Genomic DNA, 72,089 nt, shown 5'->3' on the forward strand with positions numbered 1-72,089 from the left:
AAAATTAACTAAACTGTGCTGACTTAATCTGCAAAGGTCTGTGGTCCCATTAATATCATATGGAGGCACTCAGCTTCCTGCTGCATTTAAAAGGAGAATTCCTGTCCAGCCACCCCTAGGATGTCCTGGGACTTGTGCCAGGGCTATCTCCTGAGCAGTTCTCGTTGCTGGATGGCTTTCTCCAAGCCCATGAATAGAACCAGAAGCCTCTGGCAAATCTCTACATCCCCCATGGTGGCAGGGTTCCTACCAGGTAGGTGTGACACAAAACACATTGTGACTAGTGAGTCCCACAGAATTTGCCAGTAGCTTTAGAGAGAAATGTGGGGCCACAGTTGAAATAGGAAGGGGCAGAGCTTTTGGCAAATACATGGGAACAGAATTTCTCTGGTTTTATCCACCTCATCAAATTGTAACTTTAAGTAGCATTTCTTTGCCCAGTTTCTAAGTACGTTATGTCAGCTTCAGAGAAGTAGGGAAAAAAAAATAAAAAGAGAAAAATAGAACCATGGACAGAAAATTAACTGTCTCCTTTCTCCAGCCACTCAAAAACAAAATTCAAAAATGCCATTTTTCTTTTACTTCCCCCAGGAAGACAGGCACTGCTGTGCCAGCTTCCTGGGAGTCACAGAATACAGAGCAGGGTCCAGACGCTCCCTAAATGTCTCAGACCATAACATCAGTGGGGCAGTTCAACTCCTGGCCATGAAGTCAGAGCTCTGTCTATTCCCTGCTGTCACAGGTGTCCAGGGCAGGAGAGATGTGCTGCTGTTGTCATGTAGCACTCATGTTTGCACAGTGACTAAAGCCCCGTCGGCAATATGCAGATGATCTTGTCCCAGGGGACAAAAGGCACTATCAAACATTTGCTATTTTATATGTATAAATACATTTGACAACTTTAGAACTGTGTGAGCAAGTAAGTGTCTGAAGTAGAGGGCAAATTCATAGCAATTTTCTCTCCTTGAGTATCTTCCCGTGGGAGGGAACTTTTTGAGAGGCTGTGTTCATTTTCCTGTGACTACAGAGAACAATAGAAACCAGAGTGATCTTTACAGAGCCCCCACCTCCTTCATGGTGTTAGTTAGCATGCAGAGAGCTGCTCTGTGGACAGGAGAAAGACACAGATAAAGAGTCCAAGGAAAGCTCCTGCTTTGCTCCTCTGAAATTACTGTTTAGAGCATGGTACAGCACAGTAGGCATGAAGATGCTGAATGTAGCCCTTTCATGTATCTTTCAGCAGCAAGGGCACAAATGTGCTGCTGCTCCCCTCCATCACTGGATTATGATTTCTAAAATTTTCAAATGAGAGCTGGAATATCTCCATCTTGAACTGTAGAAAAAAGTTACAAAGTTTGTTTGCCACATTCAGAAAAAAGGGAATGCAGGTATGTGTTGCCACCTTCTCTTTGTTTTTTGGTACCTTTGTATTTTAATTGCACCTACAAATGAAGAGATGAGGAACACTACACTATTGCAACAGTGAAAGTTGCTTTACAGAGATTCCAGCATTGGAGAAAAAAAATTAGTAATTTTTTTTTTTTTTTTTTTTTTTTTTTGGTGTGAAGAACAGATGTGTTCACTTCCTTCTGTTGGAAAAAGGCATTAAAACTATCCCACTGTGATGAGGAGGTCTACTTTGGTCAAAGCAGCATGACTGCAAGCACTGAGGGTTAATCTAGTATCTTAAGTAGGTTAAACTATTTTTAAAGGGTAGGATGTCATCAAAACACGTGAATAAACATAAAACTATGGCAGAAAGAAATGGAAATTAATTAATTCCTTGCCAAAAACAGCCTTGAAATTTGTTCACCATTGTTGTAGGTGCTATCAGGAAATATCACATTGGGTGTCTTATTTCCATTTAATTTTGTAAACCAGAAGAGTAATACAGGTAAAACAAACTAAATAGGCACACAGATGGATATCTGTATATGTATAGGCACACACACACACTAAATGGCTCATACACAAAGATCTGTGCACAACAGACTAGGATTTTTCTTGAGTTACTGAATGTTTCCAAGAACTGCTATGTCATCTCCATAGGAAAAGTTTGCTTAGCTCCAACAAGCACCACATAATAACTTCACGTATTTTTCCTTTCTCTGATTAGAAACTGCAAATTGCACCCCAAGACACAAATCAACTTTTTTTTTAAAAAAAAGTGCAATATGAATAGTGCTATATTAAAGCTGTGGCTACTCTTATTTGTCGTAATTTAAAGAAAAAACAATGCTACTAAAAATTCTTCTATTTGTTTGCCAGGATATAGAATGCTTTTTTATATTATCAATCAGGAATGAGTCAGAAAAGTGCCTTCTTTGTCTTCCTACGTCTCTGTAAATCAGAAACAATGCCAGTAAAACTGAGAGGTTAAAACCTGCCTGACAAAAGAGCAAAATCCATTGATTTGAAGGTAAAACACCAATGACTGCAGACATTTCATGGCTAAAAGAGACAGCCACAGACACTGGGAAAATTCTGTGCTCTTTTCCACCCACAAAATGCAGACACTTTCCTTTCTGGGTTTATTTTCCCCCACTATTTTACCTAAGCTGTCACTTCTGTTAAACTGTTCATTGTGAAAGTTAAGCTGTCTCTAGAGATGCATCCAGACTGCTGCCTTCTACAAGTTTCCCAAAGATAAAAAGAAAGCTATGGGTACAGATTACTAATGCTTTCCAACCTCACAACAGTTGCTCCAAAACAAAAAGGGCCACCTGACTTGCTTTTAGTCATGTCCTTGCCACTTCTCAAGGACCTGGAGTTTAACTTTGTTGGATTTAAGCCCAGCACAGACCAACAGTAAAATCCCCACGATTTTTCCCTCAAAAATTCCCCCAAAATTTCCCTTTCTTGAAACATTTTTTAAGCTCTTTGTTCTACCCACCTCCTTCTCTCAGAGCATGGAGTCCATTTCTGTAAATCTACTCACTCCAGATTTCCTGATCACATATCACCTGAAGTCCAGGCAGCTTTTTCATCTTCTACTACCAAGGAGATCACTGCAGCTTTGATACCCCTCTGCCCAGTGTAAACCTAAGAAACATATAATTAAAGTAATTTTTTCTTACTATTAATAACCTCATTGCAAATTCACAGTCATAATTATAGCAGGAAAAAAACCTCAATTCTTAATAAAAGGGTGTTACACTCCAAACTCATCAAGGATAAGTTACTTTCCTTTTTCCTCATTTACAAAGGAGGAAAAGCAACAACAAAAAAAGTCTACTAAAAGTACAACACATGCATCCACGGCCAGTGGATCAATCAGTGTCTGAGCTGGCATCCTTTAGCTGATGCTTCTTTGAGACATTCCATTGTTTCTTACTCCCTATGTTTCTGTTGTGTCCAGTCCAATAATGTTATCTGACTCATGAGCTCCTTTTTACTTGCTTTTAAGATTTGGTATCCATCTCTTCCCATCAAGGGAAGAAGGAGAAGTGCCTGCCTCTTCTTCATCCAACAGGTCAGTGCTTGCTCATCAGAGAGAAGAGCAAAGGCTCATAAAAGCAGTCTTTTTTCACATTACATATATTACCTTTAAAAACAGCCTAGCCAACCCAGTTTGCCAAGATTTTGTTCCTGCCATTCATTAATACAATAAATTCTGTGGTTTTTTACAGCAGTTAGACATTCTTCACTTTACCATCATGGACTACACCATGGGATAATCTAAATATGCTGCAGAACATGCTTCAGTATCCACGCTACTGCCCTGGAATTAAATAATTCTTAAATGGGATATGAGTGGAACTTAGCAGATTGTGTAAGGGGCTTCCCTCTACCATCAGACTGTAGATAACCTGAGTAAGAAGTAATGTGTTTAAAATTCTGATAGAAAATATTTAAATTCCTAATTATTGAATTGTGGCTCATTATCTGACATAGCCGTGGGATGTGTGCTATGGCAGACAAATACCACCTTTGTATGTGAGATCACACATTCAACAGATGATTTCTGCAGCAATGTTATTTCTGGATACCAGGAATAATGCTCTGAAAAGAATGTGATGATTTTTTTTTTTTTTTTTTTTTTTTACAGCAAACATAAATAAATTTCCTTCAGCTGTAGAGCATGAATCTTAAGTTTCAAGAATCACCATCATTGCTAATTCTTTTACATTTACCAGTGTTTCTGAAATTAACTGTTTTTCTTGTCATTCTTTGGCTATTTCACCAACACTGACCCACAGTTAATATTTATAAATGTAATATAAAACATTTTGCATTTTCTGTGTACACTGGTATTGTGCATGCATTCTCTTTTTCAGCAGTGGACTAATGCTTAGAAAATATACTCCGTATTATATAAAATCATTTTTCTAAATTGCTTAAGGACCAGTAAGTACTGTCCAGTTAGTGAGACTGATATCTTATATTACCTTCTGCAATGTTTGATCTAGTATTTTGGCTTTCTGAAATGACAGGTCTCCACAGCAGCTTCCTGTTGGAAAAGAAAAAACAAAATCCAAACAATTTTTGCATGCACATAAGACTGTTTCTGTATGAGTTCAGTTCTGTTGAAAGCTCACAGAATGCCTGCTCTGTGCATGGCTGCTCCATATATTTGAGTTGTAAATCATATTGTATTTGCAATCTAGGAGATCTGCCTGCAAAACCCTTTTCAGCAGTTGTCACTAATGCCTTGTGATCAGTTCCTGCTAGCACTGGTACTCCATGTAAAAACAAATGGAGGTTTTTGCATGCGTAGACTACAAGGCAGAGCCTCGATTCTCTGTGTGCATGCTGACATGCTGTTCCAGTTAGGTATCCAGAAGCAGATGCCATGGGTCTCCAGTGATCACCATTCCTTGTTAAAAGTGTTGCCCCAAGGCCTTGCTTAGAAGCAGCAACCGCCAGCTTTGTTTGGTGCCTATTATCATACACTCTGAGGACAGGTTCCTTCTTTATCAACTGTTTGAGATTCAGGAAGTCCCTGTTGTGATTACCAGTCCATGCCCATTATGCATTTTTACACACTAAAGACCTTCAGACAGCAGTTTAAATGGTTTAAAGATGTTTGAATATAAAGTCCCCCACAAAAAAATTGCCTTTTCTTTAAGTTTATGTATGGTTTTTTATGTATATATATTACATATATAAGGATATATTAGTAATCAGACCTATTTGCATCTTTTTCTGAGCTTTTTTCCCCCCTGTTACATTTTCCTAGCTGGTTATTTCTTTAACCTTGAACTCATATTTTTGTCTTCTGCATTTCAACCTCCTAATTTGAATCCATTCCAGGAGCTTACCAGAGCCTCTGAATGCAACATTTTTCGATTATTTTTCTCTTCCATGGTTTCATGTCATTTATTATGTATTTGTGGGAAATATTAGAGTTTTCAAAAAGCATTTTCCAAATAATGTGGTAAACTGAGGCCTTCTAAATGGTGCGTTCAAATTGTACAGTTGTGAGCATTTTTGGTTTGTTTTGTTCTTTGATTTTGGTTTTTTTGTTGTTTGGGGTTTTTTTGTTAGTTTTTTTTAAATTTTTTTTTAATTTGTTGGAGGGGGTTTTTTTGAGGACCCTGTCAGAAAACAGCTGAAATGTCCAGTTGTACCCAGAAACCATTTTCAGAAACAAAGAAGGATTTGTTTCCCCATTTTACATGATTTTTATCTCAGACTACCAGGCACAGGGAAGAACTCATTTTTCTTTTGCATAATTACATGGAATAAATTAATTTTGAAAGCTCTGTTAGTTTTCATCTAACTTGGCCAGAATAACTCTCCCAAGTTTTCATTTCAGCTCCAGAGAGAGATTTCTAGGAACATCTATGACAGGACAACCAATTCAGTTGTTCTTACTTCATGTTTTTGTTGGCTTTCTTTGGCAACATTTAAAACATCTGGAAACCAATTTGCTTACTTATGAGCTGCTGTCCTTCCAAGGAATGTACTCCCTGAACCATCAGTAGGTCAGAGATATTTGCAGCACGAGAGTTGGTGCTCCACTTGTGGCAGCAGTTATACAGTGTGTCCGCTAAAGTTGCTGCTTAAAGAAGCTCACAGTGAAAAAGCACAATTTTCTCTTCCACAGAATAGATGTTATGTGTGTGTACTTAATTAACATTTATTTTCTGTTTCTGTTTCCTTTCACATCATTTGCAATTGTTCTTATTATTTCTCCCAAATTCACCGTTAGAATTTTGTGGAGTATTTTTCCTGTTTTCATTTTTCTCCACATGTTGCTAATCTGTCAGAATCCTCATGTTTCCTAGGGTTTGAACTTCTTAAGCAGGTTGCTATTCCTAAATCAGCTGTGGGTTTTTAAAAATATCTTAGCTTTCCTGCTTTGCTGTATTGAGCATATAGAAACCTTTTGCTCACCTATCGCTTCCACCTGATAGCATGAATTAAATAGATCTCTTTTTTGATGATTTCAGTTTTAAAAAGTTGGAGTTCTTAGTTCCATATTAGCTTGTTTCTACATTTTCTTCTCCTCTCCTTCTCCTTCTCCTTCTCCTTCTCCTTCTCCTTCTCCTTCTCCTTCTCCTTCTCCTTCTCCTTCTCCTTCTCCTTCTCCTTCTCCTTCTCCTTCTCCTTCTCCTTCTCCTTCTCCTTCTCCTTCTCCTTCTCCTTCTCCTTCTCCTCTTCTCCTTCCGTCTTTTGTTACAAATAGAGATGATGATTAATAAAGGACTCTCTGAAAGAACTTAAAAACTACAAGTCATTCATGTGGTAGGTGAGCAATCATTATACAGAAAGGCTCGAAAATGAAAAAGAGCTCTGCATCTTTCTTTGGCTGCTAATCAATGAACAACAGATGTGACATTTCATCCTTACGTGCAGAAGCAACTCCAGGGTTTGCTCTTATAACAAAATAGTTGCATGGGCATTCTTTTGCACTGCTCTGAATTTCTGAGAAAACACAGTTAGCTGCAGCATTTTTTATCTTCAGCTTATGAGTTTGCATTGTATGTGTCTTCTCCTTTTAAAGCTGGTGGTACTGCCTCTGTTTCAGAGAGAAACAGGCAAAAAGGTTTCTCTCCTTTACTCCAAGCTAATGATATACATGTACATATTAACCTAATGAAAAATAATTTGAATATTGAAATAGTTAATGAAGGTTTTAACTGAAATGTAACTCCAGAAGATGAAAGAGAAGCTTTTGTTGGGTCAAGGAACATCTTTATTAATATATGGTGCTCTTTTTCAAGGTAACGACCTTTTTTGATTGCCCCTCTATAGTGAAACATAACCTTATTGATTTGAATTTGTAAAACCCATCTGTAACTACCATGACTCATGGGAGACCATGAAATCCTTCCATGACCTTCTAAATCTCTCAGAAGTATGAGGAACAATAATCAAAATAGATAGTGCAATAATTCTAAACTACCGATTTGCAATATTTGGAATGAAAGACTGTGGGCAAAAATGGAGATACAAAAGTCTTTGGATGATGGTAAACTAAACGAATCTGCCAACTTATGTTGCTGAATGATGAATTGTTCTTCAACCTGTGCCAGTCAGTTTCTTCTGGTTTTCATTCCATCCTTTTATTCTATGTGCTGCAGGTTGCTTTTACTTTTCATCTGAAGTATGAAAAGTACTACTGCTACTGGGCAGTAAAAAACCAACTGTAAGTTTGTATATTTGCTTTTTTATTTTGGAACTTCAGCTAGTCAAAAATGTTGGTTGAAAAATAATTTTATCTAAAGAATGAGGTTTAGTCAGAAAACACTTTTTTTTGTGAGAAAATACAACTTACTCATTTTTACTTTACTTTTACTTACTCAACTTACTTCATTTTTCAGTGGCAAGGTCTACGAGAAGCATAAGTTTCAATTTACATTTCTTGTGTCTCATCAACTTTAAATTCAAAACATGTTTCTTTACTTTCAAATTCAATGCAAAATATTTTGAACAAAATTTCTTAACCCATTTTACTTGAAAAGTAAGAGGTGTTGTGAGGATGGCAGGGGCACAGCAGGTTTAGCTCTGCTGGAGCTCTGCTCCCATTGAATGGTTGCTTTAGCTCCAACTCTGCTCTAAAGGAGAAGCCATGAGTTTAAGGTAGGGGATGCTGCATGCCCAGGAGAGGGCTCTGGCGCTTACAAAGAGGCAGACAGCAGGCAGACAAAATCCCTGTGCCAACAGCAGAGCAGTAACTGTGCTTGTGGCACACATGCCAGCTCCCAGGGCATCACTGTGGCTGCTGTGGGAACACAGGAGGCCTGCTGGTGCTGCTCTGGCTGGATAAGTTGGTGTACACAATGCAGGCAAAAGAGCAAATACTGCAAAACTGGATAATAACCTGTATTGGCAATTTGCATCCATCTCTCCATTTTCCAAGCAAAGCTAACATTCAGGTCTCCTTGTTTGTTCTGTTGCTACAACATGAGGTGATGAATTTACCAATGAGGTATCCTTCTTCTGATAGGAGCACTTTTCCTTCATTCTCCAATTTTACTAGGACCCATAAGCCCATTCAATCTTATGGCATTTGATTGTTCAACTGTCTCAAAGCAGTGAGAAAGTTCTTCTACTGCTGGACACACATATACAGTCTCCATTTGGTCATCTTCTGCTCCTCTGCCCTGAAGAGGCACAGCTCAGGTTCATGCTAATGTGAGGCACACTTCAATGCTAATTAAAGACAGCATTACTCAGTGTCTATATTTGACAGCACTAATCACATCCATCATGTACAGGTCTGACAGAGCTATCAGTATCAGGAATCAGACACTCTCTTTAGTATCTCTAGTATCTCTTTAGTACCTTTTACATCTTTTTTAGTGAAAAAAGGTTCTCCTCACTGACAGCTTCCAGGTGTTATGGCACACTCTCCAAGACATCTGAAGAGGAGTCATCTCTTCAATTACAACTTTTAGAACTCACTGTTGTGGTTGTTAATAAGCATGCTGTATTTCTAGCTATACTTTAGAAACTAAATTGAAATGCAATGAATTAATTGCTTTATTTGTTCTAATACTTGCCAGTCCTTTAAACAACTTCTATTATTTGGCACAGACCAGCAACAGTTACTGGCTAGATATATTTGTGCCAATGTCTAGTTTCAGCCACTCACCAAGCACAGAAAACATGATTCAGATTAAGAAACAAGTCTCTGTTTGGTGGCCTTATGAATTATTTTATTTTATAAATTTTCCATGAGTTTTTGCCATATAGAAACACATGGTTTGGCCACTTCAGCACAAAAATATCAGAAACACAGATCAGGAGGAAAAACACAAACTCTTGGATACCCCGGGCATAGAGCACTGAGTCCTTCGTGAGTTCATCAGGATTTCTGGATGCTGGCAAAACACCAGTAAGATGCACAAAATGCCAACAAGAGAAATAAATGATGCTCCTATGCAGCCCAAAGTCTAAGGCAGTCCAGAAGCTTAAACCCTCAAGTTGTTTTGCTGGCTATATCTACCCACCTTTCTGTGGGAAATATGAAAGGACGTGTGATTCCAGACAAAAACATGACAAAAAGGCAGCATCAAACACTATTAAAATCTTACAACTTTGGGAAATCACAAAATTTGGGAAGAAGAGAGGTCATTTCCCCCCTTCTGTTGTAGAGTGTAGGCAAAGCTTCCCCATTATTTGACTTGCTTGGAAACCAGTTTTTTTGGTAGCACCCTGCAGGCAATCCCTTCCTACTGCTGCAGCCCAGCTACTGGAGCTGTCAAATCCTGCACAGTCCCAAGAGATAGAAGTAAACATCAGATAGAAACGCAGACAATGGAAAGACTGTTTGGGAGAGATTCCTATAGACCATGGGAAGGAAGAAAGGAGACAAAGGACGTTTAGAAGACGCTGGGAGGACCCAAAGCACTGATTGCAGTAATAGTGGCAGAAGGGGCACAGGAAGGACAACCAAGGCTGTTGAAAAGAGAGAGTGAGCAGGAGTTGTTGAGAACAAATCCACAAGGACCCTCATCTTGATTAGCACCACAGTCACGGAACCACTTGTTTTAATTTGATAAGGAAAGGAGGTGAGATAGGCAGCTATGTGCTCTGAAAGGATGGCTCAGGGACAGTTCCCCTATCGAGCAAATGTTCAGAAGAGTACTATTAGCTTCATTCAGCCTCAAAGGGAAAATGTAAGTTTGCCCCTGCTAGAACCAAGACAGTTTGGACTCTGAATGTCTTCTTCCCTGCTACTGACAGGCATTCAAACTCAAAAGAAAAAAATCTCTGAAGGAATCCAGAAAACCATTCATGCCAAGGAAAAGAGAATAGGTTGGCCAGAGGTGAAATACAAATATAAGAAAACTCTGGAGCTTCAGCTTCCTCCAAATCCATGTCATACCAGTGCTCTCTGAAGTATTGGTACCCAGTACCTATGAGATGGCTTTTCACGAAGATTTGAATGTGTGTAGGAATAAAAATTACTTTCAAAAATCTGTACTCCCAGGATGATCATTTCCATTTTTTTTCCAATCCCAGGGCAAAGGGCCCACCTGGTTCCCTGGAGAATTAGAAGATACAGCACACCAAGAAACATTTCCCCTATGCAGCAAACTGACACAACCAATAAGACAACAAATAAACCACTGCCAGGATTGAATTTAGAGCTCAAGAATGCCACATTGGCCTGGCAACTCTGATTCACCTGCTACTGCATTGTAGCTTCTGCCTTCAGCCATCTGCCCTGCCTCTGTCTTCAACATTCCTGTTGCCAGTGCATAGGTGGCTCCTGTGCTGATGAAGCAGTATCTGGGGTGGAGCAGCACAGCTGGCATCTGTTTTGTTTTTTCTCTAAACACTGTGTTCTATTGTGCAGGAGTTCAGCTGAAGCTGCTGGAGCAGCTGAGCCATCCCTGCAAGAGGAATGAGACAGACATGCAGAGACGAAAACAGGTATGGTGTCCTGGGATGAATCATTTCACACATCTATTTCAAATCAAAGTGTCATAACTTTCATTACATGTGATCAATTTGTCCTCCATTTACAGCTCCAAATTTTCTCTCCAATACAGAGGCCTGAAGCACTACTGAGCTTTAGCTTTAACGTTGTTTTCCAGTGGTTTTGTAAAATGAAGTATCACAGCTCAGCATAAAAGGATATCTGCAGGCAAAGTCCATCACAGTTATTTACTCTGCAACCTTCTAGGGAACTGCAGAAAAAGGCACAACTTAAAGACTCAGTAAAGATGTTTTCTTGAATCTTGACTCCTCAGCTGACATATTCCATATGCTCTGTTTTGCTCACTATTTATTTAACTAACAATAGAAAATATATTTAATGAATTATGATCCTGTGACAACAAATTAGCTAGACTAGTACGTATAAAGGTCTCTCTTTAAACTTTAATTAGTTTAACAATGATGTGCCTGCTGCCAGTGTTTGCGTTTCAGGAAAACATGCAGCAGCCTAGAAGCACAGTGCTTTCTGTTTAACATAGACAGTGTCTCTCAGTCCAGGCTTATTTATAAAGCAATTTTCTAATAATGATCTGGATTCACTGGAGTTCAATCAGGGATGGAGCTCCCCTGGCATACATAAAATGAATATATTAAATCACCTATCAAGTGCCTGACTGCACAAATAAACATAAAGAATGGGAGAAGGGAGGAGAAGAGAGTTGACTTCTGAATTAGATCTCTTTTTCCTGAAAACACTCTCCTCTCCCCACCCCTTGCCCAAAGCTGGAGGTGACAGGCTGCACCACTACAACACATGCTCATTCAGCCTTCCCTTCAGCATCCTGTGGGTTGTACACTTTGCTGCTTCTATAAGTCTGAGTGCAAGAGGCACTGCTTATCACACAAGATCCCTGACGGTCTGTCTGCCCTCTCTCTGCTTCAGGGATTCCCCACACCACCTCCTGCTGCTTCCTCTCTCACCCCACATCTGTGTGTAGAGCCCCATCTCATAGCACATGCATGCTTCCCCCCCACAGCACACTCCTCCCTAGAGGACAAGGGGAGGAGGATGCACCACTGCCCTCTACCATTTCCCTATTTGCCTTATTCACCATTTCCACATGGCAGCTCCTCCCCTGCCCCAGACTCCACTTGACATTGGCTCTGAGACACCTTTTTCTCTCATTTTCCTACGCCACCCATCTCTATTTCCCTGCTCACATCCCTGTACCCTCACTCTCCCTTTCTCCATCTCCATCTTCCCCCTCTGTCCCAGCAGGAGACAGCCCAGACCTACCCTTAGGAAGGCAGGTCATTGTTGTGAGAGTCCAGGACAAGCCAAAGCACCTTTACTCTCTGAGCATGACCTTCTGCCACAAGCAGGAGGTGCCTGGGCACTGCTGCAGAACAGCTGCCATTTCTGGTAAAGTGACCTGTGGTCTCTCTCCCTGACCTGGCTTTTATGGAGCATTCAAAGAAGCATCTCTCCCTCCTACTAAGGCCTGAGAAAACATATACCAAATAATTCCTGCTTAAGTTCAGCAGCTCAGTTTTATCTATGGCCTAAAAAGAGCCTTGTTGTCCCAATAAACACAGGCTGGGCCTTCAATGCTTGCATTCAGTGACCTGAATCTAAGACATTAAATATTGACTGGTTTATATGGCTGAGGAGATGCTGGTTGGAAAAAACCTCAGAAGGTGATTGAGTCCAACCTCCTCTGAAATCAGGCCCATTGCCAACATTAGATGAAGCACCTTCAAATTTCTGCTGCTCATTCAAAGCGAGAGGTTTGAAAGATTTCTGAAAGGCTCCTGTGAAGCAAGAAGGTGGCACATTATCTGTCCAAAGACCAGGCTGTGTTCTCTGTCTGCTGCTGGGGTCAAGCCCAGAAACATCCTTCCAAATGCTTTTAGTGTCACCACAATATTCTGTGCACGAGGATCTTGGCACCTGGAAAGAGCCAGTAGAGTGCTTGCTGCACCCTGAAGAAACTCATCAGAGCCACAGGAAAAATCAACAGAACAGTTTATGCACTTTACCTATAGTCCAGAATTGAACTATGCATGGTTTCTGCCTGAAAGTTCATTTTCCAAAATTTACAGCATCTTTGATTCTATTCTTAAAGCCATGCACAAACAACATTGCAGAACATGAGCCCATGAATGTCACAGGGAATGGCTCCAATATGTGGGCCACAGATCCATTTTGTGGACATAAAATCTACAAAAAGTCCCACACACCAAGTGTGGCAGAGAGTACAAGCAACATTTAAAAGGAATTTACTGCTTAGCACAGTAGAAGGAGGAGAGGTAAATGACTGGAAAGGTGAATGAATGGGTGTATTTCAGCATTTTCAGGCTATTTTACGTGTACTGCATCTCACCTAACCACTTGCCCCACCACTCCCAGTAGGAGGATTCTGCCAGGGAAGGCAGCAGGGACACTGAGAGGGAAATGGAAGCACAGACTCCTACTCTGAGGATGCTACATAATCTAATTTTGGCCTGAATGAATCTCAGCCAAAATCATTAGATGAATTCTCTAAGCCCTGGCAACTTAAAAATGCTACATTAGGATATTGTATAGGTGCTTAGTGGCCCCTAAAAGCAGGAGAAAGTGCTGTTTTGTTTGGTTTAGGTGTCTGAGAGTTTATTTGAAGGCTGGGAGCTCAGTTTAAATGCTAATTGACTCATAAACAAGCCTGAGTTAAATAAAAGAATCAACTAGCATCAGCTGAGCTAGATCAGTTTAAAAATGCAGGCTTTTGTTAATCAGAACGAGTTTGTATTGGGATAGGCCAGGCATTGCTCCAAAAGCAGCATCAGATTAAACCTCTTACTCAAAAAACACTCATTAAAAAGCAACTTCCATTGAAAAAGATCCTACTTGTCGCTACCAGCCATTGTTAGGCAGTGAAGCAGTGACAGATATTTTTGAAGACTATTATGGGGAAATAAATATTTATTTAGCTGTCTAAAGTAATTAATCCCTGCTGTTTCCTTTTTATGTAAGCACATACAAGGCAAGACTGTCTTTGTACTTGAGTTTTAGGAGACAAGTCTGTGTAGAGGCTCCCATGGTTTTTGAAGGCAGTAACAAATTCATGCCTAATACTTTCTGTGCAACTCGAGAATGCCAACCATCAAGCAGCAATAATAGACTTTTCCTATCCTCATTCAGTGGCAGCAGGAAGGAGATACACTAAGGGGGAAGAACAGAGAGAAAAAAGGTAAGAAAGTAAGAACTGCAAGTGACATGCAAGGCTGCAAGAAGTTGGCCCACTGCTGCCGTGGGATTTGATGAAGGAAACCGCTTTCACAGGGTGTCAATTTGAGAATCAAAAAAAAAAAGAGGGGGGAAAGGAAGGGAGATTAAGCTGCAAAAGCACAAGAAAAAGGATCAATAACCATCTTGGATGTATTTTCTGGGAAGCTGGCATGGATAGCACAAAGATGTTTCTTAGTGAATATGTTGGCACCCCTCCCATTGACAAGTTATGCAGCCAAAGTGCAATTAGCACATTCAGAGGAACAATAATTACACCATACCAAACAGGCGGTCCATAGGCTGATTAAGGCACACAATAAAAATAGAGATATAGGCCACAGCTCAGCTCTTGTACAGGAACCTCTCTGCCCTAAGAAACACTTGAGCAAGGTATACTTTCACTGTAGCATATGAGCTAGAGATGATAACTACATATGAGATTCATAACATGCAGATTGTTTTTGCTTTTTAAATTTTAGCAGGTAAATGTCATTGCTACACGTTTAAAATCAGAAGCAATTTTTTAAAAGTAGCTCAAGTGCTAAGTTCCATATTTCTTTTTCCCCAGAAGTATTTTATTGCAGAGTAAAATGACAGATGCAATTAGATAATGTTGAGCAGATTATAGTTTGAGAATGTTATGCTGTGTTACATATTCACGAGTGAACAATAGCAAGGGGGGAAAAGAAAGATGGGTATCTTAGTACCTATTTTTAAAGTTGGACAAAGGAATGTGTCTTTTCTGGATAGGGAAATATTATGGGGCTCTATGAATTCAGTTGTGTTATCTCTTCTCAGCTACATGAGGAAGGTTTTATGACTCAGTTCATCTTTACAAATCAATCTATTACTAGAGTAATATTATTCTAGAAAAATTTCGAAATGACCAACAGCTGGATTTTTGGCCACAGGACTGTCGAGCTCAGAATCCCTGAGCTTTTTTCCATTGACACAAAGGTTTTCTTGCAAGCCTGTGCACTTTGTTGACGTATGTCTCAACTTACCTATCAGCAGCAAAGATATATCCCTTGGACTGTGAACCAGCTACCTACCTGCAAAAATACAGTATGGGTTAGGAAAGATTACTCCATTTAACTGAGCCCTCCAGAACCATGAAGTAGGGCAAGAGCTGGTCCTTATTCCTGGTCTGTATTTCATCTAACTTTTGTTCTTAAAAAGAAGTTATCCAAGTCTGAGTCACTGTAGCCATTATACTCAATGGCAAGAAAGATTCGGCTTCACAGGGTCATTTGTTGTGTCTGTCTCAGACCACGTGCTACAATGATATGCTTCTTACTAAGGAAAAAAGCACCCTCTAATTTCTTGTCATTGACTATAAATAAAGTAGTTCAAGATAACTTTCAGATCTCAACAACATCACTTTGAGATACCTAAGAGAGGTGTAATAAGTCTGATTCTCTGGGAAGAGCACGGAGAAAACACATTTTGCCTCCCCTCCTCATTTGTACCCACACAAGCACCAGGCACCTTCTTTAAAAATTATTTTAGCCAGAAGTGCAGTTTTACCCAGTTTTATTCTGCCTATAGCCTGAAAGATCATGCAAAGATAAAGGATCCCTTCCCATCCTTTGCAAAGGAGAGTGTGGTCCCCTCATGCTCAACTTTTCTAGGTTCACAGAGACATCCTGTGTGACTAGGCAGAATGAGCAACCCCTTGCTTTCATCACCCCTAAAAACCCTATAACTTCCCTTTCAAGGCATCCACTCTGACACCATACTGTGCCAGAACTGCTCTGGCAAGGTGAAGTGGGACATTTGTATTGATGGACCCACATGGACCCACGAGAGAGCAGACATGAGAACTCACTCCCTTGGAGATAGTTTTAATCTCAGAGCACAGTGACAGTGCTCTGATTACAGTCTCACAAGTCAGCAGAACACAAGGTTTGTGTCTCTACCAGCAATGCAAAGATAGACACAAGGCCATGAAACTCACTGTTCAGGAAACCAATGGAGTGGGCTCTGCTAACTAAATATGGCAGCACTCTATCCCTTCTTTGCACAAGTTAACAATTTGTTTCAGAGACTCATAAACCCAGCTACTGAGTCACTGGACCAAAAAAAAATATTAATATATTTCAATGATTTCTGTACCTTTAGGTTCATTCTTTCATTCCCAAAATAATAGGCATCATAAGCAGCTTGCTCCCAACACACTTGCTGCTGTCCCAAATTTCCCATTTGACTGTAAACTCCTGTTATTTCCATTAGCTGGCCAGTCACACATCTGCCACCTGAATTAACATTCAAACCTGTCCTGTTCTAGGAAGTCACTGGATGTTGTTCTCATATTAGTAAACAGATGCTATCAATACCCCATAACAGGCAGAGTATGCAAGGCATCTCATTTAGAATGATTCAAATAAATCTTACAGAGATTGTAAGGAATGCTGTGAATATGCCCAATCTTAAATTCACTTCAGTGTGGGAATGGTATACTACGATATGTCTAAAGAAAAATTACTTCCTATAGTTGCAGTGGATTTTATTCCTTATGTAATAGAATTTAACTTTCAAATGACAACCAAAAAGTATTTCATTGCCCTCCACAGATTTTACATAAACACTTTATAAGCTCCACTCCATGTGGAATCTATAAGGGATGCATTTATCCTTCAAAGAGAAAATTCACTTCCATTTCATTCTATATGGCAAACCCTTGGCAAGTCCCCTTTTCCTCTTTAAATTTCGGTGTCTCCAGCTGCAAAATGCCTAAAACATTATTTGCTTATTGCTTAATTTCATTCTCTAATTAATTTGATTAAGCCCGTCAAAATAAGTAAAATTTATTCAGAATAGCACAGCCTTTATTTTGATCAATTTTGATCCCTTTCAGCAGGTAATCCTTGATAATGTAATCATTTGGTATAGAAGGTTACATTTAACAATGAAAGACAAAAATTTTAAAAGAGAGACAGGAGGAAGCTACTGGAAGACTGCAGTGATAATAAAAGATGACTGTAACACAAAGTTGCATTACTTAGAGATTATTATTGATGTTGCAAGAGCTACCATATGCTTTGCAAGCTGTGACAGTCACCCTTGTAGTCACATGGATGAAATGATCAACTGCTTTTTGCATTCAAAGTGATAGGAACAAACTTGATCCAAGTAAGAGAAGCTGCTGTGTAACAAACAGCACAGGGGTATTGTGTGGATTAATTAGTTTGTGGAGGGAAGGTCTCTTGCTTTGGTTTGGTTTGGACCCTCCATTGAAGTGTTTGTGCAGTAAGTGCCACATCTATTTACCAATGTATTGCAGAGGAAAAGCCAAATGAATTCAAGGAGTAGCCATTTAATTAATTCATGCAATCATGCTTATTCATTATGTCACATGTTTGACACCATTAATGTCAGTGATGCACTGTCATGCCCTTAGCAGAAAAATGATAAGCCTGTTCTGAGTGGCAGACAGAACTGAAGTAAATCACCCAGGGTTCCCCTGGGATATTTAGACACTCAATGCCTATATAAAGGTATTGTGTTCTCATAGCCTGCTACAAACCTTGCACTGCATCTTCTGCACCCTGTATAATTCTGGGGATGAGGTGGCAAAACTGGTTCCATGTGGGATGTTTGATACCATCACAGTGGCCCTTCCTTGGCAATGGCATAACTACTTTAGGAGGCACCAAAGTGCATCGAACCTTGGCACACCTGAATGCACCCTCGACAGACCTTGAAGCATGGATCGAAGGGTATGCCTGAGAAATCTTCCACTGACCTCATTTTGGATTCAGACCTGACAGGATTTTAATCCCCCCTGCCATCATGATGCCTCTGTTCTCAGCAGAAGTAATACACTCTCATTATTGGTGGACCTTCAGCTTCACAGACCGTAACAACATCGATCCTGTCACTGCACATGCAGAAAGTCCATGCAGGGAAATCTTTATGCAGACACTAACTCCTTGTGCCCACTTGTCAGTTCTGGGAAAAAGATGAAGCAAATACTCTTTGCTATAGGACTTCTGGTCCAGTTTCTCCTCCTTAACAGGAACAATTACCTTGGAAGAAAGATGAAAAATGAGGGTACGCACAGCTCCATGGGCTGACCCCAGATGTTATAGCACATGCAGCTGCACCTTGGCATATCTGAAAACAATGGCAGACCAGAAGGACTCCTCTTTCCATCTGCATCACAAAGTGTAGGGGCTCAGGTAATTGGGTATTTCTCCATTAAATCTGACTCCATACTTGGGTCAATTGACTTGGGTCAATCCCATCCAAAAGAACACTTCTATTTTGGAAACATAAAGCAAAAGAGACTTTATTTAACAGTGCAACACATAGAGGCATGTCTTCCATTTACTCCTTTTTGATTTATTTACTCCAAGACAAGATCACTGAAGCTAGAAAGAACTTTACAAATAATTTCATATTTCTCCATTTCTTATTAATCATTAAATAACAGTTGGCACTTAACATAGACCTATGTGTCAACTGGAGTTGAAATGGGATTATATCAATACAGTAAAAGTAGGGAAACATTTTTTAGCTTCTATCAATTTAGTCAGAGAAAGCAGCATCAATGGTTTTATTTTGTTTATACAAAGTTTTCCTATATGATTCCTATGCATCAGCACTATTTTCCACAGAAAAATATTTTGACTCAAGTTTTATTATTGCATTAAATGACAAAAATTTTCACTGAATTTAGGGGGCTTGTTGACTCTTGAATCTAAGCTGAACTGGTGGACGTGACTGTCACTGGACGTGACAGAGTCCCTTTATATCACATGCATATTGAAACAACCAGCAAGGGAACTGATAAAAAAAAAGTTGGCCAGCTCCCTTTCTAAAAGTATAACTGCTCTTTTTTGTCAAGTTTGATCCCATGTGGAAGCTTCATTTGAATGTGACCTGCAAAGCAAAAACCAAGAGTGAGCACAAACTCCTGCACTGACTATCTCCATGCTGTGAGGTGCAAGAAAACCCAATACAGAAAAACAGCTGTAATATATTAGTGCACGGGTTCTGGGGGGAGTATCCTGGCATAAAGCCTCTCAGCCCACTTCAGAGATCCAAGAATTCACCCTATGTTGTTTCCAGATTGACTGTCTCAGTTGAAATAAGAATTAGTGGCATCACTCTCTCAATATGCACAATGTCACATGCTGGGATTTTTTTTTCAGTGATCTAAGCACAAAATAAAATTTCATCAAGAAAAAGGCATTCATAGTTATTTCTAAAAATGTGTGATGAATGCCTTTTCTTCTTTGTCTAATACATGGTCTGTGGAGCCCTGGGAGACCATGGACTATATGCGTGTGAGGGAAAAGTAAGTAAAGAAAGACTACTGTCAGTGTATTCAAATCCAGTATCCAAAGTCTGCATCTCAACCAGGAAACATAGAGAAGCTTCTCAGTAGAAAAAGAGCATAAAAGCCTTGTATAGTATAGTATAGTATAGTATAGTTCCTGCAGGTGCCAGCACCCACACAACAATGCAGTGGCTGTAGCAGAACTTTTCATGTCATAAGGGAGCAACTTTTCCAGTTCTTGAGGGGAAAAAATGCAAGAAGAATGAAGTAGCAGATATTGTAGGTAAAAGAGAAATGCATAGAAAATTACAGGTATCTTCTATTCTAAAGAAGGTGAGAGTACTGGTAAGAAGATGAAAAAAAAAATCCCACTCATTTATAGCTTTGAGGCAATGTTCTAAAACATTTGGGGAAAGACTAGCAAAATTAAGTAATGGTTTAGCAATTAAAAATTATTCAATTTCACTGCATGCAGCACTGGTGAGGCTGCAGCTCAAGTCCTGTGTCCAGTTCTGGAACCCTCACTTCAAGGACATTGAGATGCTGGAGCAGGCCCAGAGAAGGGCAATGAAGATGGTGAAGGGTCTGGAGCAGAAGTTCTATGAAGAGTGGCTGAGGGAGCTGGGGGTGTTTAGCCTGGAGAAGAGGATGCTCAGAGGAGATGTTACCACTTCCTGGAACTATGTGAAAGAAGGCTGTTGCCAGGTGGGGATCAGCTTCTTCTCCCAGGGAACCAATGATATGATGAGGGGACATAGCCCCAAGCTGAGCCAGGGGACGTTCAGGCTGGACATTAGGAGGAATTTTTCATGGAAAGGATTTTTAAACATTGGAATGGACTGCCCAATGAGGTTACTGACCTCAGACATGCTCAAGAAACTGGTGTGACACTTACTGCCCTGGTCTATTTAACAAGGTGGTGATTGGCAAAAGATTGAACTTGATCTTTGAGGTCTTTTCCAACCTAAATGATTCTGTACTTCTGTGATGTGATTTGATTGTTATTTGGGTTGACACTGTGCAAATGAACATTACCATGCCAGGCAGGGCTTTAGAGGAGACCACTTGTACAAGTGTAATGTGGGCAAGGGAACTAATATATGTGTCCTTGGGAGCATTAAGGCAAAGGTTCATATGAAGAGCGGTTCCTCCCTTTTTACCCCATTGAAACCTGGCTCTCCCATCCCCCACCCCAAAATCAGCGACCTCAGTGCTACCTCCACTGAACACTCCTGTGGCATTCCCACCCATGTGTCATCTGCTGACACTAATTGGAAACAGGGACCTTGACAAAATGGTCTACATTGGGAGAAAGAAAACATTAGTGTCATTGTGATGCTAATAGAGGATGCTATAGTTAGACTGGGAGGAGAGGGAAGGGGGGGTTGTATGTATGTACCTCCTTTGATTTATCCATGGTTCTTCCATACATTTTTTATGTATGGAAAAGAAAAATGGTCTTTTTTTTTTTCCAATTACCTTGATAATGCCAAAAAAAGAAATCAGGCAAATGTTTCAGGCTTTCCACAGTTAAAAGAAAGCTGAATTTAAACTAAGGAAAAGTACAGATTTTTATTTCAGCACGTCCTTGAGTCATTCTTTTAAAATACCAGCTCATTATAGACAAAGGTCCTAATTTTAAGAATGTCTTCATGGGGGATTCATCACCTCTTTCCTATTCATTTCATGAATGGTCCAGACCTTCTTTTTGATCAGTCAGGGTCTTTTGGGAACAAGCCTTGAGGTGAAGGTGGTCATACATTGTTTTCCTGCTATCGAGTTAGATTCCAAGCTGTCATAGTATATGAGAAGAAATTCCTGTAACAAACTGCCTCAGATATCCATAGGGAATACACATATGTGATTAACCAACTGGCCACTGGGTGTGACCATTGCACCACACAAAAGCATCTAAGACTTTTCCAAAGACAGGTCTGGAAGTATTGGAGCCAGAAAAAAACTATAACATTTTGAGCTATGAATAGTCAACAGTAATGTCAACAAACTTTCTGTGCTCGGTTTTCATACACTTCCCTGCACAATTTGAAGCCTCTCTCAAAAGTCAGACATAGCTACTTAAAACAATAGTGAAAAAAAAAATCAGTTAAAATCACATTAATGACATTACCAGAGTCCTTCTCCAAAGGAAAACTAAGTCTCTTTAAGCTGCAGGTATCTTACTCTGTTCACTGTAGACACATTAATAGAATAAGTACATTCACAGGCAGAATGGCTTAACTAGGCAGTATGCAAAATATTAGCTCTCAGTTACCAAGTCAGCAGGCAAAAAAGCAATATATACTAAGAAGAAGAGAAAAAAATAAAATCTGCAATAAATCACTGATAATTATTTTTATTCTAAGTCGCTTCTGTAAATATGAGACAAAATAATTTTGTCCAGAGTAATGCAGCCAGGTTTGAAGCATTATGTAGTTTGTGTCAGCCCATTTCAAAGCATTTCACAATTTTATGTTATTTTATAGCATTTCTATTATTGAAAATTCTCCATGTTTTTTCCTCTTTTAGACCAGATATACACTTTATATTCTCAGTACAGATATAGTTAGGCATACACACCAATTTGCAAGATCTGTTTCCCTGACCACACTCAGACTCAGTAGTGAAACGTTTGCATATTCCCTTGAGTCGGGTTGAAGTTCAGTAGTATCAGACCCTGATCAAAGAGTCAATGGTAGAATAACATCACCTTGATCTCTGAAAAACCTGTCAGTCCTGAGATTGCTCATGCTTACATTGGTTACAACTACCTTGACAGGCAATAACTGAAAAAAAAAAAATCACCCTGTGCTTTGTAGCTGTGCTTTGCCCTTTCATTCTCAGGCTAATACCCAATGTCCTGGTCAGTGGGTATCAGCCACAATGTGATGCCTTACACTACAGGGTCAGTGTTACCAAAACATGGTTTTTCTTATGTAGGAGGAAACTGAAGCTGTATTTGTGCAAAACATATAAAGTGAGGGACTGAATTCCAATCTGCCTTTCAGATCATGTATGAAAGAGAATGCCACTTCCCAGAAGCACAAAGTGCATCACCCACTTCTGAAGGGACGTAACTATCACTGTGTGCTGGTTTTAAAGGGAAAAATACCAGTAGGGGAAGATAACCTCTGTTTCAGGCTTGCCTCTGTACCTTTATTTCTGATTTTTAAATGTATGCTTTAATAAAATATAAATCAAAACTAATAGTAGTACTAGTAGTGATGATGATGATGATGATGGTGATGATGATGATAATAAAAGTAATAATAATGATGATAATATCATCTCAGTATCTAACAACTCATGCTGGAAATTATCCATAGTTCTCAGATTCACAGTATTTTTGCACTAAGTCAGACATCTGGCATCTTCCTGAATGTGTGATGAGCTGCCAATGTTTTAACAAGGGGAATTCAGCAAACACCACTTTGTCTATACATTGGTTCTAAACCTTAAACTGGGATTCTGTGAGTTAAGGGCTATGAAAACTATCCATTTGACTCTCCATTTAAGCAAAAATATCTTCTCATAACCCTAGGCTAGGAAGGGGCAATTACATTTGAATAACAAATAAATAAATAAACAAAATGTTTTTGATGGAAAGCTCTACTTTATATCTGAAAGCAAATCTACACTATTGCTTGCATAGCTCACATTTCAACCACTGAGCAATTTGAATGTAAAAGGAGAGAAGGTCTTTAGAAAATTCCTCATCCTTGGTGAAATGTACTGCATAAAAAATGGGGACTGGGGGAGAGGAAAGCACTCACTCTGAAGAGTCTTTGTGGTCTCAAGGGAGAATGTTCTTTATAAGACAGGAAGATTTAGCAGGATTCAGAAAGGAGAGCAAGCATCCTCAGAAGCAGAGAAAGCATCTACCCATCTTTTAGTTTGGCTGTAAGGGGCTCCTGACAGCCCCACAGCTGTTTCCTCAAGCAGCTCCTTACAGAACAGCCTCTGCATGTCTGTGTCTGTCTGTGTCTGTGTCTGTGTCTGTGTCTGTGTCTGTGTGCGTAAAATAAATTCAAGACTTTTTATCACCACAGCAAACAAGCAAAAGAACCTCCATTTTTCAACCTGTGTCATTTTATGTACTGGACTGAGCTCCAGGCTAGGGACCAGCTGCTCTCTTCACCACTGGCAGCACCACAGAGTGTGGCCATACAACTATCCAGCCTCTGCAGCTTCCCTGAATACAGTAAGGAAATATAGTAAGGACAAAATAACCTTTGTCATACATCTGATGTGACTGAGAGATAAGACTGGAACCCAAAGAGTGGCATCTGAGGTGCAGCCCCTTGTCTGGTGACTCCATCACCCTTTCCTTGACCAATCCATCACAAGGCTCTTTGAGGACAGAGTGCACAGGGCTTCACTCCTAGTTTAGCAGTTTTTAAGGAAATTACATACATGAATCCTGATAAATGGGTTTTGTATCTTCCCTATATCACCACTTATTTAGTAGCATATAAGAAAACTACAACAGGCTGCATTTTAACAGAAAATAAAAGATTGTGTGTCTCACTGCCAGCCCTCAGGAGGTGCTCAGAATCTCTATTTTCTTTACCTGTATGTTTCAATCATTTCAAGTAACTCGTAGGCTTCCAGGGTCAAGAGCTTGGATAAAGCATGCAACAAGTTGTACTCACTGTGTTTTCTCTCATCAGAGTTTCCATGGCACAATACATAACAGGCATTTGGCAGGATTAGTGTGCTAGTGATAAAGCAGTAGCCTAGAGACACGATTCTGTAGTTGTGCCATAGAAAATCAGAGTGTATAAAAAGATATCATCTATCAGAGACCTACTTTTGAGAACTGCTCAATATTAGAATTGCTGGTGCACCAGCATTCTATCTTTTTATTCTGTAATCTCATTCTCTCTTGACAAATATATGCCCAAAATGGAGGGTAGAAAACCCAAGAAAGCAAAAAACCAATCAAAACAAACAAGCAACACACATCACTGACAAAAAAATTCCAAACAAATCTCTAAATCCAAAATACCTCAAAAACCAAAAGTCCCAAACAAACAAAAAATCTCACATCCTGGTTCTTCCCATTCTTTTCACACCTGTTCTGTTTAGAATTGAGCTACCTTATTTAATGTCCTTCACCAGGCTGTGATGGATTTGGATGTTTAAGACTGAGAGAAAGAGAAAAATAATTTCCAAATAAACCTTTCAAATAGCCTTTACTCTCTAACTGAATATTCCTGATAAATTTTGAATATTGCTGCTATTATGTTTGAATATTGCTGTACTGTGTTTCAATACATGCCCTAGCTTTGGGGAGATAAGCTTTTGTATCAACAGATTTGACTCTTTGGAAGACCTCATTCAAGTGTAGAAGTTTCATATTTCATGCTGGGAATTCTGAAATACTCTCAGGAGTGTTGCTACGTCAGGCCCTCAGAGCAAGGGCAACTCCAGGCAGAAAATTCTGCATATCAAGTCTATTGCATATTAGTACCTGGCACCAAACATGAATTAACATTTCAATTGAGAAGATATTGTCATCCCTATAAAAGGTTGGTGATGCTAAGGTAAGTATGTTAGCCATGAGCTGAATAAACACACAAACCATTACTGTTATTTCCACACAGAAAGAAAATTAGTTACCAAATACAAAATAAATAGCCCATAGAAATATTCAGCCCTTTACTATCAGAAGAAAAAGAGGCAAACAACAGGCTGATTGAGTTCACTGATTTGGAATTAAGTTTACTCACATAATTCTGTGAAGTTCTGTCTTAGAAAATTCCAAATTTATGGAAAAGTTTTATTCAACAGACAGAATTTATTCCTATTTCAGTCATCTGCAAACACATAACTGCAGTCAGATGAAGTGGGATCAAGTCCAAGGATAAGTGGAAGGAAACAAAACATTCACTCTAACAATCCTCTATTTTCATAAAAAGATATTTCAGCATCTAATTTTTCTGACATCTTCACATAAGGGATGAGGGATAGTGGGAGATTTAGGGAAAATGTTCTTCATCAAGTTTCATCAGTCTGAAGGAGAACATCTTGCCATGGTTTTGCCCCAGCCTTCAGCAAGGTGAACACTGCAGTGTTTTAGGAGAACCATCTCCTGTAAAACACAAAACAAACAACAAGAGAATTATGTTTGCAGCAGATATTTATTATTTGTTGCTTTTGTTTTGCTTTTAAAAGAAAAAAAAAAGGTTTTATCAATACCAAAGGACTGGTAACCATCCTTATACTCCACTTGGCAAAGCATTCATTCATTCAGATGCCCCAGTTTGCAACCACTGCCATCAGCCAGCTGATCAGATATTTGCTTACTTTTAACACCCACTTCATTCCAAAAGTCTCTCCACAAGGTATAGTTTTAGAGAGATTGTGTTTCTTTAAAACTATTTTGTATTTTCATCTTTTCTGTTAATTTCTTAGTGTTTTATAAATTAGCTTTGCCCACATTTCATGTGTCTAAGCTTCTTCTGTTTCCTTTCTCACATGGAATGACAATAAATGAATGCAGTAACCTGGCTGGGAACATGCCACTGACACACAAAGTTTTTACATTTCTCTGCATTGCTCTAATGTTTTATTTGCATTTCCAGATATCACATCACACTAAGCAGATGTTTCAAGGGGCTGTCTACCATGATTCCCTGCCCTTTTATCCAAGTGATGTTCGTGAATCCAACACTGCCTGTGAGAATTTTAAATGTGTACTAGCTTGCATTTATCAACCCTGAAATTCAGTCATTCCTCTTCTGATTACCCACATATTTTTAAGGGCTCTGAATCACTCCCCTTTAATGCAAACAGACATTAATATCTGCAGCATCTCTCAATTTAATCACCTCACTATTATTTCAGGTCAATTGTTTCAAACAAGTTTCTAAGAAAATAAAAATACTTGAAAATTGTGTGTGCAATTACTTTTTTTTTAACTCCTCCACTAGTTCTTTTTACTTTCACCTCTACTTTTTTTTTTTTTTTTGCCTTTGTCCATTTAAATTAGAAAACGCTTTTCTAAATGTTTCTCTTCTCTCTTTCAAAAGACTGAAGGAAGAGATCACTGAATAGGAAACACTTGTCTCTGTGTTAAACAAACTCAGAATATTTCAACAATTTTAAAATATTTCAGCTTATATGTCTGAGGTTTTTTTTATTAGGGGCTATGAGCCCTGAAGGTGCTGAGTATTTTGATTTTTTAAAAATGAAAAATAGTAGTATGCTTGAATTTACATAAAAGAATGTCCAGTTACATTTTAATTTCTACTCAGCAGTAGAAATTTTGGTAGAAACTTCTGAAGACTCAGAGCAAAATCTTTCTCTATTACTACACTATTTCATGATGATAAAACAAGTCATATAGCATGTTTTAGGACAGAATGAACAAAAGCCTTGTAATCTAATTTATACTGTGGCCAATGCAACAAAACAACTCACAAGTCTTGAGATATGTGATGGTTGGAAATATTGTCTACTGGACTTGACAAATTTCTTGTAATGATTTGGATTTGCACCATCACCACTTTTGGAGAAATTTAGCGTCTTTACAAAAAGAACAAGCAAACAATTGCATCGAGAAGCCAGACATTATTCTCAGACTCTGAACAACTTAGACTTTATCTCAAAGTGCACACATCAGACTACATGACACTCAATTCATCTACAGCCCCACTGCCCTACTTGTTCAAATGCCATTATATTTTACTTCTTATTAAAATAGGGTTTGATTTACAATCATAATAATGATCATTTATACAGCATTTTTCAACAAAGCATGGCAGATTACAGGACAAACTCAAAACTATTTATAGAAGAATTGCTTTACCAGTATGTAAGCCCACTAAAATGAAAGTCGATAGTCTTTGAACAACAGCTGGACAAATATTATCCAACATATACATTATCTTAATTAATTTTTACCTTTTTACTCCAGTAATTTATTAGAGTAATTTTTCTTTTTGTAGTAATCAACCAGCTGCATAGCTCTGCAAATACTGTTCATGGAGTAAATCACTTGATGGGTGATGATGATTTTCATAAAAGCATTTACTTGGCAAATATTAGATAAGTGAGGAGCTCAGCTTTAAAAATCATGCAATAACATTGCATAGTCATTTTAGACAAGCATAAAAAAATACCTTTAAGTAAAATTATAGAAAGAATTTTACACAGCAGGAAGTAATTAGCCAAATGGAAATATGGCTATAATGGTGAGAGCAAGACTTTCAACTGGTGAGAAGGTGTTCACAATCTTTAATTGTTAGATATGCTCTAAGATCTTGACTTATATCTCATAAAAAGAATCTTTAACCAGGTCTATCTGTACTTCTGAAGAAAGTCTCTCTTTTGAAAAGGTTTGGGTTGCACAAGACTTTAGCTGAACAAATCCCATTAACAGCAACAAGAGCCACTCTGATAAATCCCCCATGCCCCCAAATGGAAACACCTGTGTAAGTAATGTGCAGGTTTGTACTCTTCTGAACATGCATAGACCTGAGATAGAGGGGAAACAGCTTCTTTTGTCACAGATGCATGATCTTAAAGTATCATACACCCTCCTGGTGGGAAAGAAAGAAAGGGAAAGGAAGGGGAAAGGAAAAGGGGCAAAAGAGGGAAGCAAGGAAGGAAGGTGCATACACAGAAAAAGTAAAATAATAACAACACAAAGATCACTACCAATACGTTCTCAAATATACCTGCATTTTGTTTTCCAAAGGAATTCTCCAGGCTGCCTAGCCTCATCCTTTTTCTTTTGAAGTTCTTTCTGGAATTGACTCTTATCTAAGCTGTTCATGCATCCCTATTGAAATACTCAGAAATGGAGCAAGGTGTGAAGAGGAACAGAAGATTAAGCAAGGCTGCAGAAAATACCCATTTATTCATCTTTCAAAGGCAGTAGAAAAGGAGTCGAGCACATCTTTATTCTTCGGTGAGAGGATGCTATTGTTCATCTTGTTCTAATTATGAAATTTGAACTTAAAAGGAAGAAAGAGAACACCCCTGTGACAGTGCACAGTACATATTTCCAGCAATAATTCTTAGAGAGGTATATGTCAACCCTATGTATCCAAGAATGACCCAATAGTCACAAAGCAACACACAGAAGTATTTGATACAATCTACAAAGCTGAACCTCTTGATCTATTTTTGGTCCAGACAGATTAGAGAACTGCGTGGCAGAAGAAGAAAACACAGCTAATCTTTCATGACTGCTAGACAGTGCTGCAGAAATGTAATTGCAGAACCAGAAACTCCATGAAAAGGATGCTATGCCATTTACCACAATACAAAATTAATCCAATTATTCCTTAATCACACTAAAGGGAATACTCCTCAAGCACAAATAAAAAGAACAGTGTAAGAATTGGGCCTCTATTAAAAATCCATGCAATTTGTAGAGAGAATATTTTCTTAAGAGATAAAAAAATGTTCCAAAACCACTGAAATTTTTCACTCTGACATGCCACAGGTCTGCTACCATTGTTGTCTCCCCCTCCCATCTCTATCTAAAACCCCCATACATTTAGAAAATGCAGGTATTCCTACTAGTCTGAAATGTAAAAGATGGAGAAAGAAGAGCCAATGTTGTCTGAACACCTTGAGTATGTCTGAGTTCATTGCTTTCCAAAGCTCTCTTCTGCAATTCTTTTATTCAGATATAAGATACCCTCTCATCACTGGGTGACGTGCTTGAAATGAGGAGAAATACAAAGGGGTTGAGGATGTTAGCTCAGAATAAGACACTTTTCTTCTGTCTGTTAACTGAATGAGACATTGACAGTTTTGCAAGTCTTTCCTATAGATGTTTGGATTGGAAACAATGACATCTGTAGATTTTTAAAGCCGTGAGGTAAAGTTTTCATTAGCTATTGCACACCCAGCAATATCTCAGGACAACATGCTTGTCTGCTCAGGCATTTCCAAAGTTTCCACAGACTCTAGACAGGTGGGAATTTTTTCTTTTCTCTTTCTCTTCCCACCTCCACACCCAAACCAGACGAGACTAAAGACTCTAAAACCAGCCGGGCTATGCAATGAGGCTATAGATGTTACTATTTGTAGTTGAATGAAAATCAGTTTCTTATTTCTGTTCACCAATTTCTAGCAGATTCTCAGATACATACCACTGTACAGGATTAGATCTGTCTTGTGTCTGCACTGGTCTGCAACCCTTTCTATTTTCTCCATTATGTTGTGCCCGTGAAATGTGAGAATCACAGAGGTGTATCCTGCTCCTCTCTGGACTCTCTTTTCCACAAGAATCCAGTTCATATTAACAGGGAAGAAAACAATGCTGGCTTTTGGTTTCATATAGTCAAAGCATCCACAGGGGAAGCCTTCCTCAATGGCTCCTCATCTGAAGGTTGGTAACATTCATGACCTCCCATTGATCATGTATGCCATGAGAGGAACAGTGGGTAATAAACACGTCAGTTCTTTATTGTCTCTGTTTGATTCTGAATGTCCTCCTTCAGAAAACCTGAACTTCAAGCCTATTCCATCAGTTTCAGTTCTGATTCAATTGTCTTCTAGAGGTTTAATGAGATCCACATATTCTTCCCTAATCATCTTCAGCAGACCCATTGAATCAGCACTTTGTTCATTAACTGGCTGGAGAAAACATTTTAACTTTCACAATATAAGCTACATTTGTTTGTTTTTCAAAAACAAGAGGCCCTACTATAACAGCTTTAGACAAAAGGTGCCTAGTAGAGTTGGAGTCACCTTCCACTGGGAGTAATTTACATTTCATTGTTAAAATAAGGAAAATACCTCTATAAAACTGAAAAAAAAAGTTCTAATTCACTCAGTAGAATTCAAATATGGAAAATTTCATCTACCTGTAGGTAGACAGTGGCACAACATAACTGGCTCCCTTCTATGATCTGTGGGTGAAAAATTTTGCACTTTACTTGCTGCCCAGCCCTTCTCACCTGTGTTTGTGTAGGACTGTGACCCTCTTCACAGCAGTCAATCCTATTCTTCCAAATGCTGCCTTGCACAGGACATGTTGCAATGACTGGGTATTTTCAGGCCTTCAGGTCTCAAAAGAACTACTAACACAATGAGCACCTTAGCCAAAGTGCAGAGTCTTTGGTTTATCTCAGGCTGCCACCGTAGCTCATCTGTAATGGGTATCACTGGAGTTTCACTTGCACCCCTGCCCATGTAGCACAGCTGATCTCATACCAAAATCTCCTACCTTATTTACATTCCATTTTCTTTAAAATTCTCACAAAAAGCTAACATAAAACAGCTAAATGAGCTCTGTGAGACCAACATAACCTTTTGTCTTCTGGAGGAATAGTAGAATATAGTAAGTATAATTGTAAGTAATTATTATCCCACATACAGCCTGAATTAAAAAAAATAATAATTTTTGAACACAAAATTCAATTGGAAACAATTTTAAAGCATGAGGTACATTTAATTATATGGAATGTGAGAGTGCCAGAGGCCCTACCTGAGACTAGGATTTTGTGATATAGAACAACATGATAGGAGAGAATTGCCTCAATTTACAGTCCAGCTGAACAGGGTGGCAGCAACTGGAAAGGGAACAGATAAAATGATTTGGCCCTGCTCAATAGTTCTGTAGTAATCAGGACCCAGGTCCCTTGATTCCTCTTTCAGCTGTTACCCTTTGGCCTCCAAGAAGACATAGACTGTGAGGATGGATGCACCCACAAGCAGCTTTGTATAACAGTTCTGTAACATGTACATACAATCCCAAAAATACTTGCTTGGACTATAGAGGAATTCAGTATTTCTCTTAATAATTAATAATTAATTTCTCTTAATATGGTAGTCTAGTCAAATATCTTAAAAGGCAAAGGCTGATCACATTATAATTAAATTTAAGACAATACTATCAAAATAATAACACAGATATTCTGGGGGATCTTTCAAGGTCTTAGAACAGAACATCAACATAGAAAATGAGCATTTCCAAATTTCAACACTTAGTTCCTATCCAAGGAATGCCATCCTATTCCATTTCTAGACAGCTAAATCTTTTCATTCTCAAATGTTATTAGAAGCAAATTCTAAAAGCATGTATGTCCCAGAATTACATAAATAAAGTCATACAACAGTAACTGGCCCACACAGCAGCTGGACCAGATAGCATCTCTATACATTTTTAAACAACACAATGTAATTCTGTATTAACACATCTACTTGCATAAGTATATGCAGAGATACAAGACAATAACAATACTTGACACCAATCCTGAGGAAATCAGCATGGAAAATAACTTGCCTTCTAGAGGCTAGAAAGAGCCCTCAACAGTGATAGCAAAATATTAGTGCATATCCACGATGAAAGATTTCTACCTCTTTGTCTGACATTGTTCTCATTGACTTGCTAAGTAATGCTTACCAGTATGCTACCAACATCAGTATTAAGGTGTTGTTAAATAATCTACATTATTTATAGTATGAAAATATGAATAGCTTTCCAGTCTTGAATCCACTAAGCTCGACAGTCTCCTCAAAGTATTTACATTATCATTCAGAGGTGATACTCCAGCCTCCAGCTTACTACCTCCCCACCTCATATTTACCAGAGAGAGATGTCCCCAGCTCTCTCCTCTGCCTTTGGAGCCAACCTCACAGGCATTGGTGCCTCCATTCATTCCACTATGGTAGCCCAGTCAAATCAACCATGAATAAAGTTTTTATCTAATACATATCTACATCTGTCTTGTCTAATGAAGATTTCTGACATATCAAACATAGCTGTTGGCTCAAAATATCTTACAATATTCTGATATTTTGGGCATTTGATAACAAGGTGACTAAGCCCTCTAGAACAACAATTAAAAATAATTTACAGCAGCCCCTTCACAAGCTGTCCTGCCCTCTCTCCATGAGACAGCATCTCTCAAACCCCATAAAACCCTTTCCTGTTTTGTCATCTACCCCCTACCCTTCATCTGAAACACAGGACTTGCAAAACTTAACAGTGGCCATAATTAGTTGAATATTCAAACTTTTAAATAAAAATTTTCAAGGCAGTAAATAAAAGTAATAGAAATAAGTCAAAAGTGTGAAATACCAAAAGCTCATCTGGGTTTCAGATTTAAGGTATCAGGCCCTTTCTTTATCACGTTTCAGGAGTACCAGGGAAACACCACTCACAGCAACATTCATAAAAACTGGGAACATAAAATTAATTTCTCAAAATCCCCAAGCACTTTAATTCTTGGTTCAAGGTTCTGTTTGTTTTCTTGTTTAAATTGCGAGAAAATTTGAGTAAAAGGTGTTGGATTTGAGGGGTTTCTTTCTCAGAATCCTCCGTTGAAAATAATTTCTCTTTTCCAACCAGTCCTGTCTGCCAACTAGGTGTGCATCAGTTCAATGGCAAATTTGTGTCAGACCATCTTGCTGAAATTTTGGCAGCACACTGCTACATGTGAGCATTCACAAAACACCAGGATTTTCCAGGCTCCCTGCCAAATGAATGCTTTGGAGAATGTATGTATATACTGTATTCCTACAGCCTTCAAAGGCTTAGCTTTGAATTACCTGAATTGTTTTGAGTTTGAGACATCATTAGGTTATATTAAATTATAAAATATGTAAAAATAAGAGCCTGTGCTTGCTTGAACTAGCAACTCTGTCACTTTTACCTTTGTGACTTTATCTATTATGACATTTGCTTTTCTGTGCTCTTCTATTTAACAATTCTTCCAGGAGCTGCTTTTCTTTTTTCCTCAGACTTGATTTTCAGCTCCATTGTTTTGCATTTTACTTGGCTGCATAAAAGGTGCATACATCCCTTACATTCTTTGTGAATGGGATTTTTCCCGAACATTATTTACCTTAAATCTTCACAGCATTTTTTAAAAGGCTTTTTTTGTCTTCTTTCTTTTTTAGCCCAATCTATTTGCTACCACCCAAGGATGTCATCTCAGTCTCTTCCTCCTCTCCTTTCCATTTTTATCCCTCTCCCTCTATTGCCTACATTTCCCCATTTATATTATCACCACCCTTCTCTAACACCCTCTTTTTGGAGTATCACATCAATTTTTACCTCCAGGAAGCTGAACCACAACTAGCAATAAATCAATTTGAATATTTTATTTCTTAACTAGGAACTGAGCCTACACAAGTATTTTGAAATGTTATCAAGCTCAAAACAGTGTCAAACCAGAATGGTTTCTGTTGCCACAGAATCCAAACTGAAATTGAATCAGAAGTTGCACTGGTTTAATTGCCTGCCCACACACCCATCCGCTGTGCTTCCCCACCCTCACCCCCCACTCTCACACACCATCCCTGCTATCATTTTTTGCCATTCTGCCATCCCTCATCTTGCATCTGTTGCTCTTCTCTCTCACCACCTCCAGCCACTGCTGTACCTGGAGTGCACCTCTTCATCTTCCAAATTTCAGTCTGTCTAGAATATGACTCTCACAAACAAGGATTTCTCCAAGTCTAACACTGCTTTGCCAACAGCCTCTCCTACTTCACTCCTTGTGGAGATCTTATCTGATTCCATTTCTAGCTGCTCCTCTTTTCCACTCTTCCTCCTTTGAATGGGACTGCCAATGAATTATTTTTGCTTCTATTCCTCTATGTTTCTACGCCTACATCAGTCTACCCTCTTTGCTTAAGATTCCCCAAGCTCTGGTCTTGTTCTCTATCATTTTCAGGCATCTTTCAACATCATTCACCAGTGCTTCAGAAATTCATTGTCACCCACTTTTCTGAGACTTCCATTTCTTTTTTAGCCCATGAGGAAAATTGTCAGCTGTGACATTTCTCTGAGATCTTCTTCTCTTTTATTCAGACAGGACATTAACTCTTGCTGGGTTTTACATAGTTATATCCTGTGTGCTTTCCCCTCTCATTTAAACAACAGAGCAGGTTTGTGGTCTGAACTATCTGTGCCAGAAGAAACACTGGGCTGCTCGGGTGATACCTTCCATCTGTGCACACAACAGTCCTCCTTGTTTTTTCACCATTAAGTCCTATAATGTCTTCCTTTCACTTTTCTTTCAGCATTTCCAAAAACTCTTTTTTTTCTTTAGCCCTCACATATAGCATTTTCTTCACCCATATCTATCCAGACTGATGTTTTAAAGGTCATCTCTTTAATTTTTAGAAGTTTCTTCTCAGATTATCTCCAGACCTTCTACAATCTACTCATACCCTGGACCAAGAGTAAGCCTCTTAAAAGGCTCCCACCCATAAAATCTTCCACTGGGCAGCTTGAAAGATTCTTACAATTAATCTCCAAACACATTTATCTTTTGTCTTTCACTCTCCCAGATGCTCAGGATCCACGGTCTGTAAATTTCTACGAAACAATTCTTTCTTTTCCTCCAGCATTACCTTTAAAGCCCTCCATTTTTGGGCTGCCTACAGAAGACTTGACAGCAGTTAGACCTCTGTTGTGCTGAGGTCACTGCCTACAATGCTGACTAATATTTTCTGTGTTTCCTGTGTTGCTCCGTCTGCCCATGTCCATCTGTTGCTGAGCTCATCCTGGTGAGCCGCTGGAGGCGGCACTGTCCGGCTGTTCCCTACCTGCGCCCGGAGCATCTCTGCTGGCACAGACCACAGGGGATTAGCACACCCCTGCCCCACCAAGGCTCTGCCATCCCCTGCACCAGGAGTTGTGGCCAGGCTGCTCTCGGATGGCTGCTGGCTTCAGTGATCATTAACCTCTGGCACCTCCTGTTCAAACACCGCTCACCATCCCCAGTGGAAGTTACTTTGCTGACCTCACTCAGGCAATATCACAAAACACCAAACAGTCTGGCTGGGTAAGGTTCCCTCTGTGGGATACTTGCCCACAGCGTGTGTCTGTCGCAGGGCCAGCCTTGCTAGTCCATCCATTTAATTCACTCAGAAAATCACATTGAGACGGCAGGACATAAAGAGATCCCTTTGCCCGTTGCACTAATCTAAGCCTTTTTATTTGCTGCAGTATAAGTAGGGACCAGTGAAGAAAGATGATTTAGCATAAAAACCTGCCCAGCATGCTGATATGAGAACTATGAATAGATCAGTGTTAGAGGTGCAGGACAGGTCATGATAGTGTAATGGCTGTCAGAGAGGAGGCTGCTAACGCCTCAGCTGAACTAAATTAATTCTCCCCAGGTCTCTTGCTAAAAAGTAAAAGACAGAAACTAGAATTCTAGCAATAAATGCAAAATTTTACCAGGTCACCACAGCTTGAGTGGTACAGGAGGAAGTGGCATGGGTGCAAGTGAGGAAAGCACTAGGATGCAAGGCTAACAGTGAAAGAGGGCAGAAGCCCACAGCTGGTGCTCTTTCTTCAGGATAGCAAAGCCTGATAAAGTTCTGACATTCTAAGGTGAATTATCAGAAACCCAAACATGAGGGTATTGTATTACTCTCTTAGCTTCTGCTGCTTTCAATGAAGAGGGGAAATTATTTAATTTTTTTTACAATCCAGAAATCCTACATATTTAAAGATGTGATGCAGAGGATCATTAAGCTGAAAGAAAGCATATCCTGGTCTGCAAAAATCTATAAAAATACAAGTAAGCAAATAAGCATTTTATGGGGCACCAATGAAACTCTACTCTTGTCTCTATTTAGCAATGTTCCACAGCTTTCATGTGTGCTCCCTGTCCTCAATATGCAACAAAACCACAGCTATACAGCTTCCTACCTCTTTCCAACTGAGCCTGCATCTGTCCTGGTGGCATTTAAAACAATATTTTTGTTTATTATCTCATATGGAAAACTCTTTAATTTGTAGCTCACTAAATGCAATCTCTTTAACTTTGTAAAGCTGAGCACTATTCTGTTCTCATTGAAATAGTCCTCAAATTCTATCCTTTGAAGCTCACACATTCAATGTGAAAAATTACAAGAGAGAGAAAATAAAAGGTCTAATAGAACCTCTTTCTCTGACTTTCTCATGGCATGTCAGAGAATCCAAAACAGTAAGATTCCAAATGTCTTTGAGATGACAGCAAATCCTTTAGCCCAACTCAGCTGTGTATTAAACTTTCTTCTCTGAAACTTCCTCTTTCAGTGCCAGGTCTCCCAATACCAAAAAAAAAAAAAAAAAAAAAAAAAAAAAAAAAAAAAAAAAAAATCTATCTTCTTGTTGCAGTGTTAAGGCTTTTTTTCTTTTTTATAGAGGACAGAGTATAATTTCAGCCCATGAAACTTCAGCAATCATCAGTAGATTCTGTAAGTATCTGTGCTTCTGAAGTGTTTTCTTTTTATTAGACTATTTTTGATTTCACAAGGACTTTTCTCCAACATTAAGTAAAGTTCAGGTAGATACTAACACTTTTATCCCTTGAACATGCTTAGACAGGCCTTTAGTTTTTCATTCATATTATTTTCAACAAGTTCCAAATTTAGAAATATTTGGAAACTTAATTAATGCTGCTTGCCCTGACTTCTAAATAGAAAAGACAGATGCTAAATAAGACCTAGATAAAACAGAACCCTTACTTTTCAGTTATTCTATATGTAATCCATAAATTACTTAAATCTATAGTTCAAGAATTTCAAAATATTGAGGGGTTTAAGAATATTTCCTTTCTAAAACCTTTCACTATATCAATTTTACAAGAGCACCTAGCTCATCTGTATAATCAAGACAATTCTAAATGTTTCCAGTTAGATATCCCAAAATGGGGACATCTAAAACAAGTGACTACTTGTCATCACTGGTATATTTTTAGGACCTCATGTCTTTATTTTATGCTAATGTACTTCTGTGTATTTATTATTTAGATTTCATCAAAAGTTCCTGCTAAAGGGCATCAGTTCTATCAATATAGTATAGAAGGTTTTCAAAATGTTCTTCAAGGAACCTTTCAGGTACTAAGACAAAAAGAAAATAAATAAAATAATGAGAAAAAATATCCAGTTGAGCTCCTTCCTCTGGGTATCTCGTACAGTTAAAAAAAAATAATGCAATGAGTAGTCTTGGGAGGAAAGTTTGTCCAGTGTGACCCTAGAAGCTGCAGGACACAGGAAAAGTGATTTCCTGCATTGCTGAAGTACAGTCAGGATCAGGGTGCAAAACTGAATTCCTGATCTTTGTATAGTTTAGCTTGGAATTTTTGAGTATTTTCATCATACTTATGTTACATTATTTTAAAACCAACATTAGCCCAAAGTGTTTGCTAATATTCAGGATTTCTGAGGAAGGGGTATTGGTAAGAGCTTGTTTCATACAGATGCAAACATGAGGATGAACACAAAGTCCTCCTTCCCTCACACTGGACATGGTGAAGGACAGCCTCAAGTCAGGGCCCACTGTGGGCAAAAGGGCCTCCAGGAATAGCCAACTGGGGCCACAGTCCCAGCAGTTGCCTTTCTGGATTCTTGGCTTTCTATTCCTTTTCACCTTCTATCTGTTTGTTGGTAGGCAGAGAAACTGAGGAGAAGTCTGTGGTCCCAGAGTCCAGGGAAAACCCATTCAAACACAAGGTCTCAGTTCCTCTTCCAGTTTTTCCAGGAGGTTGGTGATTTAAGCATCAGTTCTAATAGCACCTTCTGGCATTAAACAAAGAGAAATTCAAGTACTCTTACACTTGGCCTGAAAGGAAAGTAGGCAGCACTTCATTGAGACACTGACCAGTGAGCAAACACACTCCCTGGCAGACCTCCAGTCTTCACTCACCCCAGAGCTGTTCCAAGAAGAGCAGTGTCAGAGCTCAGACCCAGAGTTCAAACTGTATCGAATTATAATCAGGCAATATTCTTGTGGAAAGCTTCTTCCAACTACATTTGGAAAATGTGTGAGGTAGCCAAAGCATCCCTGAAAGTCTTCAGAGAATCTTGGCTCAACAAGAGGGTCAAAAAACAAAACATTGTATAACAGCTCACCATCTGTTCCCCACTTTTAAATTCTGCCTCAGCACAGAGAGGGGAGTGACATAAAGAGACGAAGATTTGAACTCAGCCTCAAAGTACACCAGCAGTTTTTCTTGCTTGATTGTGTACTAAAACTGCCTGTAAAGTCAATAACTTCCTATGGCTTCACAGCAAAGCCGAAAGATTAAAAAAGAGCCATGGTCCTTTGAAGATGTGGAAGGCAGTAAGTGAGCAGGCTGAATCCTCTTTGGATTTGAAAGTCTGTGCAGTGCTAACAGTTCTGCTTTAAGGTGTCAAAATTGCCTTAAATCTTTACCTCTGTTATATCCTGCTGGCATAGACTTGTAATAGAATAGGCCTGACTATTCCAAACCATTTAGACAACATCATTTTTCTGTCTGCATTTTTTTGAAACACAGCTGATTAGCACCTTTTTTTTTTGCATTTGTTTTGTTGTTTAATGCACAAACACTTTTAATTACTTTAACTAGAACAGCATGGCAATGTAATGTACAGCATGAAACTCCACTAGATTTTACTGTGTTTGGTAGCAACTCACAAACATGAAGTTCCAAACCAAATACTTAGGTATCTATCTCTTTCTTAGGCTATGAATTTCTCACTAAACTCAGTGCAAAGCCAGAAGTCTAGGAAAGACTTAGGAGCAGAAATGTTTTCCTGGTCTCTGTTTGGAAAACCAGGAAACAAGAAAAAACAGGAGGGAGAAGGAGGTATAGAATGAGGTACAACAAAAGATGTCATGCCATCTTTGGGGGCAGCATGGCCAAGGCTTGTACAAGAACCCAGTGCCTAGCACACCAAAACTCCTAGTCTGGGAGGTGGTCTCCTGTCCCCTGGAACTTGCAGGAATGCAGGGCAAAGCTGAGACCCTGCTGCAGCACAAGCAAACAGGCCAGGGCAGGCTGAGAGCTGAGCAGAAAGCACTTTCTGAAATAGTTCCTCCCCTTCACCAGACTGGGTGCCAACCCTTCCCTGGTTTGGTGCCAAGTCCAGCAGCTTAGTTAGGCTGCTGCCAAGGACTTTAAACACCCTATTATTTCTTTAGGGACAGCATCACCACTTTTCTCTCCTCCTAATAAAGTCTACTTCTTTGTTAGAGTTTTTCACAGAGCTGGTGAGCAAGTTTTTAAACTACAGTAATATAGCCACTCTTAGTATTAAAAGAATGATCACTGTGCACTCATTTGTTACTCCCCAATAACAAAATGCATGGGCCCTTTCAATCAAAGAGTTTGTCCCCATCACAGACATCTCTGAGCTAGTTCTGTGAATTTTTCAGCCTCCTGCTACAGCACCATAAAGAGCTATTCTGGACTGCACGGACACATTCTTGGCATCAGGTATCTTCCTCAAGAAAACCCTGCTGTCTAATGGGGATTGTCGAATTGGTTTGAGGTATAGCTTGAGTGTTGCCCCTGAGCAGACTCCCATAAGTTTCTATCACTGACTAAACTGTTCTTTAAGCTCCAGGCAGCTGACTTAATGGAGGGCAAGCGATGGTAGATGGAAGCTCAAGTGTAGCTGACCTTCCAGCTCATAAAGCAGCAAAGACCTGACTATCCTGTGCTAATACAAACACTCCTGCTGACAGCACATGACCAGAGCTGCTGGCATACAGCTGCAAAAGCAGGAGATGGCTTGGCTGGGGTGCTGAAAGGGTCCCTGTCCCTGCCTGACCCTTGGCATCACACTGCACAGGCCTCTGAGCTGCATGGCAGTCACTTCCTGAGCCACCACGGGTAAGGGTGTGCTTTCCAGCTAAATCATCATCACTTAGAGCTTCCCTTAAAACATGAAGCTGTTAATCATTTATGTCAAAGTTTTCTTACTCCTTGGGCTGAGGTTTGAGCTAAAATGTCCTGAAATGGTATAGCTTTAGCTTGGCTACTTGGGTTAGCACTGCAATGAAGATGTTTAGCACAGATACAGGGAATATAGCATCTATCATATAAATGTAACAGTTACTATATAAACTTTTCCTTCTAACTTTTCCAAGACTTTCTTGAACAAATAAGACCTACACATCTTACTTTATCTCTTCCTCCTGTCTGTCAATCAGTTTGTTTCCACTCCTCAGTAACTTTTTCTGTGCAGCTTTAAATTTGAAAATTCTTGAGTGTCTTTGGTATTTTCAAGCAACTTAACAAAGATCTTCTAACCAAGGAAGAGACTGAAATAAGAGTTTCATTTTAAATAGAAATCATCAGACCCAAGTACACATATCAGCAGAAATTCAAACTTCATAATTTCTGCTTTTTATGGAATTACTAGCATTACAAGTGACACACATTGGGATATGTAGGGAATGATTAACATGAGTTAAGCATCTTCTTAAGCATATGGAGTTTGACAAAGCAGTGAGCAGGAGGCAGGATGTGATAACCATATGCAAGTATCTAAAGCATTCAAATAACAGTGTAGGAGAGAAATCAGAGAAGTACAGAATGATTTGAGTTGGGAGGAACCTTAAAGATCATCTCATTACAAATCCTCTGCCATGGGCAGAGACATCTAGCCCTGGACCAGATTGCTCAAAGCCCCATCCAAACTGGTCTTATACATTTCCAATGCCACAGCTTCTCTGGGCAACTTGTTCCTCACCATTCCTATAGAGAAAAGTTATTTCTAACACCTAAGCTAAACCTGCTGTCTTTCAGTATAAAGCCATCACCCCTTGTCCTATCACAATATGTCCTTGCAAAGAGCCCCTTTTCAGCTCTGTGGTAGGCCATTTTAGATACTGGAGGGTGCTGTGTTCTATCCCTGAAGCCTTCTCCAGAATGAACAATCTGAAGAATCACTGTGGCTAAGAGCTGGCCAAGTATGAACCCTTAATGGCAACCTATATAAACTTCTGCAGCCCTCTGTGGAGCTGTCAGGCACAGTAGGGAAGCACACCCATTTCACACGAGCAGGAGAGGAGCCCAGCATAACAGCTATTGCCAGTGATAGAATTCACACCTAGAAAGGATCAGAATGACCATAACCTTCACATTCTGGTCTAAAATCTGCTCACTTGGTGAGATAACCCTCCTTCACTCTGGAAACCTCACTTACTAAACCAAATTAATCTGACTCCTGAGATTGTGAGGAAAACCCGAGACAAGCAGTCAAATTCCACATATAAATGTGGTATAAAACCCTGAAAGCACAGAAACTGATGGCTTTAACTTGCCTAGTGTGTGGTGCTTCTTCCCCCTGAGCTCTGTGACTTACTCCTGAGTTGTAAAGTCAAGTCTCTCAGTCCCTTCCTGAGTGTTAGTTTTGATTTATAATATACCCTCAAACCTGAAAGACAGCATGCTGCACGTACAAGGTTTTCTCAGCCACTCCCACTGCTCACCAGATTTATTGTCTTCAAATAGTTCTGCCCAAGTTCCACTCCAGACTTCTGCACACTGGCTCTGTTTTGTCTGCCTGAGGTTAACTTCCTTAGTACTCCCTAGTATTCATTCAGTCCAGGAATATAATCCCCAAGGATTTCAAGATTTCTTTACTATAGCAGCACTTCCAGTTTCTGACTGTGGAAGAAATATTGATGTGAGTTCCTTGAAACCCTTTCCCTATGAAGTGTCAATAATTACCATCTTGGCATACAAAAAGGAGCCTTTGGCAGGCTGCCCAGTAACATCAAACAGGTCTGGAACAGTCACAAGAGCTCAGCTTTCTGTAACAGTACCTGACATGATTGTAAGAAATCACATAATTGACTTCTAGGAATTTGAAAAGAAGATATATTTTTTGTTTAATTTTTATCAACAACAATAAGACCTATCCTTTTGATACTTGGTTACCAGAATTCAAATGTAAACTCTGACTTCTTTCACTATCACTTAATTGCTGTTTCAGTTATGAAAGCATGTTTTTCCTACTGGTTTTAGTCACAAAAAATTGTCCTGGATAGAGCATTCTTGATTTACCTTGGTAGTTCTATGTGCTATGAATTTTTAACTAAAGCCGTACAAAACTTTCCTCAAACTCAGATTTTCTCTGATTTTTTTTTCCTATTTTGAGATTTATAAAAGAAAAAAAGCAAGAATTGCAAGCTAATTTTTTTCTTAAAAGCAAGATGCAGCTATCTGAATTTAAACTGATTATAAACCACAGGAATCATTTGGCCCAAGGCACACCAAAACAGGGTAGGTCAGGGTACACCATTTAGCCCAAACTTTCTGTGAGAAGCACATGAATTCAAGTTAACCTGACCTCATTGGAAGGGTAGAACAGATTAACATTTAGTATACCTCACCACTTATCTATGCATCCATTGAGGGCTGAATTTCATCCTTATTAAAATTTCTTTAAACACCACCATACTCACCACCCCAAGGGAAAGCAGTTTATCCTACTTATTTCAGCACTGATTAAGAGTAATCAGGTTGAAAAAAATCCTGTGTTCAAGCAAACCATGCTCAAATCAAACTACTAAATATACACCAGAAACTATATTCCTCAATGTGAAAATGTCTCTGCTTTTCTTTTTATCTTTGCCTTTACTTTCACATTTTTACATCTATTTCTATATTCTCACTGTATCCATTTCTAGGATCATAACATAATCACTGAGCTCAAAAGATTATTTGAACCTTCAATATGTCTGCAGTGTGTTAGAAAGATGACCATATAGCAGGCCAGAAAAACATACACAGAGGAGATGAAGTAAGAGGAGTCAATAAGAAATTGTTAGCAATAAATATTATTATGTTGGCACTGAAATATCAGATGAGAAAGAAATCCAGCTATAACCCACTGGTCACTGAATGAAGTTTTCTTCCACTTTAAGACTTTTCTAACAGCAGCTAGAGAAATTGATGGGTAAAAAAGAATTGTATTTTATAGACTGATATGTGAACTGTTCTGAATATATTCTTTATGATATTTCTTCTTTATGGCTGTTATAGTAATCCTGTACAAAATCCCAAGATCCATTCAAACTCCACAAGCACACAAAACTTCCTGTTGCTAGCACTTAATCAGCCCTCAAATAGACATTATAAACCTACAGCTCAGCTAGAGACATCAGCAAGGAAGGGAAAGAACTGCAAGAGTATTCTGTGAGAAAATGCTAGCAGAGATGAAAACTGCTCTGTCACCCTGTGATGCCCCCTCCCATGACCTTTATCAAGTGATTTCTCTACTTCTTTGCCCAGTTTACACATCCTGCCATGTTCAGTAAACACACAAAAGCCAAATATGTAAATGCAGAATTGAAAACAAAGGGCTACCAGGAAATAAGAAATCACCAGCTGGTGCAAATCACCATTACTTGACTGAAGTCACTTTGTGCCGGTGGATGAGCCAAATCTATGTTTCTACTCTAGCAGTCAAGTGGCCCTGGGTTCCCACAGCACTCTTCCTTACTTCTGCTCATTTCTTTGCTATCATATCTTCATCAAACCCCTTAAAAAAAACCCAAAAAACCCCCAAAACAAAACAAAATAAAACAAAACAAAAAAACCCAAAGCTGTTCTTGTAAAACAATATTTTAAAACAGTATCTAAATAAAAATGCTTTAATAAAAGGATATTTGGGACTTTCCCTTTGCCATCCATTACTTTCTCTGAGGGAGTAGGATGGAAACACACATACCATGCTGACTGCTACCATAAGGATCAGCCCACCAGGAATGTTGTGCTACATGGTTCAAACACACTCATTAGGTAAGTGGCTGTCAGTGAACCTTAAAGATCAAAACAGAAAATGCAAGAAATCTGTTCATATAAATAAACTGAAGATCAGACACACAGGACATTACAGAAAAACTGGTTTCCACTTAGTAGAGATGGATTTGAATTTGTTTGTGTTATAGACGAGCGAGTTACAGAGATCTGAGAAAAATTTTACAGCATTTACCACAAACAGCAAACAACTCTTCAATATGTTTTCTGGAGGGCTACTATCTTGCTCACCCTCCTGTTTCACCCCTCAGTTTTTACAAGAAAGGCTCTAACACAGCCAAGAGGGAAATATTTTGAGGCAGTGATTAGATATTTTTCCCTAAAGCAGTTAGCACAATTGATTCTTCATATATCAGGATTGCCCAGCAGGAAGCTTAACTCTAAAAGCTTTCTGGTCAAAAGCAAGTCCCAGCCTTCAATCTTTGCATTCCCAATCTCTCTGAGACACCCCATATCATAGGAAGAGACACAGTAAGCATCAGCTACTGTGATGAATAATCAGAGACGAACCAAAGAGCTGTGCCAGCCATGCAGAGCCCTGCATTTCTCCAGTTTTTATCTGGGGCTGGGACAAGACTTGCAGAGTGTGGTACAGCTGATCCTTTCTGGGCAGTGGTTCTAATTTCATTCCTACAGACTCTGGTTTTCAGATTATGGAGTCTTAGAGATTATTTCCATCTTTAAAGTACAATTTTAGTTACATCCAGGGCTGAAAGAGGGCTGGAAACTCACAGGGAAAAAGTTTGTCTGATTTGTGACATGGAAATGCCATCTCTCAGAGTAAAAAGAAACCTTTCTGAACACACTCATTCCTATTTCTGTCTCCCTGATGAAGGAAGGCAATATAAGTGGCCTATTCACAAGCCCAGAAGCATCTTTTAAAACATTCACATTCAGAGAAAGACTTGTTAATTAGTTTTCTGCAGATTTGGCATTAGGAGTGGAAGCACTCTGCAGGATCTGAGTACACTATGGAACAATACTCTCATGTGACATGGCAGAAACACAAACACATACACTGTGAACAACAGACCATATTGGCCCCAGCCAGGAGGCCACAAAACAAGAACATTTCTAGTGATAGACCTGCCATCAGTTAGCTCCATGCCAAACAGCAAGACTCCCCAGCCAATTTGTACCCACATCACCTGCACCAGACCTCATTTTATCTGCCCAGCCACCACCCATTAGCAGTGACACTATCTCTCCTCAGAGCTGTCCCTGCACTCTGTCCCTCACCTGGCATGGCCCAGAAACTCCCCAGCATTTCAGCACTGACCTTCATTTTCATGATGGAGCCAAGACTACTGTTCTTAGGACTGACCTATTCACATGATCTGTGTCTAAGCTTTCATTTCTGTAACACTTTTTTATAGTTTATTTCTATTCAGTCTAACAATCTACTCTTCATAAAATTCTACCAAAATAAAACTCCATGTGTGGGTTTTAGCTTATACACATATCTTTATCTGCAGCTTGATTGTCATGCAAAACATGAGTGGATGAATCCTTACTGCTGCAGGTATATTTTTTCCCACAGTATGGTCCTTTGTAAAAAAATTTTGTTCATACATTTTTTTAAAAAAACCCTTCTTGATATCAGCTTCAGGTCAAAACTGTTAATCCAATGTCAACTCCATTTTGTCAATTACCTTAAAAACCTAGATTTTAACATGAGAAATAGAAATATTCATCATGTCGTTTTATAACCCACCAAGTGCTTATTCAGACTAAAGCACTGATTTCAAAATCACAGCAAGCAACTAAGACATAATTAAACTTTTATCCCTGCAGATTTTGAGAGATATATATTTCCTGCTAAAAAAAAAATTAAAGAAAACAAAATGGTTTTCTGTAGTGGAAAGTTTTAGTTTAATTTGATGTAAGAGCAGGAAGAAATATTTTTATGTAACTAGACATGAGAGAAAAATTAAGACAGCAAGCAAGTTTTGCTTTGGGATTTTTACAATCAATATTTTATTTTGCATAACACCTTGATGTTTTCCCATATTTTGCTTCTTTCCCACTTGCTTCTACATTAGAGTAAGAATAGAATTGATCTGCTTCTGCATTAAAGAAAAGCTTTCCATCTGGGACCAAGTTAGTGAAATACATCTATCCCTTTTCCAGCGCAGTGGTCAGCTGCATAAACACCACATTATTATTTCTGAGCCACCTGTGACCCATTCCATGCTGCAAACAACACCAATTGGTGAAATCAGCATCTTGGATAATCATTTGAGACAATAATTTTGTCCATAATTATAAGTGGACTTTTCTTGTCAAGATCCTTTAGCTTAGATCTCACAGAAAATGCAAACAGAAGCCAGGTTCCAGGAAAGTGCTTCAAAGGATGCTTGTAAGCAGATGTTCCCAGTTCCATCAGCCAGGGCCTTCCAAAGCCAGCCACAGGTACTTCCCTTCACTGCCCCAGCTCCACTGATAAACTACCATGGATCATCTCCCAGACAAAAATGCATGGGTTTGGGTTTGATTTCTTTCTGCCAAGGTCTTCATACCTTACTGCAGCTTTTAAATGTGGAACCTATGCAAACAAGGTCTCTGCATGTCCAGGCATCACTTACAGCAGTACAGACAGGACCTTTAGGTACAAACTACAGATTGAACAACAGGAATTAACCACACTCAAACAGTGATTTTCCAGGCTTCAATCCTGATAAAGTTCTCTAAACTCATTTGTAACAACTCATGAAATCTCACAACTCAAATTTAGTTCTTGACCCCCCTGCCCCACAAGAATCCCTGGAAAGGACACAAGACCAGTGTTCTGGCAGACTGGCACTGCATATTTTGCTTCTGCATGAGATAAAGAGCCCAGTTCACAACTTCAAAGTAGTATTATCCCATGATAAATCTTTGTTTGCATAACAGTCATATACACACCTGGCTGCTGCAGTTCTGTTCCCCATGGGCAAGGATTCTTGCCCATTAAACTCATTCTCAAGAACTGAGCCACTGAGCATCCATGCCATCCATTGCCAATCACCAGCAATGGTTTAACTCAGCCCAGCCCAAGTTCTTCAGACCTGTGTGTGTATACTCAATCTCACCAACTCTTGAAAAAATTGAGAAGACTCCTCTGGAACTGACTGCAGAGATGGATCATAAAAAAATAATTAGGTCAAGACAAGGCTATTGCCCCACATGAGGGCAGGCTGAACACACAACAAAATTTAAAGCTTGGAGGACACCTGACACTTCATTCAAAGGCCCATGCTCCACCCTTTACAGCATTTCCATGGAGATGCTGTCGCAGAGATGTGAATCAAATCCAAACTAGCCTGTGTTTATCCTCTCTCTTCCTAGGCCTTTATGTACTGTTGTGTTTCATCCCTTCCCTCCTGCACTACCTAGCATGTCCTATTGTTTTTTTCATCAAGTTATCTAATTAGTTTGGGGCCAGATCAACAGATTACTCACAACAGTAGGCTAAGCAAATCACCCATGAATAAGTGTTTACTGGATCAATCCCTTACACTGTCAGCTCTTCTGAGCAAAGACTGTATTTTATTATTCACATGCAGAGTAGTCTGTACACTAAAGGTGTTATATACATAATTCATTTAAAAATAATAATGGTACACTAAGAATGAATAACATGCCAGGAGGAAAGTTCCCTGACTGCACAACCATAAGTAACTCAGAACTGCTCACACACAGCTGAGGCTTGGAAAATCAATGGATGAAAAAGGCAAAAGTTTAAGGCAAAGGTTTCAGTCAAAGAACTAAGAGTAAGAGCTGCAGTGCTACTGCCAAAAAATTGTCAGGAAGACTCTTCAGAACTCTCTGTGCCCCAGATTAATCTTCTGAAGAAAAAACAATACCAAAGGAACAAGTATTCACCTACTCCTACTTGATATACTCAAGGGTAAACAAGGACTTGGAAATAGGAAGACAATGTAATGTATATTAAACATATGTAATATGTACTTGCATAATGCCATGCTTTTCAATGTGAGACACCTTATTGTGTTTATTATTTATAGATGGTATCTCAAAATCTACAACATACTTAAAGGAAACAAACACTTCTGCACCCCATTGTGTGGGGTGTGTGTAGCATCAGTGTGTGAGCCATTCATTGACAGACAATTTACATTTACAGAACACAGAGAGGACAGTAGAACATAAAATGTTTTATAATAAAGTATAAACCTATGGCATTGACCTTCCAGCTTCACCATTTAATCCAACCTAGACCCTCCAGCAACTAAATATTCATGACTAGCATGACCTCTGGGCTCTTCTCTCACACCCAGTTGTACCTAAAAGCCAGAGAATTAACCCTTTCACAAGTCAATGTCTTGGGGGAGTTGTCTTCTCCTCTTACTATTGTGCCAGTGTGGGTTTTTTCACGTTGCCATCTACAATAGCCTGGCTATTCTTCTTTCATATTTAAAAACCTTTATGCAAATCAAGCTGGTAGCACAGCAACCTAAAGATCTTGCATTAATGCAGGGTATTATTCACATATAAAAATTCCATTTAAATCCCATTAAGGTTATGACATAAATCCAAACAAAATAGAAAATGCACAGTTAAGGTGGAAAACTGACATATGTCTTCTAGGCTCTTAGCAGAAGAAAGCAGAATAAGAAACCTATTAGTGTGTCACCCAGTTGGAGCAAGGCAGAGAAGCACATATGTTACCTTCTTGCCTTTTAACTGTTGTTTCCACTGCATCTGGGATTCCTTTGTTTTATTTTTCCTTAATGTCTGTGTCCCAGTGTGAGGGGTCCTAGAAGAACACTTTTGTCTGTAAATACTTTAGGACAATACCTATTCTAAGGGACAAGAGAGGCAGCCTCCATAAAACAGCTGTAAGCTGGTGGGAAAAAAATCAGATAAGCATTTTATATTTTTCTGGAGGTGTTTCTGGTGGTTAGTAAAAGTCAGTAACACATATGACATTGTTTTGCAAGTGTCCCAATTAGCAGCACTGCTACTGCAAGCTGGAGGCACCTACTTTTGTTCTCACGTTTCTCCCTTTGAATTCCTGACACTTCATAGTAATGAACAGCACTGCAAAGTCTTGGAAAAGACCAGAATTATGCCTCTGCAACATTTAAAATGCTCTCAGCATGGCTGAGCTGAAGGAATGGGTGTAGGCAGTACTGCCTTTGGATAATCCACCACAAGTTGTGAGAATGTGGAGTGTGGTGGTGCTCCTGGGCACCTACAGCTTGTGCTGCACATACCTGCATAAGCAGATGCATCTCTCCACCTGTTGTGCATAAACTTCCATCCTGCAGCCTTGTAATAAGAATAAGGGGAAAGGGAAGAGGTTGGTTGAGCTTTTAGCTGCATTAGTCAAGCTACAGATGCTGGAGTTAGTTGTGAAATTACAATCAGAATCAAGTCCAGGGTATGTGCCTTTCCATATGTTTGTTACACAGGCAAGTATGGCATGGTGGGCTGTTATTGGAAAGTGTGAGGTTTATTCTTTTTCTTTGGAGTTGAATGCAACTTGATTGCAGTTCTTCTTCTTTTTGGTAATGATCAGTGTACAGAAACAAGCTGGTTCAGGCAGTGAAGCTGCTGTCTTGACTAGAATCCCAAGTTTGATTTGAATGAGCCATTCGTAAGACAGATATACATATGCACACACACAGGCACACACACAAAGCTTTGAAAGTGGTTCCATCTGTTTTTTTAGTAAGGCTGGGTGATAATTAGGAAAAGTAGAAATATTTGATGTTCTGGGTTTGAGACCTGACATGTTTTCCTTCGTGTTGTCATTGAACACTTCAGTCCTAAAGTGAATGGTATTAATTTGGCATACAGTAGAGCTGAGGATTAAGGTTTAGAGAGAGGGTGACTTTTTTTTTTTTTAATTTAGAGTATAATTTTTTTCACTCTGCCTTGGAAAAGTTATTTTTCCTCTCCTCTGTTCTAAGCAAACATTCTACAAATTACACTTTGAATAAAACACATCACAGACTTCCATGGAAACAGCAGTCAGCACGAGAAAAGAGTGGAAAATGCCCAAGGTGACAAGAATACCTTCTGCAGCGCCATCACAAGATACAAGATGAACCCTAGCAAGTACAGAAGAAGCTGACATGACAGTACAAGGCTAAGCAAGATCACAATGCTTGGGAGAGAGGGAGGAAAGGAACATATGTGCCCAAAGCCATCCTTTCCTGCCAATTATTGGATCCTTGACAAATGACAAACACTCAGGGTGTGTTTTGGATGAACCTTCAGAGAAGGTTGAGAGAATGGCTTAAATTGCCAATGTCCAATGTCTTCTTGGACACTTTACATTTTAGATTAATAAATAACTGCAATTAGACAAATATCTGTGAAGAATAAGAGTTGCCTATAAGTACATAATGTGCTGAAATTCATTGAAGATGCTTTTAGCCTTTGTCCTCAGAGGCCTCTTTCAAACTACATTGTACTGCTGCAGAAGTCAGGTCTTTACTGGCTTGTGAAGAAAAATGGATTACAAGGCCAACACTGTAAAACACAGAGATAAAATATATAAGTAGCTATCAACTCTGTGGACAGGTATATTTATGAGAAGCCTCTCCTAAAGAAGCAAGGTGGAGTTTTGTTTTTTTTTTTACTTACTGTAGTATTCTTACTCTTTTCAACATCCAAGTGCTGACTGACTTCTATTCCATCTTTTCTTCCCCCATTTCTAAATGTTTATGCATTCTCACCCAGACACTCCTCCAGAGTTCTGACACTATATTTTCTTCCACCTAGGATTCCCAGCAGCTCTCTTCCTCAACTCCACCTTATTCACAGCTCATCTGCTGCAGTCATCTGATCTGCTTCATGGCTCACATCTTCCCATCACATATGTTCCTTCCTCATCAAATAGGAGATTGCCTTCCACAATTGCCATTTCCACTGCTGCTCATTCTTGGTTTTGAGCATTTGCTACTCAAACCAAGTGCTTTCAGCTCCTTATGTTTCTAATCCTTTCTTCTGCACCTTTATTCTGTTCCTCATCTCTACCCAAATATCCTCCTTTCTTGAAATCTTTTTAAAAACAACATCGAAATGACAGCAATAGGCCAGTTTTGACCTTCCACCCAGAAGAGTCAGTGTGGTTTTCTGAAATTTTTAAGGGTATCAGTCTGCAGAGACAAGAACCAGCCTACTCCAGTTTTTACTGCCAAGAATGTTGCTCAGACTCTAGAGATAAAAGGATTAAGGCAGTATGTCTTAACAGGTCTCTCTAGGAACAGATAGACTGACTTCAGAGGTTTGCAGCTCAGTCTGCTCCAACCTTGCTGACATCCATGCCATCTAATCAAACTTGTCATCCAGTCAGATATGCTACTTGAACTCCTCTTTATGCTTTCCCCCAAATCAGAATCAACCCAAAGAAATCAGGTAGCTTAAATACTGGGGTTCAGAAGTGGAGAGTTTTAGAATTATTCACTTTGATATAAATGGATGGAAAAGCTCTTACCCAAGCAGCTCAGCCAGGAGGTAAAGCAGAAAAGGCTCCTCAGGAAGGGGATTTTGCTTTCATGGCCAGAGTTTTCAGTCCTACACACCTCCTCTGCATACGTGAGTGACTCTATTGACTTATCATGCATTCAAGTGCAGGAGAGGTTTTTTTAAGCAAGTAAAAGGCTAAGTGATTTGATCAAGGCCACCAATCAGCATGCCAGAGACAGGACTGTTAAAACATGCTAGTAAGCCAGTCAGATTGAAAGCTTAAACTCTGAAGACAGGAGTCACCTTTTATATATTTGAAGTGTGCCCAGAATAACAGCATTCAGTCCTTGATGATGATTCTGAGTAGCAGCCTAATGTAGATAGTAAATGCCACATAGACCAATGGGCATAAGGCTTTATATAGTTTTTAAATAACTCTTGGAATCACAAAACCATCAAAGTTTCAGCAGAATAAGGTGTATCCCCTTCTAAATGTCTCAGGCTATTTTCCTGGATTAATTAAAAAAATACTCTCCCAAGATAGCTTCTCCATATTAGAATTTACCTTTCAGAATGTTTTGTTCCTTTTACAACTCTCAGTGACACCACAGCATTTGAAGCATGAGTAGGAAGTTATGTTGAGTAGCTACTGTGAGAGGAAATAGAGGTGGAAATAAAAATTAAGAAAATATCACAGATAAAATTAAAAGGTGTTTGAAACCTCTTCACCTTATAGAGCCCATAATTGTGCTAATTATGAGGATTAACATGCTTCCTGTACACAACAAAAAGCTATTTCAGCTGCTGACAGAGATGGTGGGCCCACTCAGACACTGAAGTCCAGCCTACAGATTGCTTGCACACAGAGTCATGAAATAAATGTGGGTGTCCTAACTGGAACAGGGAAAGCACCAGTCTACCAGGAGGAACAGGCACAAGGCAATATCTCATACCCAAGAATGTACCTAAAACCAAACATATATACTCTTGATAAGTTATAAGAGGAGCTTCATTTTTGTCATCTGATCTGATAATCTTCAAAAATTGCACCAGTTGGCCTTATGAATTTCTGGATCAGCTGTTGCCATCCTCTTTAGTACTTGCTTAACACATATAATAATTTTGTAGAAAACTTGGGGTTCAAGTCCTCCCAGACTACCTTTCTACTATCTCAGTGAAGGACTGATTGATGATAAAAAGCATCACATAAGCATGAATACATTTCCTGACAGAAAAAAAAAATTAAAAAAAAATATTAAGCTTCAGAAATAGGTGGGCAAACCATGGGGAGAGTTATCCTTTTGCCAGCTGTCCAAACACACTTCACTTCTGAAGGACTAAGGCTCCATATAGTACACCAAAATTTAGCCCCAAACACATCAGAAAAAAGTCTCAGTAAATGAAATTCAGCACACATTCTCCTGTTCTGATACTCTTTTAAGCAACACTGCCTCAGGATACATTAGTTTCATTATCTCTGTGTCTATAATAAGATCCTAGTGCATGACAGCCAAAGATTGCCATTTATCCTTCCACAATGACATGTTTCATTTTGGTTAGTGGAAAGGGTATGTTATGTGAGCCACAGCCCTGTAATTTCTACTCAGCATCGTATCATGGACACGACATTTGGCCCTGAATGCTTCCCATGAGAGGAGGGCTATTGTACTGATTCAGAATAAATATTGCCTTCTTCTTCAACAAAAACAAAGTTTCACTTTTAGCTGAACTCTTCAGCACAGAAAATCTCTTGGGGGAAGAAAAGTATAAAGAACTATTTTAGAGAAAACTACATATTTTAGTTTTCACTTTTGAGGTGCATGTTTCCACACAGAGGAAGAAGCTCTCCTTAGATCTAAGACATACATTTTGCAATAGGAACAAGCAATTAAGTACCAGATTACTGCTGTGCACCAGTTCTGGCTTGGTTGAAACATTAATCTTTATTATGAAGACTGAAAAATCTAGACTCAGTTTATCCATCCTTGCTTTCCTCAACATTTATGAACAGTACCAAATGAAAAAGAGGAAGAATCAGAGACCCACCTTGAAATGTCTGTGTTAAATATTTCAGTATCTACAAATAGATACTTAGCCTCAGCATTAACTAATCCTAAATTAGTGTCTCCATGCAGTCAGGGAAAAGTTTCAGGCATCTTCAAAGAGAAACTCAAAAGCCTAGTGCTGAGTGGATAAAGTGATGGAGTTGAATAAAATGGTCAGTAAAAAATAGTGAGGAGTATCTGCTGTTTGGCTGAGGATATTTAATGTATGATTTAAGGCTGCTTTAATTATTTGCTTCCAGCTAGAGTTTACCCAGACCTGAAAACTCCTCCAAGCACTCAGCAATAGTGACATTTAGAGATCATGAGTTAGAAGTGGAAAATTTTCTGAGTAACTGCACTTTCTCATGACTCGTTAAAGGCATCTGCACCTTCTGTGTCAGAAAAAAAAAAAAGCAAAACAAACAAACAAAAAAGCAGAGAGTGGAACAGCAGAAGATCATACTTTTAAGATAGAGCTGATTCTTTCTATAATGGAAATATTATCATACGTGTTTTTCTGAGATTTTGGAGGACTTCATTTGATGATTGAACAGACCCCTTTCTATTTACTGTGGGCTTGTGCTTTGTAAGGCACACTTAATATTAATGGCACATCACTGGGACAAATTTTAGTATTTTAAAGTCTGTCCACCTCCTTAGTCTAGAGCACCACACTCATGTGAGCTATCTAGCTCAGCTTCACTGCTGAAAGCTGTGTCTTGACTGTCTGTGGAGCTGCAGAACAGACAACTAAGACACAGTAAGCTCCATAAAAATAGCAGAGTTGTTGGCAGTGAAGCCATTCCATATACAGGATGGTCAGGGACCCTAAATAGCTACTCCAGTAGGTTTTCTGTGCTAAAATCCTTTCTGAAAGCAATGTCTGTGAGCTACCATGTCTATAGAAGAGGCAGTTCAACCTCTCTGGAGTGGCACCACCAATCCCATTGACAGCACTGTCCCACCCAGTGGTGCCTCATTTTGCACATGGATTCACTGAAGACACAGTGATAATTATTTACCACTCTTCTTTCCACATCTCCCCTTAGTTTTCCTGGAGTGGGATCTAAATGCAAACCCAGTGGTGTGCCACTGAGGAACAATGTTTTGATCGGTATCAAAGATGTGGAAGAAAATTATGTAGAGGAAAATCCCATGCATGTTCCTCTTAAAGACATTTTTAAATACTATGGAAGAAGACAGGGCAACTTGCCTATTTTCTGCCAGTCACTCAAGGTTAATAAAGCTTATAAAAAGTAACAAAATCATTGATTCATAGAACAATTAAGGCTGGAAAACACCTTTGATCATTGAGTCCAACCATTAACCTAGCACACCATGTGCACCACTAAACCATATCCCCAAGTGTCATATCCACACATTTTTGAACACTTCCAGGGATGGCGATTCCACATGTCCTTGGGCAGTTTGTTAGGCTGACCAGAAAACAAAGCATGTCTTGTGAGTTTATTTCAAAAATTTGAGTACCTTCATGCAAAACATATTGTGATATCACAGCTGATGCAAGACACAATGAATAGAATGTTAACATCATTGGTGAGGGAGAGGGAAATATTCTTCTGATTAGACATCACCATGTTTAGTCACTTTTTCTGAACCTTATATTCATTTATGAGAATAATAAATATGAGGTCCCAAATCAGTTTATCCTATAGAATACACCTAAAACCAGTAAAAAAAAAAATTCGCTCCCTAAAATTGCCTTTTTCTCTCTACAGAGTACAAAGAAACTCTACAGTGAAGGTAATCCTTAAATTATTACTATATAAATGTCAAAAGCTAGGTGGAGAGAAGCTCAGGTCAGCTAACCAGAATTGCAAGCCCCAGTTCCACTCCTTCCCATGACTTCATACTATTCTGTTTTCCTTCCACCTGCAGTTTCAGTGTCTGCAGAAATCTTTAGTCACATCAAAAAAAGAGCCCCACAACAGTTTTTGATTATTACATCTTTGCTTAGCAGTTTCTCATGAACTAACACAAAGTACCATGCTTTATTTGCTTGACCATTCATGAAATTGTGAAGGGACACAGCTCTACTGGTACTTTATAATTATATTACCCCTCAGGAGCAGTAGGACCACCTTATACACAGTCCCTTTTGTCTATGGTACTGCCAGTCACACTTTGGGTGAGGCAGAAATCATGGTCTTTTCACAGTCAGAGTGTTTCTTAAAGATATATGCTTCCTATCAGCTTGTTAACACTGCTGCAAAGCATTAGGTAAGAATCTATATAATAGCATATATTGTTTCATAGACCTTGATTAAAATTTGTAAGATCATATTGATTACATTCCTAGTAAAAACAGACAGCATGGTTGAATTGTATACAGCATGTTTCAGGTTGCCTGTGCAACAGAAATAACAGGAAAAATTCTGAATAAGTTGCATTTTTTCCTATGTATTTTCTTAAATTTTGATTGATACTCTTTAGATGTATTGCATCTGATCAGAACATCACACTTCACAATCCTGAAATAAGCATCACTAGCTGATCTAAGCTTTGTCTCTCAGAAATGCAGGAGGATGAAGCATACAAGCAGGGATGTAAGTCTGCAGGCAGCTCTTCTGCCCCCAGGAGAACAGCAGCAGCATGAGTCCCTTGCAGGACTGATACCCCCAAACTCAGCTCTGCTGTGGCCCCCACAGGACCACTAGTTGTGACTGAGCTCTGGCCACATGCAGGGGCAGGGGTTGTATTATCCAGCTCCCCTCTCCAGAATCACAGCTACCCCTGCTCATATCCTTTTATTTTATTATCTCTGTATTCTCCATAATTTGAGAGACTGTTTCATGGCCATCTTCTCTCCCCACCTTCCAGCAAGTCACTGCTTTCCAGCTTCAGACTTCCTCTTAGTCACCCTCAGTCCTGTGACACTTTCTGTCTATGCATCCTCTCCTTGATGTTTTTATCCAGGCAGCAGAAATCATGATACCTTTACTCATCCAGCAATAGCTAATTCTGCTTGTCATGGACAAGGAGATTTTTCCCATCTTGCTCTCCTCTCTGCATATAGTAAATATTTGCATAATATATTAAGTATGTGGGGAAACCTCAAAAGATTTGGTTCAATGCCTTTTGGATAAGGACCTGAAAAGCTTGGCTGTTTGTGCAAACCTAATCCAAACAATCTGATTCTTGAGTTAATGGGCTGGAAATCTTGTGAGAACAGGTTGTCTCACAGTACAAGATTTCTCGTGAATTTTGCTTCCACTGCTGGAATGGTAATACAGTGAAAATAACCCCTTGTACTGTATTGACACACCTTTTCAAGTCTTCGGGACAAAGAGGGAAGAAAGTTACCCAGACTTTTCTAAGCCTTACAAAAGTAACAGTCAGCTTAAACTGATGCTTCAGGTGAGAACTCAGAATGGGAGATTACAACATCCAAGCAAGACAGCTGTTCTTTTATAGCAGTGTTCACCCACTTTATTGATATGCATCAGGTATTGGTAAAATAATACACTACATACTCTGACTGACTGGCTAATAGGAATCTGTCAAACTATGAATGCTATAACAGTCACATAATAATAACACAGCACTACAGAAGGTAATAAATTACATACTTGCCACCATCCTTCACGTATTCTATACGGATCATGGAGTTATGGTTATTGGTTGCAGTGTGTATTACCAGGTCCCAGGGTCACCAGAACAGAGTTAAATGATGTAAGGGAGTAAGTAAAATGATGATCTATGTTCAAAACCAGCACTAGCCTTGGTACCCATTTACCTCATGCAGTATGTTTATATACTAAGTGTGAATAATCAGGCTCCTGAAAAGGAAGAGGAAATTGACAATGCCAGGGGCAGAATAGCTCCTTCCATTTATCATTAATTTTGGATTGAAAGCATTATTTATTTCTGTAAGTGCTGCAAGTTGTGGGGATTGCTTAAAGTTGGTAAAGTTTCTCACACAGATCTATAAGACTCTCTATACACCCAGTACAGTATTTATTTCCTTCACCAAAGTTCATCTGCAACCATCATGTGGAAAGAAAGTATTCCAGCAGCTCTGTATACCACTCTCAGATAACAGCTGAGTCCCAGACCAAAGACCTCAATAATCCTGGCTTTTTGTTACTGCTACTGCTCATACTTGAGCAAAATGAGCTATTTCTTTCAATTTAGACAATACAGTATTTGTGCTTTAGTTTGAAGTATCATCCACTTACATTTTATTCATGAATCCTTTCAATTTCATTTTATCTCCACACTTCAGTGTATTGCATATCCACAGATTTGGTAGACCTCAAAGACAATGCTGATATATCATAACTTACACTCCAGGGAAGCACGAGGATGGAATACACAGTGGCTCTGTACAATCAGAAACTGCTTCCAAATTCACAGGGAAGATGGTTCTGAATAGGGAAAAACAAACATAGTTACAAAAAGCTGTATTGTTAAAAATTCCCAATTACATAAATCAATGATATTTTACACTGTACATGGATTTATAGACTATTTAGGATTGACTGATACAGCTATCAACCATATACTGTCAGCAAGTTATGCATCTCCTGGTGTCAAAAAAAAGAAAAAAAAACAGGGTGAGGCTGCTACTTTTACATCTGAGATTATATTGTGTGGTATTTTCAAAGCAGATGTTATCTCAGGAAAAAATATGCTTAGCAAGAGTTTTCATGTAAATAAATTTCTGCTGGGTAATCTATCATTGTTTGGATTTTTCCTAAAGTATTTATATAAACCCAAAGGTTTCTAAGAACAGCTATAATGCTGGAGGAGAAACCAGGACAGTGGGAAACAGTCTAGAGCCCAAATGCCCCAACTTAAAGGATCCCTAACTCCAGATCTCATTTGCTCTTTTACCTGTTTAGGTAACACCTAAAATAAGTTATCCTCTTTGTCCCATCTGTCCCCACTGCCTGCTCAACACATGCATTATGTCCAATTACACCTCTGGAAAGCATCAACACAGGCTGGCAAGAATAACCAGACAAATAGGGCAGCATCCATTCTCTATCCAGGCATTCAATTTGTCACGTATTTATTGCAGAGTGTGCTTTTAGTGTTTTCTGTGTCTGCCCTGCTGTGTGTGAGGCCAGACACAGCTCTGCACCAAATGTCAACCCGACTCTTTTGTGTGTGCCACCCCCCCCAACCCAAAAACAATGAGGTGCTCAGGTGTAATTGTACAGAATTTGAACAATAATCCTGGCGTTCTCCTGAAAATGAACACAAGTGCATGAAAGGCAATATACCCCTCTTTTGCTGAGTGCAGGGCTCTGAAAGGTCACACTGGGAGAGAGACTGTGAATTGTTTGGAAAATAGCCAATTTGATTACAATGGGCAATTCTGAGCTTATAGTTTGCTTGTGTCTATCCTGACTAAAGTGGCATCATTTGTAATAAAAACTGTATTGCAGAAGTGCTGTGGAAGGAATCACAAGCCCAATTTCCATTCTGCTGAAGAATCAGAAAGGGGCTTAAATATCAAAACTGATCTACAACCTGTTCACCATTGCCTACAACAGGGTCATCCAAAGCAGGTTCAGAAGCATTACATTGATATTAATACATACCTGCTAAACAGCCACAATTAACAACAATTTGGGGATAAAATGAACATGAAAAGCTCCTACCAAGTTTTGGAAAATTATTTTAATTTTTACAAATACCAAATACAAAACAGACAGAATTGAAGGCATTTCTTTGTTCTCCCTGTCTAGGTGTAGGACATGTCGCCCTACTGGAAACTGCCATGTGTTTTCCTGCTAACCCAGTGGCTAACAAGATCAATTCAAATTCTCACATAACAACAGTGATTCACTTGTCTGATTCACAAGTCTTCTTTGTCTCATTGCATGAAATGGCAGGATTCAAGATGCTAGTACAATACTACTAGTTTCGTCTGTAATTCCCAATATAAAGCATCACTGTAAGGGACACTTTGGAAAAAATGAGTTTTCCCAGACATGCTGTGTTTGTTCTGGATGTATTTCAAGATTATTTTATATTTGTCTAGGGTTTGCAGTTTCTTATAACTCTAATCCACTGGGGTGCATGTGCTCAGCAGGTCTGACACCTTTAGAAACATGGCAGCCCTAATTACAGGTTCTTGCAGGTGGGCTGCCTACAGAGTGAAGGTCCCTCTCAATTCCTTGCACATTTATAAGTATCTGATTAATGAATAACTATAGGTAGTTGTAGGTAGTTGCAACTGAAATTGCAAAGGACTTGCAAATGGCCTGAGTAATTTTAGAGAGGGCCACATCAACCTTCTTCTAAGTCTCCTTTTTTCATTTGGTCATATTAGAAAGCTACAGTGCAATCAGAGCTACTCCCTCCAATGGCCTGGCATGATGGCTGTATAATTCACTAAAAAAGTATTACCACATGATACTTTGACAGAAGTCAACTGTTTCTAGCTAAGTAATATGGTTGGATGCACCATCTTAATGGCAAGGGAGGAAAAACTAAAACTAAATAAACAAAAGTGCCACATATTATGTAATATAGCTAGACGTTTATTTAGGTTGTTACCTGCCTGAGCAGCTTTCTTCAAGTTTGTGAGATGGTGGTCAACCAGGAGAAGTCCATTCAACTTCTACAACAAAAGCCAAGATCTCTTCACACAACTTGGGTAAGTGTGCAGACTAACAGGAGACCAAAAATCCCTGCTGTTACAGTCTGTTCTATCAGGAAAAAAAAAATCTCAGTATCTGATTTACATTGGTAGCCTCACCCAAACTCCAGAGCTTGATGAAGATCACTTATCACTCCAGTTTTTTGGTATCCATGCATCGTCTCTTATTTTTTTTTTTCTGCTATTTTTGCTATTGAAAACTGTAAGTTAAGCATCATGACACAGTTCTTCACAAAGGAGCCTGTTTAAAAAAAATCAGCAAATTATAAATCTCTAGTCAGGATACCAAACTTCTCTCTGTCAAAAAGAAATGCAGAGAAATTTGCCTATTTGTAAACTTTCTGAGAGAGATAACAAGACGTTGTTAGAAAGAAGGGCTAGGCAGCAAATAATCTCCATATCCATAAACATTTGGTATTGAAATTGTTTTTGTAGCCTCAAAAACAAAATCTCACCAAATTGCAGAACAGTTTCAGAGGCAAAGGATTTTTTTTTTTTTTTTTTTTTTGCAAAAAGAAACAGCCAAAACTTCAACTGAAGTGTTCAACTGAAATGTTTCATTTTATAGTTTATCATTACTACTCATAAGAAAAAGTAGCTTCTGACTGAAAAAAATCAATGTTTATAATTATTTTCATAGTAAAGTAGATATTTCTTATTGCACTTGGGATTTATTAGCAAATAATTCACTTAAATTAAACCGCTCATTTTTCTGAAATTCTTTCAGCAAAGCAGCATTTTCCCTTGAAAGAGATAATGTAGAATTTCCATCCAACCACACTGAAGCATGTTCCTCTGTCATCAGGCGTGGCTTAAGAAGCATTGACTTTTCACCTAAGATATTATTGACTCTCTTTCAAACAGTTAGGATCAGAAAAACACATCAGGAGAGCATTATTTCCCACAAATCATCTTTTTGAAGGATTACATGAAGCAATGGGGAACCTCCTAATCTCAGGAGTGGCATCTTCTGTAAGTATGAACTGAAGTTGTACCTGTGTAGACACAAACAAGAACTCTAAATTCCATCACCACCTAACCAGAACCATTACCCCTGCTGAATTGTTCCCATGTAAGTGTCAAGTGGTATCACAGGTCATCTGTTCCCTGAGTCATCCTCAGTAGATAGTACTTCTAATGTTGAAAACTCTTTATTTTCTATCTTAAGAAAAAGGAGGGCAGAACTGAAAAAAAAAAAAGAAAGAAAAAAAAAAAGCTTATTTTTCTACTTTTTTTGTAAGTAACCTTGAATCAGAAGTTTGCAGTTTGTGTCTGTATATCTCATCAAGAATATATGTCATTTCTCTAAATAAGCATCATATATCTCAATAGTAGGGTCAGTTACCCACCCCTACCCCCTCACAGTAGCTGATCTATCAAGTTAAATCACAGACTTTTTGATGTAAGTGTCAATGTAGATCTGACACTAAAAAAATAACTCACAGTGGGGCAGAAAAACAGTAAAAAAAGCAGAAAAAAAATTAACTCCTTAGGCTCTCAGGTTACTAAAATCCAAAGAGGCTGGTGCCCAATTCATGCTGTAATGCAGAGTATATTTTAGTTAACTATTTTGAATGTGCCTACACAGTTCCTCATGAAATTATCTTCCCTTTATTTTTCAGACCTCTTGAAAGTTGTCTTTCTTTTCTTGTTCTTCTCTGAGAACTTTACTGCTTCAGCTTCCACATAACCTCTTCCTCTTTGATGGGCACCATTCCCTGTCACACTCATATTTTCCTCCAAATTAGAAAAGCTCAGAGGCATTTAAAAACAGTATCACCTGCTAAAACAGAGAAGGCTTGTAGAATCAGTAGAATGTGACTTGATCTGAAGATTTTCTAGGAGGAGTTTTTTTCACAAATTCAACATTAAAATGTTTAATGGGAACAAATGTCCAAGTTCCAAGTAGCACAAAATGTTCAAAGGAAGATGATAGGAGACCAAAGCTTCCTCCTCAGAAGGTCCCCCAGCCCAGTTCTAGGGAATTCATGTATATGCAAGAGAAGACAGCTCCAGCCCTGCTCCAGTGACTAAGAACCTGTTCAAAATGCAAGAGCTCCTGCAGAAGAGGCTGAGAAGAGGCTGAGACCCAGCATGAGATGCAGTGGGGTGTATAAGAGCATCTCAAAGACCAGACCAGATGCTATTTCCAAAGACTGTGTCTATGTGTAGCATCCAGATTTTTGGGATTTTTTTTTGGTTTTGTTGATGTTGTTGTTTGGGATTTTTTTTGTTTTTTTTACTTCATCCCAATACAAAAGAAGTGGGGGAGAAGTACATACTCTCTAAAATTTTGAAGGTAAAATTTCTTGGTCATATTTAGTAATTTGTTCCTGCATAAATATTGTGGTGCATTTAAGCTCCAGTTTGGTTTCCTTCAAAATCAGCACCTTACTCCTGACTGCAGCTACACAAGATCACTGCACTGCAAAGCTGTGCCAAGCATCAGTCTTACTTCAACACATGGCACACAAAATGCTACTGGCTTGGCAATAGAGAGAGATGACAACACTTGTTCTGTCTCACAGTTACAGGAAATCTCCATACTCAGGAAGATGACAAAAGAAGAGCACATACAAGAGGTCCTTGAATAGAACAAAAGTAAGATTATTATTTACTTCAGCCTAAAAGACCTAGTCTATAAAAAACACTTTTTCCTCTTAAAAAAGCATTGAGTTTGCAGCTGTCACAGTGAAAGCTTTGTACCATGAGCTCTAGTGTTGCTTGCAGGAAGGGCTTGCTTTATTCACCAGCTTGGAAGTGAAGTGGGATGTGATGGACAGTGCAGCCACAAAGAAAACTGTAATAAGGGAACCTGGAAAGAAAAGGACCCTGAGAATAAGTATCTAGAAGGGGGACATTAGGCCTCCTTGACATATTCTGTTGGTTTAACAATAAGTGTTTTATTGTTCTCAACAGTGTTTGTTCCCAAACATTAACAATCTCCCTACAAATAACACAGAACTTATGCACTACATAGAGACTTAGGAGAGGAAATGTATTAGTTTTAGGTGCCAGACTTTCAGTGGATGGTGCATTTTCCAGCTCCAGCCCCAGATCCCAGTGGTCTGCAAGGATGGCTCAGGAGAACACCTTCCAGTTTTGCTGTCCTGCTCATTTTCCCTGCAGACTCCTCCATTTCAGGAAGGGCCTCTTTGGGAAGCATTCACAGCATGCTTGTTTCCAATTTATTAATTAGAACTAAATAACTGGGCAAAAGTGTAATATGCATATGAGTAAACACAATTAGAATTAAGTGTGGAAGTAGCAAATTCATCTAATGATCAGGTTGATTAAATTACTTCAGATAAACCAATGATTCCTTATAAGCACTGTGCAATGGTTTAGGAAGGCTACAGACTTGTTTAGCTCTCAGCCTGGAAAATAACAGGGCTGTTATCGACTCTCAGTGCCAAGTGACATATTTAAGTTCCAGCCAAATAGCTGGTACAGGGAGTGTCAATTGCTCCCAGGCTGAAACTAGTGTTGAGACTACAGCTCTGCTGCCAGCTCCAAGAGTTTGTGCAGATTATTGGTTATCTAACACAAGCCAGCCCTTTCTCTCACTGCCCTCTCCCCTTCAAAATTTCCAACAATGGATTACAGTGGATTACATCAGAGATATTTCAATATTTCAACATGACACAGCTTCTTAAATCTAATATTCAGAAGATAAATTCAATAAAATAGCATGATCTATCATGATTCAGCTGTAGCTAGTTATAGAAAATCCTTCCTCACTCACTGTGCTCTGGGAGTTTTTGCCTCACGTGTGCCAGTCGATAGCTTGCTTTTTTAAAATGAAAGAATATTGAAGTAGAGGTGTTCCTTAACTTGCAAAGATGAGAAAGTGAACAAGCAAAAGTAGACAAAATCTGAGGGAAAGGTTAGCCAGGAAAAAAATGCAACCTTTTTACTTAAAAAGTGCCTTCCTGGGAGCTTACTTTTTTCCTGCAGAAATGCCTGTCACACAACAGAAATGGGCTTTGGATATTTGTTTTGCGTTTGTGGTCTTTGGACATTAATCTGCTTTTAGATTAGCAACACTTTGTTACTTCAAAATCCTTCCCCCCACTGAAACTGGGGATTCATCTGCTGTGCAAGGTGCAATTTCTGGAAGCACAAACCACATAGAAGAGGGGAAATAGCCACACATTAGAGAGCAGAATCCAGTGCTATCCTCCACATACTCTTGAGAAGTGTGGTTTAGTTACACTAAACTCTCCAATAGCTAAAAGATGAGTCTATATGAAAGAATTAATGATATTCCATTTAACATGAACCTAGGAATCCAGAAGACAGTTACAGAATCTTGGCAAATCACACGAGATTAATGTATTTGAATTGGTGCCTAAAATGTTCAGATCAATGTCTTGGGTTTTTGGTCGACAGCTTTTCCCCTTCAAACTGACAGAGGTCACAGTACATGCAGTTCATCATTTCAAGGCATAAGAATTAGGCTTTGACTAATTGGAAGATTTGCCTGTTATTTAAATGAAACTTGTTTGCAGTTTCATCATCCGTGTGGAATCCAGAAAGGCATCAGACTATCCCATCAATTTAGTTAGCAAAGAATAAATGAATAAATAGGCTGACAATTTTCTCCCCTGGGACTTACACTGTCACTACATTGTTTCTCCATTATTAATTACCTATGTAAAAATAATTCACTGTACAGCAGTATATACTCTATGCTGTAAATGACTGGATCAGGTGCCTTTTTGCTTGTCTCTCTCTGTACATTCAATTATCTTGGCATCAGTGATACTTGACAGTGCATGCACTGAGGGAAGAAAGGGAAAATCAAGTTGTGGACATCAAAGGGTTACAGCCTACTGGGTTTTTTTTGGATGTGTACAGCAATAGGGTTAGTTCTTTTCTATTTTGTATGAAAGACTCATTTACAGCTGCTGCTCTGCTTCAGAGGTTTGGATTCAGACTGTCTTGCAAGCAGCTTGTGTGCAAGGCTGAGATGTAATATGTTAGCAGATGTCACTGACAGGTCAAGGAGTCCTTCAAATGCTGAAAGCCCACAGATCCCCTAATGAAAAGGGGCAGAAGAGAAGCCAAACACATTTCTTTCAGTCAGACTTTTTTCCAAATATTTTACAAGTGTTTGCTTTGCATTAAAAAAAAAAAAAAAAAAAAAAAAAAAAAAAAATCTTGACATAATTTAGTGGAGTGCAAACTTATGGATTTGCTTATTTTCAGTAAGACAATACTCTGAAGGTTCCTTTCACTTAACCAGTAGGAGAGAGAGGAAAGGAAAAGGGTGGATTCAGGACTTTCAGAACTTTCCCATTATCAAACTTCAGATATCCATCCACCTTTCACCTAAGTGTCAGAGGAACAGGTAAATTCACATGCATCCATTGCACAATCGTATCTACCCCAAATAAATCATTTTCTTATGTATCATCCAAGTAATTTTTTAGGGTCATTCAAATAATGCCACACTTCATTTGTCATATGCCTTTTATGTCCTCTGCTGCAGTATTGCTAATCCTTTCAAACTTGCAAAAACTAAGTCAAAGCAGAAATTCAGTCTTCTCAGTCCTACGTCCCAAAGGGCTCTCATAATTTCAGTTCCAGTCCTGTGTAATTTCAAAGCCACTTCACTGACTCTTCCAGGCAACAATTCCTTCACAGCCAAATTTTCCAAAAGGGTTCAGACATCCAGTCTCTCCGAAAATGCTACCAATAAGCCAGGAGAAACACTTTGAGTATTCTCACGAGGATGAGATAGGTTATTTTTTCTTATAGCCCTCTCCTGTATTCTGCAGAAGAATGGTGCTGTCTTTAAAGCACTCTTCAGACAAAGATGTGGCTTTGGGGAACATAGCAGTAAAAACTTTGTGCTCCCATTGGGCTTTTTGTATAGCAGAGTGCACTTTTCAGCATCTTGTGTATTATCTACTCCCTGCATAAAGGAATTCTAAACTAAATTCCTTGCGGGACCTCCTTCCAGATAATGCAAAACTTTAATTTGTGCCCTCTGCTTCTTGCATTTGACACAGATTCAAACTGTCTTGCATCAACCATTCTTCCTATTCCCTCAAGATCTTCATGGAGCAAAATGATCTCACCTCTCAGTCTTCTCTTTTAACATAATACAGCCCTAATTTCTTTGGTATATTTGGGACTAGTTTCCCCCTACCCCTGCATTATTCTGCTGGCTCTTGCTATATCTTTGTCTATCACTATAATAATTCTTTAATCTCAGCTGATCAGAAATAAGGATGATAGTACAGGCAAAGTCTGTACAATACTAAAGAGGAGTAATTTCTAGAAACTTAAACCACTAAATAATATTTGCAAAGATCTCTACAGATTTCTACATATTTATGCACCAGATTTAATATTTCAAATTTATTCTGCTACCCATGAACTAAATTTTCCTGAACTGCATTTTTGCATAGTATGATATTTCAGAGTCTGGCCCTCTGTTCTGTCCAGCTCCTCATTACTTTAGTTTTATCTAGGTCATTCATCTTCCCATTCACACATGTAGCTTCTTTGTAGTGGCAGCGCTCCCTGTTTCTGCATTATCTGCAAATATTTTTGCTTTATAGTATTTTCATCTTCCTTAGGCTTCAGATAAATAGTATGAATAAGAGTTACAAATCTAGCCCAGTTCTCATCCATGTAATTCTCTGCTCCTCCATTCAGGTCATACCAAAGCAGTATGATCTCTCTGTAGTCTGTATTGAGGCCACCCCTTAATCCATTCAAGCACAGCACCCCCTGTGCCATACTGCTGACCTCACACATTAGCCTTTTTGCATTTGTTGCTGTTGCAAAAGCATAATGAAGCCTGCATAAATTATACCTCCAGCTGCCTCTTCTTGCCAGTCCTTTGCACTCTTGCCTTAAAATAAAAATTATATCAGCCAGTTAAGACAGGATCATCTCCCTGTTAATCCATGTGCATCCCAACTGATCAAATATCTCAGTAAGGGACCCTGGATCCTGCCTCTGATGAGTTTTAATAGCATTTTCTCCACCAGTGCCAGCCATATTGTCATCTGCTTCCTTCTGTCATCTCTGATACAGGAAAGAAATGGCTCAGCACTAAGCAATCTGTGGTACTTGAATACCTATTCTCAAAACAACACAGCATGAGGATTTCAGAAATATTCAGAACAATGGCTTGACGATAAGAGATCCAGGGTACACATTACATGAATACCACTTTTCAAAATGACACAGCAGGAGGATTTCAGAAACACTTAGCTCCTCCTGCTCCTTGAGGATCAGTACAACATACCCTGTTGATAGAGCAAATCAGCCAAGAAGAGTTTCGTGTAAAGGAACTCTGATTTTTTGACAGGTCTTTTTGCACATGCACACCTCAGAAACTTTAAGCCTCCTGGAACAATTTGCCACTCATAATTCCCTATTCATAAAACCCTATAAGAAACCTTTCAAAGTTTGCTACTTTTCTTCTTCTCCATGCTGAGAGCATGAACTCAAAGCACCTCTTCTATGAGGATAGTTTGAAATGGTGAGGGCTATGGTACACATTGCTATATAGTACATTAAATGTTCTATAGTATGCAAAAAAGGGTAAACCCACAAAGCTCTTGTTTCCATTCTGGAGGAAAACTGTGATGACAAACAAAAGCTGTAGTGGTGATACTGCTTGGTCTTGTGATACTGCTCATCTGCAGTGTTGGCAGTCTGTCCCAGGAGAGTCCCCACAGTCCCAGGTAGAGCAGTTTGTCACGAGTTGCAGCAGGGCTCATGCAGACATGGGCTGGTTTCTGCTGCACTCTTCTGCCCCAGCTGCATAGGAAACTTGTGCACACTTCCAAACACACAGGCAAACATCTGCAGAGGTGAGGCATGAGTCAGTGTCCATCCTGATAAAAGTCATGGGGCAGTAAATTCCACCTCTGAGTTTAGCCTGTTTTCTTCTACCCCTGGGAAGAGGAGTTTGAGCAGTCTGAAAAATCCAAAAAAGGCTTTGGCTTGTTGGAAAAGACATGAGTGACAGGGAGTTTCCACTCTAGTTGTGATGTCCACGTTCTCTGTACATGACCAGTGTTCCCTCCAGCTGGGAACTGGTCCTCCAGTCTGTTGAATAAGAATGTGGTTTGCCATAGCTTATAGTGAACATGCTTCGAGAGCGTTTCATATTGAGCACAATACTGCTTTGATTGGCCTGCTCTTGCTTGACATCTTCTCTTCTTTTGCTGTACTGATCTCCAGGAGAGAGGAGTGTCAAAAAAAAAAAAAAAAAAAAAAAAGAAAAAAAAAAAAAAAAAAAAAGAGCACTTCTGAGTAGGGTGATTTCTCCAGGCTAAATCCATTCAGGATGAGCCCCTGCACAACATGGTCTGATTAAAACTCCCTTAAGAGTACTGTGTGAAGTGACTAATTCAGAGAGCTTCACAATGTTTACGGAAGCTGGGGTCCCATATCTGAAACATACCCCCACTTTTATCTATCACAGGGGCTTTCTGGCTCTGACTATTGCTTTCTCTGTGTAGGTTTTATATTTTCCTAGCACTAATGGCAGCAATGTCTGCACAGTTGTATTTAAAGTTGTATCAAAGATATCCAATAATGAGAGCACACTTACAGGGAATTTCAAAGCCATCTCTAAAATATAATTTGGGGCTGAAACTCAGCAAGCAGAATCTCATCCCAGAAGCGAGTTCTTTTGTAACATTAAGGGGATTGGGGGTGAGGGGGAGAGGGAAGAGAGAAAATTGCTGTGAAGGTGAACAAAAAAGTGCTTTGTGGGGAAGTGAAGAGACTACCTTCAAAGAGCTTAGAATCCCAAATATTGAAGAGAATATGTGTGTAGACTTAAATCTGACAGACAATTTTCCCTTTGAAAGTCAGTTCCTGCTTAAGTTCACATTGAGTGTCAAGTGTTTGCCCTTCAAATGAAGCCGAGTACTTATTTTCGAAGGCCTGCTCTTCACCACAAGCACTAACTTTGCTCATAATTAGTTAATTGTGTGCAAACTCCATCTATTAAATAAACCCATAAGTGTGCTCTAAGCAGAAAGTCATATTCAATTTTCTCACTTCCTACTCTTCTGGAGAGCCCCTGCATAAGGCTGGTGTATCTGATTTATTGAGGAATTCAGATCAAGAAGCTTGTGCTGGACCAGTGTTAACAATTAAGAAATGTAAATCCCTTATCACTATCAGTTCTGATGGGGGAAAAATAAAAGGCACCACAATTCTTCTCCCTAGACTCCTTCTGATGTTTCAAAGAGAGATTCATGACTCAGGGCTTGTGCACACCAAAATATGGCCCCTAACAAAACTATGGTAAATTACTGTGAGCCTGTGAGTCTCATCCCTTACTTTTGAAACCACAGTTTGAGAAAAACAAACTGAAGAGCACAAACCAGAATAACAATAAGAAGAAATGGAAATGTGAAGAAGAAGCACCCAGGAAAGCCACATCAGGACAAAATTAGCAGATCACTATGGAGGATTTTTACACAGGCTGGACTGACTAACAAAAGAAGATGCAGAAAGGCTCGATCAGTTAACAACAGCAGCAGGTGGACAAACGGTGCTGGCCAAGAAGTCAACAAGGCTACATTTCCCACATGCAGAGGTGTCAGAGGTGGAATCAGGCCTTCAGCAGGAAGCACTCTGGTACCTGGGAGGCAAGCAGCTGTGCCCAGCTGTGCCCATGGCAGGAGCATAGGAGCAGCCTTACCCATGCTGACCAAGAGCACTTGCTGTAATCCAGCAGAGCAACGATTTCACTGCCCTTTGCCCCCTGCAAGTGCCAGACATATTGCTGCAGCTGTTCCACACATAGAGGCAAAACAGGAAAATGCTGGTTTCCCAAAGAGGACCATTTTTCCTTGACCCAAATAAAAATAAAAAGAAGCCACTGGATGGACTTCTCATGCCTATTGCAAAACAGAGAGCAAACTCTTGGTCAGGACCATGCCAACCACGTCCTATGCATTTCCATGTGCTTTCAGTTCAGGATTAGAGCCAGGTGCCGCTGCTGAGACGGATGGCAGCACCTATGACTCCTGGCAGAGATTGCTCTGCAAGAGGATGGACCAGGCAGCAAGTAAGCCCTGCCCCTTCCCCACGGGGCTGCACTCTCTGACAGCTGCCAAGACCCTTTCCGCACACAGGGAATTAAGTTTCACAGACGCCTGTGAGTTCAGTATTGCATCTATTCTGAGAAATTGATTATATCCAGGCCAAGGAAAGCAAGGCAAAAACATGCCTGGAGATCTGCCCAAGGTCACATCATTAATCTATTGGAGAGCTTGAAAGGGAGGAGAGATAGATCTGCTGGCTCCTACTGCTTTGATTAATAACCAAACCGACATGTCCCCTCTTACGCCCTGGTGTAAATCCAAGTTAATTAAACCAACTTTGGGTGTGAACATTATTAAATCAGTTGAAACCTGGCTAATATCAGATTAACTTGCACCTGCAGCTGCAGAGCCACCAGTCAAACTGCCATAACCTGCTTTGAAACAAAAATGCATGAATCTCCACAGTGGTCTCACCACTCCATCTGGTTTGGTGTTGAATGACACCTCTGCAGACCAGCACTTTGGCATCCTGGGAAAAGCTGTGCAAGAAACAAGGAAAGTAAGAAAAGAAAAGCCAGGCTATGCCCTATATGGAGTTCATACAAGACTATGTAACTGGCAGCTCTAAATTTTCAGTTGAAAGAATTATCTCTGCAAAATATATAATATTGTAGCTGTAATTATTAGGAATTGGGATTATCTATTCAAACAGTTGAGTAGCCCGGGGAAGTAAGACATGGAGGGAGACACAGAGTCTCTAATTAAACCAGCTGACCTAGTTGGGAAAAACAAACTACGGCTCTCATCAGCCCTTCTTTGCATCCGAAATGAAAGCCACAGACTTTGAGCTAAGAGCAGGCTAGAAACAATTGCTCTGAGTGTTCAACCTTCCACAAAGCTACTCAGCAGAGTCATGATTTGCATGCGATACAGTGTGTTTAAATACAGGTACCTGAATCTCATTGTACCTCCGTGTTTGCTTTGTTTTATATTGCCTAAAACAACAACAAAAAGTGTAACAAGCCTCTTCTTACTTTAATTTCAAACATTGCCATGTCATGGCAGCTGCTTGGTCTTGACCATCACCACTTAGCTTTCGGGTCAATGTTTCCTGGCTATGTTGATATGCCTTGTGGATTAATTACAAAGGAAGCAGTGACTGCTTAAAAGAGAAGTTCATTTGAGGAATTCAGTGGTGAAAGGAGCCTGGCTTTTAGAAGCACTTGAAAGGAAACACCAGGTGCCAAGTGCTTTGGTCTAGAGGCTCTACTTTCCTGGCTGTGGGCAAAACACAGAAGGGAAGCCAGGAGAAAAGTCACACCACTGCTCAGCATCATTCTTTGCTCACTCTTTTCGACTGAAGATCCTTTTGGGTGAAAATTAGGTTCCCATCAGAGGTAGGTGTTGCCAGAATCAGCAGCAAAAAAGCCTGGTCTTGCCATCAGAGGTTCATTAGCATACAAAATGTCTCTGTAAGTGAGAATTGTGTCTATCTCGGATGCTGTGCTCCATTGTCTTCAGTGTTGCTGTGCACAGGCAGAATAGTTCACCCAGCCCTACTCCGGGATAATTTGTGCTCAGCTCATTGCAGTGATGAGGACAGAAAAACCAGAAAGAAAACGTTTGTGTAGGAAGAAAGTGCTAAAACTTTATGCAAATTGTACTTTACAAGCGTGAAAAACAACTAGATGGAAGCAAAAATCAAGATAAATAGGGGGAGGAGAATGGTTAATTACCTTGCACTTTGCAAGGACTGTGTTAGCCTCAGATAGGCTCTCAGTGTGGGATAGATAATTCCCAACAATATCACCACAGTGCTTTTAGAAAGATAACGCTGAAAAGGGAAACCAATTTTAGGGAAAACAATGTTATTTAAAAAGACAGAGATTTCACTGTATGGTCATTTTGAAGTGGGCAAATTAACAATTAAAAAGACTCTCATGTGCCATAATCTCTGATTGTTTTATTTTAATAGCTATCTCAGTAGAGAAGATCCTCTTCAGGAACTAGAGATCTCATTTCTGTTAATTTTGTGCAACTCTAAAGGAGTCACTGAT

The 72,089-nt window shown here is 39.3% G+C and overlaps 1 long non-coding RNA gene across 1 annotated transcript; it reads right to left on the minus strand.

Annotated features, from left to right (window-relative positions):
• Positions 1 to 25,346: 25,346 nt before the first annotated feature.
• On the minus strand, positions 25,347 to 60,215 carry LOC306798652. Its single transcript, XR_013773428.1, has 3 exons — positions 60,098 to 60,215; positions 57,564 to 57,752; positions 25,347 to 25,479 (listed from the first exon to the last, which is right to left on the minus strand). It is a non-coding gene; the product is annotated as an uncharacterized lncRNA (long non-coding RNA).
• Between the last annotated feature and the right edge of the window lie 11,874 nt (positions 60,216 to 72,089).

This window comes from Erithacus rubecula (assembly GCF_903797595.1).
Source record: "Erithacus rubecula genome assembly, chromosome: 2".
In the NCBI taxonomy this organism is placed as follows: Eukaryota; Metazoa; Chordata; class Aves; order Passeriformes; family Muscicapidae; genus Erithacus; species Erithacus rubecula.